At 38.0% G+C, this 72,089-nt stretch overlaps 2 protein-coding genes across 2 annotated transcripts; both read right to left on the reverse strand.

The window, feature by feature from the left end:
• Positions 1-32,420: 32,420 nt before the first annotated feature.
• On the reverse strand, positions 32,421-35,923 carry LOC115769039. Its single transcript, XM_030713745.1, has 3 exons — positions 35,883-35,923; positions 32,867-33,005; positions 32,421-32,812 (listed from the first exon to the last, which is right to left on the reverse strand). The coding sequence occupies exons 1-3, from the start codon at positions 35,921-35,923 to the stop codon at positions 32,513-32,515; spliced, it is 480 nt and encodes a 159-aa protein (XP_030569605.1). The 3' UTR covers positions 32,421-32,512.
• A 271-nt stretch (positions 35,924-36,194) lies between these two features.
• On the reverse strand, positions 36,195-36,888 carry LOC115769040 (the record flags this gene model as incomplete). The annotated part of the gene is made up of 2 exons (XM_030713746.1): positions 36,195-36,695; positions 36,750-36,888. Coding segments are annotated over 2 exons (439 nt in total), but the record flags the coding sequence as incomplete, so codon positions are not given.
• Between the last annotated feature and the right edge of the window lie 35,201 nt (positions 36,889-72,089).

Genomic DNA, 72,089 nt, shown 5'->3' on the forward strand with positions numbered 1-72,089 from the left:
TGTTTTTTCATACAAAAACTTAATTTTCGACCGATCGTTCCTATGGCAGCTATATGATATAGTGGTCCGATCCAGCTGGTTTTCACATATGTGCTGCGTGCGACAAAAAGACGGACTTCTGCAAAATTTCATTAAGATAGCTTTAAGACTGAGAGACTAGTTCGCATAGAAACAGACAGACGGACAGACGGACATGGCTCTAGCGAATCGGCTGTTGATGCTGATCAAGAATATATATACTTTATGGGATCGGTGATGTCTCCTTCTATGCGTGTATGATAAACAAAATGTTTTTTCATACACAAACTGAATTTTCGACCGATCGTTCCTATGGCATCTATATGATATAGTGGTCTGATCTTAATAGGATTTTGCATATATATGAGGACCTTAGTAAAACTAATAATGAAAATGATGCTGATCAAGAATATATATACTTTATGTGGTCGGAGATGTCATTTCACGACTAAATTATAATACCCTCTGCAATAGTATAATAATTGCCGAGTTTGGTCAAAGTATTTTGTTAAACAAAATGTATTTTCATACAAAAACTTAATTTTCGACCGATCGTTCCTATGGCAGCTATATGATATAGTGGTCCGATCTTAATAGGATTTTGCATATATATGAGGAGTGAAGTAAAACTAATAAATGCCGAGTTTGGTCAAGATATCTTGAAAATCAAAATGTTTTTTCAAATACAAACTTAATTTTCAACCGATATCTTGATAAACAAAATGTTTTTTCATACAAAAACTTAATTTTCGACCGATCGTTCCTATGGCAGCTATATGATATAGTGGTCCGATCGAGCTGGTTTTCACATATGTGCTGCGTGCAACAGAAAGACGGACTTCTGCAAAATTTCATTAAGATAGCTTTAAAACTGAGAGATTAGTATAATTATTGCCGAGTTTGGTCAAGATATCTTGATAAACAAAATTTTTTTTCATACAAAAACTTAATATTCGACCGATCGTTCCTATGCCAGCTATATGATATAGTGGTCCGATCCAGCTGGTTTTCACATATGTGCTGCGTGCGACAAAAAGACGGACTTCTGCAAAATTTCATTAAGATAGCTTTAAAACTGAGAGACTAGTTCGCATAGAAACAGACAGACGGATAGACGGACATGGCTCTACCGACTCAGCTGTTGATGCTGATCAAGAATATATATACTTTATGGGGTCGGTGATGTCTCCTTCTATGCGTTACACATATCACGACAAAATTAAATTACCCTCTGCAAGGGTATAATAATTGCCGAGTATGGTCAAGATATTTTGTTAAACAAAATGTTTTTTCATACAAAAACTTAATTTTCGACCGATCGTTCGTATGGCAGCTATATGATATAGTGGTCCGATCTTAATAGGTTTTTGCATATATATGAGGAGCTAAGTAAAACTAATAATTGGCTTGTTTGGTCAAGATATCTTTATAAACAAAATGTATTTTCATACAAAAACTTAATTTTCGACCGATCGTTCCTATGGCAGCTACATGATATAGTGGCCCGATCTAGCTGGTTTTCACATATGAGCTGCGAGCAACAGAAAAAGGGACCTCTGCAAGGGTATAATTATTGCCGAGTTTGGTCAAGATATCTTGATAAACAAAATGTTTTTTCATACAAAACCTAATTTGCGACCGATAGTTCCTATGGCAGCTATATGATATATTGGTCCGATCTTAATAGGATTTTGCATATATATGAGGAGTTAAGTATAACTAATAATTGCCGAGTTTGATAAACAATATGTTTTTTTCATACAAAAACTTAATTTTCGACCGATCGTTCCTATGGCAGCTATATGATATAGTGGTCCGATCCAGCTGTTTTTCACATATGAGCTGCGTGCAACAGAAAAAGGGACTTCTGCAAAATTTCAGTAAGATAGCTTTAAAACTGAGAGACTAGTTCGCATAGAAACAGACAGACGGACAGACGGTCAGACGGACTGACGGACAGACGGACATGACTATATCGACTCGGCTGTTGATGGTGATCAAGAATATATATACTTTATGGGGTCGGAGATGTCATTTCACGACAAAATTATAATACCCTCTGCAATAGTATAATAATTGCCGAGTTTGGTCAAAGTATTTTGTTAAACAAAATGTATTTTCATACAAAAACTTAATTTTCGACCGATCGTTCGTATGGCAGCTATATGATATAGTGGTCCGATCTTAATAGGATTTTGCATATATATGAGGAGTAAAGTAAAACTAATAATTAGCGAGTTTGGTCAAGATATCTTGGTAAACAATATGTTTTTTCATACAAAAACTTAATTTTCGACCGATCGTTCCTATGGCAGCTATATGATATAGTGGTCCGATCCAGCTGGTTTTCACATATGTGCTGCGTGCGACAAAAAGACGGACTTCTGCAAAATTTCATTAAGATAGCTTTAAAACTGAGAGACTAGTTCGCATAGAAACAGACAGACGGACAGACGGACATGGCTCTAGCGAATCGGCTGTTGATGCTGATCAAGAATATATATACTTTATGGGATCGGTGATGTCTCCTTCTATGCGTTACACATATCACGACAAAATTAAATTACCCTCTGCAAGGGTATAATAATTGCCGAGTTTGGTCAAGATATTTTGTTAAACAAAATGTTTTTTCATACAAAAACTTAATTTTCGATTGATCGTTCCTATGGCAGCTATTTGATATAGTGGTCCGATCTTAATAGGATTTTGCTAAGTAAAACTAATAATTGGAGAGTTTGGTCAAGATATCTTGAAAAACAAAATGAAAAGATCCAAAACATTGTAACCGATATGAAATCCGCCAAAGTAACCGAATATGACGAGTATGTCATTGAACTAGATCGGCTCAATCGCAAATACACAACAAATTCTTGTGGGTTGTGCCTAAGCAGCTACGGTATCAGATCCTTTATGAATGTCATGATAAATCAGGTCATATGAGCGTTGAGAAAACAATGAGCCGTATTACAAATTTATTTTGGTTTCCACGCATGCAAAGGCTATATAAAGTCCTGTGTGGACTGCGAATTTTTTAAGCAACGAGGTGGTCGCAAGGAGGGACAATATCATTATGACGAAATCAAGCCAATACCATTTTCAACGGTTCATATCGACCACCTGGGACCATTTCCAAAGAGTTCGAAACGCAACGAGCACATACTTGTTTGTGTCGATGCATTTACCAAATTTACGATTATGCGCGCCGTTAAAAGCACAGCAATCAAGCACGTCATCGATATCCTCAAAGAAGTAACCAGCTATCTTGGGATGCCACAAAGAATTGTCTCCGATCGAAAAACAGCTTTCACCTCAAAAGATTTTGGAAAGTTCTGTACAGACAATAATATTAAACACGTTTTAATGCTGTTCGAACACCCAGAGCCAGCGGACAAACGGACATGATGCTTAAGTGTGGTCTTTTGGGTATTTGTATATTTATGATTATTATTACTTAGTATCACAATGTAGGTATTTGCTGTTATACCCTTTGATTTGTATTACTGGCAGGGTAGGTATACTAAACTTTAAGATTTTTCAAACTTACTATTGATTTCAATAAAAGTGGTAAGGATTTTTGTCCATTCCATGGGAATCTATTTGCTGAATAATTTTATTCACTATTTTAATTTTTCCCTTCCTATTTGTATACCCTGAACCCATTAAAAACGGCTATAAAGGGTATAATGTATTTGAGCAAATGCATGTAACAGGCAGAAGGAAGCATCTCCGACCTCATAAAGTATATATATTCTTGATCAGCATCAATAGCCGTGTCGATCTAGCCATGTCCGTCTGTCTGTCCGTCCGTCCGTATGTATGAACGCAAGGATCTCAGAACCTATCAGAGCTAGAGACTTGCAATTTAATATATGTAGATGCTCCTAGTTCCCGCGCAGATCGAGTTTGTTTCCGATAATCGATAGCTTGCTCCGTTTCGAAGCAATCGATAAAAATCAATATCGATATCCTGTTTTTCGAGCATTTTTGGTACATAATAAGAGCTAGAGCAACCAAACTTAACATATAGCTTCTAAAATAGAATATATATATGCATTTGATGTTGAAAGAAGAGGGTTCAGGGTATACCCTGGTCCCGACTAGAACCTCTTAATTGTTTTATTTTGGTTGGCTGGTATTCGGGGTATTTCCTAGTGGGAGGTTCCTCTTACTTGTTTTCGTTTAGTTGGTAATATTAATACCCTTGCAGAGGGTATTATAATTTTGTCGTCAAATGTGTAATGTCTGTCCGTCTGACCGTCTGTCCGTCTGACCGTCTGTCCGTCTGACCGTCTGTCCGTCTGTCTGTTTCTATGCGAACTAGTCTCTCAGTTTTAAAGCCATCTTAATGAAATTTTGCAGAAGTCCCTTTTTCTGTTGCACGCAGCTCATATGTGAAAAACAGCTGGATCGGACCACTATATCATATAGCTGCCATAGGAACGATCGGTCGAAAATTAAGTTTTTGTAAGAGAAAAGATTTTGTTTATCAAGATATCTTGACCAAACTCAGCATTTATTAGTTTTACTTTACTCCTCATATATATGCAAAATCCTATTGAAATCGGACCACTATATCATATAGCTGCCATAGGAACGATCGGTCGAAAATTAAGTTTTTGTATGAAAATACATTTTGTTTAAGAAGATATCTTGACCAAACTCGGCAATTATTAGTTTTACTAAGCTCCTCATATATATGCGACATCCTATTAAGATCGGACCACTATATCATATAGCTGCCATAAGAACGATCGGTCGAAAATTAAGTTGTTGTGCGAAAAACATTTTGTTTTTTAAGAATTCTTGACCAAACTCGGCATTAATTAGTTTTACTATACTCCTCATATATAGGTAAAATCCTATTAAGATCGGACCACTAAATCATTTAGCTGCCATAGGAACGATCTGTCGAAAATTAAGTTGTGGTATGGAAAATTTTTTTGTTTTTCGCGATATATTGACCAAACTCGGCATTTATTAGTTTTACTATGCTCCTTATATATATACAAAATCGTACCCACATCGGACCACTAAATCATATATCTGCCATAAGAGCGATCGGTCGAAAATCAGATTTTTGATTAAAAACCTTTTTGGTTATCAAGATACCTTGACCAAACTCTGCATTTACTATTTTCCCGGTACTTTTTAGATGGGGCAAAGCACTATGAGCATTATGAAAAGGTTGAGTTTGCAAGGGTATTAGATCTTCGGCGTGCCGAATAAAGCCCTTCTTTCTCGTTTTAATTTTTTTTTTTATTTAATAATACTCAATTATTGCTGTGGCTGTTGAGTAGAGGCGGTGTCATGTGTTGTGACTGTCGCGAGTTCTAGCCCTGTCGAGGAAACTATATTTTTTCAATTTGGCTGCTGTGGCTGTTGAGTAGAGACGGCGGCAAGTAGTGCGGTTAGTTTCAAGCTGCCAAGGAAACATTTTCTTTTTATTTAGCTTTATTACTTCAATCGAGCGCGCTGCGCAAAGTGGATTTGGTGTTGGAATAAGAGGGTCCAGCGTATTTCTTAGTCGGGAACTCCGGACCAGAACTTTCTTTTCATACAAAAGTTATTGTTAAAATTATTATGATTGTTGTTTTCGAGCATTATTTTGCTCTTATATGCCAACTCTAACCTATAACTTGATTCCTGCGTAAACATCTATATTATATAGAAGCTTAATGTGCTCATTTACACTATTAAATGCCTTGTTAAAATTAGGTTTCCTACTAAAAATTAATTCAAAGGGACAGTAGTCATGCGTTGTGGATGGTGATGTATTAAAACAATATACAAAGTATTGTAACCAAACATCCCAATCAGTTTTATCAACTGATATATTAGAACGAATGAATTATTTCAATGTTCTATGTCTTCATCCCAAGGTTCTTAAAATCTTCAAGAACTGAATTTTTATACTCTGTACCCATGCCCGTAATAAACGTTTTCTTTGGACCGTAAAAAAATAAAATCTTCGAATATAGGTTAAGCTACGAGTTTTGCATTTTTATTTGGAAAAGGAATGGCAACAAGATAGTTTGTTGTACCATATCAGCGTAACTGCATTCATTGCCTTGCTCTGATTTTCGTAGTGGACCGATCGTGTCTACTATTAATCAATTAAAAGCATTGATTGGGTTTACCTAAATTTTTAAATGAGTTTTTGTGTGTTGTCACTTTTGATTTTTGACAAAAATATTGTGTTTAGACCTTGGCCAAGGTTTTTGTAATGCATGACCTCCTTGTATTGGATCATTATGAAATGTAGACAAAATAGCTTCTTTTTATACCCTGAACCCATTGAAAATTGTCGCTTTCATTCGTAAATTGTTTGGTTTTACCTGATTGGTATACATTTGCCATTTTAGCTTTACTAGGTTCGATGTTTCACCGACAATTTCCTCCTGCAATATATTAATAATATCTACGATCTTAGTCTCATTTTGAACTTTGACTTTATTACTTCAATTGCAATGCTTGCATAGGGTCCGTTTGTCAGGTTGACCAATTTGATTGCTGTAATAAATCTTTGAAACTGCTTGCTTTCTGGAACTGCTTGTGAAATTTCTCTTAATTCCCCTTGGGCAGCTGATTCGTCAGTCATTTTAAAACATTTTTGTTCTGTTACACTGGAATTTAAATCGGACTCTGAATCTTGATCTGAAAATTCAACTGTTAGGACAGCTGCTAGATCGTTAACATCTTTTCCCTCTATATCAGTATCTGAATTGTTTCCCGATTCAATCTCTTCGCGCTCTGTCTTCTGGTCTGTCGATTCATGTTTTCACCTGTTTTGAATGTAAAGGGGCTGCTTAGAATTGTTGGGATTTCTATATCTAAGCTATATTACTCTGTTATTGATATCAAGTTTGATCGAAGCCTTATAAATACTTTTTATACCTCTGACCAGTTTAACTTTTCCTTATTGTCATGTATTAGTATACGTGCATGACTGTTTTGCGCTAACGACCTTTAAGATTTGTCAAACTTGCTTTTGACTTCAATAAAAGTGTAAGGATTTTTGTCCACCTATTTGCTGAATAATGTTATTTACTATTTTATTTTTTCCCTTCCAATTCGTATACCCTGATCCCATTAAAACGGCTAAAAAGGGTATATTGTATATGTGCATAATGCAAGTGTATGTAACAGGCAGAAGGAAGCACGACGATTTCTAAGAAATCCGCGAACAGTAAGTGGTCCCTTGTCTTTCTTGACTTTCTCAGAGGGAACCCGGCTCTGTCGAGTGCCATGCGGAGTTGTTCAATGGCTGAAATTGCTTGTTGCTTCGTGTATGCCCCTGATATAACATCATCGTCATACTTATAATTTTCAATTATATAATCTTAAACGACACCACCTGACATTTCGTTTTGTGCACTTTATATACATATAAGCGATCTCCGTCGCTTTGCCTACTTTTTCGGTCGCTTAAAGTCTTTACTCATTCGCGCGGTACTTATGTAAAAGCTATTGCCGTTGCTTCGTTACAAAGCTTGACACTTGCGTTCGCTAAAGTTATTACAGCTACTGTTCTTTGAACGGTTTGCATGTACTAGCGATCACCGTTGGTAGTTATTCAGCTAGTTTCGCACACGCTTTCTATCAGCGCTTCTAATGGCAACTGAAAATAATACCTCCAGTGCAGTGCCCTCTGCAAACAGGGCGACTTTTCTGAAGCGCAAAGCCATTTTCATTTAAGACAGTTTGCTAACACTTCGAAATGCTCTAACTAATTCGCTACTAAGTGCAATTGATTCGTGCGGTCTTAGTGTTAGGCTGAAGCAAATCGAACGGCCTCAGACCTCATTTACTTACTCACACTAGCCTCGAAAAACTAGACTTTGATGAAATCGGTAACCAATTGGGTGAGGACTTCGACAAGTTAGCAGTTTCTATGGAAATTTCGGTTCGGAGTGAAATTGCGAAACGTGTCTCAATATTGCCCTGCTGAGCATTTCGCAACCAGTCTGTGCTGCCCTCGCAGACAGTTAGAGCTAAGGCACCGCCGACACTACCCTCAATAAAGTTGCCTACGTTCAGTGGTGGTTACACAGAATGGGCCCTGTCGAGGAAACTATATTTTTTCAATTTGGCTGCTGTGGCTGTTGAGTAGAGACGGCGGCAAGTAGTGCGGTTAGTTTCAAGCTGCCAAGGAAACATTTTCTTTTTATTTAGCTTTATTACTTCAATTTGGATTTGGTGTTGGAATAAGAGGGTCCAGCGTATTTCTTAGTCGGGAACTCCGGACCAGAACTTTCTTTTCATACAAAAGTTATTGTTAAAATTATTATGATTGTTGTTTTCGAGCATTATTTTGCTCTTATATGCCAACTCTAACCTATAACTTGATTCCTGCGTAAACATCTATATTATATAGAAGCTTAATGTGCTCATTTACACTATTAAATGCCTTGTTAAAATTAGGTTTCCTACTAAAAATTAATTCAAAGGGACAGTAGTCATGCGTTGTGGATGGTGATGTATTAAAACAATATACAAAGTATTGTAACCAAACATCCCAATCAGTTTTATCAACTGATATATTAGAACCAATGAATTATTTCAATGTTCTATGTCTTCATCCCAAGGTTCTTAAAATCTTCAAGAACTGAATTTTTATACTCTGTACCCATGCCCGTAATAAACGTTTTCTTTGGACCGTAAAAAAATAAAATCTTCGAATATAGGTTAAGCTACGAGTTTTGCATTTTTATTTGGAAAAGGAATGGCAACAAGATAGTTTGTTGTACCATATCAGCGTAACTGCATTCATTGCCTTGCTCTGATTTTCGTAGTGGACCGATCGTGTCTACTATTAATCAATTAAAAGCATTGATTGGGTTTACCTAAATTTTTAAATGAGTTTTTGTGTGTTGTCACTTTTGATTTTTGACAAAAATATTGTGTTTAGACCTTGGCCAAGGTTTTTGTAATGCATGACCTCCTTGTATTGGATCATTATGAAATGTAGACAAAATAGCTTCTTTTTATACCCTGAACCCATTGAAAATTGTCGCTTTCATTCGTAAATTGTTTGGCTGTTTTACCTGATTGGTATACATTTGCCATTTTAGCTTTACTAGGTTCGATGTTTCACCGACAATTTCCTCCTGCAATATATTAATAATATCTACGATCTTAGTCTCATTTTGAACTTTGACTTTATTACTTCAATTGCAATGCTTGCATAGGGTCCGTTTGTCAGGTTGACCAATTTGATTGCTGTAATAAATCTTTGAAACTGCTTGCTTTCTGGAACTGCTTGTGAAATTTCTCTTAATTCCCCTTGGGCAGCTGATTCGTCAGTCATTTTAAAACATTTTTGTTCTGTTACACTGGAATTTAAATCGGACTCTGAATCTTGATCTGAAAATTCAACTGTTAGGACAGCTGCTAGATCGTTAACATCTTTTCCCTCTATATCAGTATCTGAATTGTTTCCCGATTCAATCTCTTCGCGCTCTGTCTTCTGGTCTGTCGATTCATGTTTTCACCTGTTTTGAATGTAAAGGGGCTGCTTAGAATTGTTGGGATTTCTATATCTAAGCTATATTACTCTGTTATTGATATCAAGTTTGATCGAAGCCTTATAAATACTTTTTATACCTCTGACCAGTTTAACTTTTCCTTATTGTCATGTATTAGTATACGTGCATGACTGTTTTGCGCTAACGACCTTTAAGATTTGTCAAACTTGCTTTTGACTTCAATAAAAGTGTAAGGATTTTTGTCCACCTATTTGCTGAATAATGTTATTTACTATTTTATTTTTTCCCTTCCAATTCGTATACCCTGATCCCATTAAAACGGCTAAAAAGGGTATATTGTATATGTGCATAATGCAAGTGTATGTAACAGGCAGAATGAAGCACGACGATTTCTAAGAAATCCGCGAACAGTAAGTGGTCCCTTGTCTTTCTTGACTTTCTCAGAGGGAACCCGGCTCTGTCGAGTGCCATGCGGAGTTGTTCAATGGCTGAAATTGCTTGTTGCTTCGTGTATGCCCCTGCTATAACATCATCGTCATACTTATAATTTTCAATTATATAATCTTAAACGACACCACCTGACATTTCGTTTTGTGCACTTTATATACATATAAGCGATCTCCGTCGCTTTGCCTACTTTTTCGGTCGCTTAAAGTCTTTACTCATTCGCGCGGTACTTATGTAAAAGCTATTGCCGTTGCTTCGTTACAAAGCTTGACACTTGCGTTCGCTAAAGTTATTACAGCTACTGTTCTTTGAACGGTTTGCATGTACTAGCGATCACCGTTGGTAGTTATTCAGCTAGTTTCGCACACGCTTTCTATCAGCGCTTCTAATGGCAACTGAAAATAATACCTCCAGTGCAGTGCCCTCTGCAAACAGGGCGACTTTTCTGAAGCGCAAAGCCATTTCCATTTAAGACAGTTTGCTAACACTTCGAAATGCTCTAACTAATTCGCTACTAAGTGCAATTGATTCGTGCGGTCTTAGTGTTAGGCTGAAGCAAATCGAACGGCCTCAGACCTCATTTACTTACTCACACTAGCCTCGAAAAACTAGACTTTGATGAAATCGGTAACCAATTGGGTGAGGACTTCGACAAGTTAGCAGTTTCTATGGAAATTTCGGTTCGGAGTGAAATTGCGAAACGTGTCTCAATATTGCCCTGCTGAGCATTTCGCAACCAGTCTGTGCTGCCCTCGCAGACAGTTAGAGCTAAGGCACCGCCGACACTACCCTCAATAAAGTTGCCTACGTTCAGTGGTGGTTACACAGAATGGGCCGACTTTTTTTCAATATTCACAACCGCCAAAGAAAATCATTTTGATTTAGCAGATATCTAAATGCTGCATCATCTTCGATCGTGCCTGAAGGATTCAGCGCTTATGCTACTCGATCATTGGAAATAACCAACGATAATTATGCCATAGCACTTAATTTATTGGAGAAAAGCCTAAATAATAGACGGTTGGTCTTTCAGGCCCATATACTTGAGATATTGTGGCTCAAAAGGGGGCAGATCGATCGGCCGTGTCGCTAAGACCAATTCGACCAATTCAACGCACATATTCGCGCATTAAAGAGCATGGGCAACTCCAATAAGATCGCTGGATGCATCATTGTGCAGATTATTTTACAAAAGCTGGATCCAACATCACAAGCCAAGTGGGAAGAAAGGCTATAGGATTCGTCTTTCGTCAACTTAAAACCATCTTGGGAGCAATGGCTACGTTTCTGGAGCAGAGATGCCGAACAATGGAAACAGTAAATTTTGCTATGGCAAAATATGCCCCCAGCCATCAGGGGGTAAAAATTCGGCCAAATTAGACTAACCACGACGCCTCTGTCTGCGTCTATTTCAGAAGTGATGTTGTCGTGTTGGCTACGGCGATGATCTTTGTTAAAAATCGCTCCGGCACTTTGATACCTTGTCGTGCCCTTTTGGATTCCGGTTCTCAGCTTCGCCTTATAACGTCGCGCCTTGCTCAACAGCTTCAGCTAATAAAGCACAAGTCCTCAGCCATTGTCTCTGGTCTAGGAGGTTCTCGTTTTAAAACAGAAGGAAATACGGTCACTATCACAATACAGTCTCAAGTCTCTGAATACTCCACATGCCTCACAGCTCTGGTAGCGCCTAACATAACTGATAGTCAACCGAGTTTTACTATCAACACGACGAATTGGAACATTCCCGATAACATGAAACTTGCAGATCTGTCTTTCTTTAAACCTCAAAGCGTGGACTTGCTGCTTGAAGCTAGCCTGTTTTACGACCTTCTCAGCGTCGGCCAGATAGGGCTTCTCCCAGGACTACCGTGTCTTCAAAAAACACGGCTTGGCTGGGTAGTTTCTGGAGGCGGACCGCGCTTGAGTGGTTCTACGTTAATGGTAAAGCACACTGCGGGCAAACTCCATTCAAGTTCTGAAGAACGTGCTGATGAATTGCTGCGCAGATTTTGGGAGATAGAATCCTGCTTGGAAATAACACCTATCACTTCAAAGGAAGAAAATATTTGTGAATAACATTTCGGAAAGACTCATGTCAGATTACCTAGTGGCCAATATTCAGTTCGTTTATCCTTCAAGCGAAGCTTGGAATGTCTGGGGACGTCATACCACCAAGCCTTTCGTCGATTCCTGACCCTGGAACGGAAACTACAAAATCGTCCAGATCTGAAGATTCAATATTCAAACTTTCTAAAGGAATACTTGGATCTTGGTCATGTGTCGACTGTTGTCACTTTGTCACTACTTTCTTTCTCATCACTGTGTCTTTAAAGAAGACAGTTCAACGACAAAGTTGCGAGTCGTTTTCGACGGCTCAGCAGCTCATTAGGTTATTCATTAAATGAACTACATGCACCATCAGCTTGGCATGATCTTTGCAGTTTTCAGAAGGCACAGCTTCTTAAATTTCCTTGAAAAACATCAGCCAGATGTCAGCTGTTGTGTTCCAAATCGCATGTATCTCCTCTGAAAACAATCACAATTCCAAAGCTAGAGCTCTGTGACGCCGTCTTATTATACCCTGAATCCATTAAAAATGGGTATAAGGGTATATTGTATTTGTGCAAAATCCAAATGTATGTATCAGGCAGAAGGCATCTCCGACCCCATAAAGTATATATATTCTTGATAAGCATCAATAGCCGAGTCGATCTAGCCATGTCCGTCTGTCTGTCCGTCCGTATGTATGAGCCAAAGGATCTCAGAACCTATAAGAGCTAGAGACTGAAATTTTAGATGTAGATGCTCCTAGTTCCCGCGCAGATCGAGTTTGTTTCCGATAATCGATAACTTACTCCGTTTCCAAGCAATCGATAAAAATCTATATCGACATCCTGTTTTTTTTAGCAAATTGGGTAAATAATAAGTGCTAGAGCCACCAAACATGATATGTTGCTTCTAGAATATTATAGATATTTCAAGTATCTTTCATTTCATACCTATCGCCTCCGCTACCACCGCAGAGCTATAAATCAAGTTAATAACCCAACTTTTATTGCCAACCAATTTAAACCACAATTTAAATGCAACTGATTTTTTCAGAATACACAAATATTCTATGATACAATAAGATATACTGTAGAAAATTTCATAAAGATCGGTTAAGAAAAACCAAAGTTATATGCAACTGCGCAATTGAATGGGGCAGCAGCTTTAAGAATTTCTGTATACATGTACACACACACATTCATGCGCGTCTGCTTCGCATTCTGATAGCATGGTAATTGCATCTTTATTTTGTAATGTTATTTTAGTTCCTTTTTTATCATAAGTACTTAATTGTTGGTGTGGCTGCTGAGTAGAGGTATAGCAAGTGGTGCGGTCTGTCGCGAGTTAGAGCCCTACCGGGGATAGTATTATTATTTTTTTTTTGCTGGCATGGCTGTTGAGTAGAGTCGACAGTAAGTAATGCGGTCAGTTGCAAATTCGAGCCCTGCCAAGGGAACTTTTTTTTATTAATTTATTTGGTGTTGGAATAAAAGGGTTCAGGGTATCCCCTAGTCGGGAGCTCCCGACTAGAACCTCTTACTTGTTATCTAATCTCATGCGTGAGATATCAAAAATGAATCTCTTCCTTTCTCGACGAACATCAGCCAGTTGTCAGTTGTTATGTTCCAAATCGCGTGTAGCTCCTCTGAAAACAATCACAGTTCCAAAGCTAGAGCTCTGTGGCGCCGTCTTATTATCTTATCTCATGCGTGAGATATCTAAAATGAATCTGTTCGATGGAAAATTCTACTGTTGGTCGGATTCTTCTGTATGCCTATCCTGGATAAGGAACGAGCCCTGCAAGCTCAATGTGTTTATGGCTAATCGCGTCAGCAGTTCAAGAGCTAACTAATGGCATGGAATGGCGCTACATGCCTACTTTACTCAACCCGGCAGAGAGGATCTACGCCTAGTGAATTAGATCAATCGTCACTGTTGTCCTCGGCCCAGAATTTCTAGTTAAAAACAAATTGGACTGGTCTGCTTCTTGCTTGTGAGAAAAGACAGAGCTCGAACTCAGAGAAAAGGTCCTTATTACGTCATCTCCCTTCGTTGATATTACTGCCACTTGTAAATACGACAACTCATTTAATAGAATGCAGCGTATATTCGGATATATTAATAAATTCATACACAGAAGCAGGGCAACCTGGACTTACAGTGTGTGATATACAACATGGGAGCCAACTCCAACTAGGACTCGTCCAGAGAGCACACCTGTGGGAAGAATTCATATCATTGCAATCGAGAAGAGTGGTTTAACCGTCCAGCTGTACTGCATCACTTAACCCTTTTTTGGATGATTTCGGCATTCTTAGAGTCCTTGGGCGCTTCGCTGCATTTCAATGCTCGCCTTCCAATAATTCTCCCGTGTCACCATCCCATCACACGGTTTCACAATCGGGACTTACACGCTGGTCCACGAGCACTTCTTATGAAGTTGCAGTATTGGCCGATGGGTGGAAGGAAGACCGTATCCAAGGTGGTTGGAAAATGCATGAGATGCTTTCGTGCCAAGCCTCGATTAGTAGAGCATATAACGGCTGATAATACTCGCTCTGCAAAGCAATTGCCTAAATTTCGCTCTTATGATTATGATAATGATCGTTTTATTGCCCTTGATTTACTTATGCGAAGGCCTCGATGCTGCGTATCGAGTTAGTTAAGTTCGTTCGCTTCATGCATTTGGTACACATCGGCCACTTGCATTACTTAAAATTAAACCTAATAATTGTCGCTTCGTTAAAATTGGCACGTACCAATTCGGGTTCGCTTGTCTATATAACACTATTGTTCTTAAATAATGGAGTTTTGGCAGGGTTTTTGATAAACTTTGGGGGATCGAACATGATGGTGGATTCCCTGCCAAATGTGGTAGGACGTAGGCTGGGCTGCAACAGCTTGATTTAATCCCGATAAGTGGAAGAGTGGCTCGGAAATAAATGTTGCCTCTGATCCCGAGTCGATCAGTGCACGAGCTGTATAATTTACACCCAAATTACGAAAATATACAACAGCCGTGCTTAGGAGAACACCGTGAGTGTTAATTGCAACATAATTGTGAACATTCGTTTGTTGCGATGGAGAGGACTGTATGGATTGATTGCAGGGAGCTGTTGCTTGTGGCATGGAGACTACCGCAGGGGCCAATAGAGGAGTGTCACTATGGAGCAAGAGTGTATTGTGACGACCCTTGCACGTAAAACAATTGTGAGCACATGTTCAATCTCTTAACTGATGACCCCTAGGCACACAGTTCAAACATAGTTTTTGCTGTTTAATGTAAGTTGCCCGATCGCTGACGGGCATTTGGAGAAATCGTGGGCACAGACGGACAGGGTTATTCTCCCTGGAGTACAATTTGCAGGCTTGCGGCTTGTTAGCGACCTTATTCTCAAATGAGTAAATCCTTTTAGTGGTAGGACGTTCTGTGCGAACAATTCTGGAGTGCGCTGGAGTATTTGCGCTTGGCTTAAGCTCTTCTATCGCTTCTAGAGTGCGATAGCGTTCTAAGAGAAATGCTTTCATTTCAAGGCAAAATGAGATGTCGTTCTTTCTCGAGATGGACTGTTCCCATAAGGAGAGTGTTAATTTGGGTAATTTAGATGTTATGTTCATAGGAACACGAGGATACGGTCCCAGTTTTTTTAAAAGAACCTTGACCTGGCTGTTGACTAACAATTTTCGGTTCTCAAAACGCTCAGTCAGATTGGCCGAGGCTGATCGAAAGCCATCGTTAGTCAAAGGTTACTTCGATACAATCGCCTGAGTCTCACCGCTGGTTTTCGCATTGAGATGGAACAATTTCTAGATCTCTGATAATAGTTTATCCTCCTAAATAATCCTAGAGGATTATTTATGTAAAAAGCGGTAACGAAGTCTCGGAATGTGGGCCAACGTATGTCATCTCCGCTGAAGATTTCTGTGTCGCAAGGAGGTAAGCGACACCCGGTGGAATCATATGTCGGAATGGCCGACTGAGCGGATGGTCTATTTGGGCGTTAGTAGTGTCGATTTGCTCGCTAAGTTTAGCGGCGCATCTCTCATATACTGAGTTAGTCGTATTTGGACTGCATGACTGAAATGGTGTCCATTGAACCGGCTTCCTAAATTACTGTTGAGCCGACCTCGTACTCTTTTTCAACCTTGTCCCACAAGGCTCGCACTTGGATCCGACGGACCTGGCACATATAGAGAGACGGTTCAGAGCCTCCAGGAGTATTTATTTTTACCTCAAACTGACATAGCCTATCAGTGACAGCAATAAACTAGATTAAGGCCGCGTCTGTTATATATTGGTGCCGTTTTGGTGTTGGCTCGCGTGTTAATCGGACTAGTTCTTGTGCTAATGGTTGCCTTAGTGCGTCCGACTGCAGTAGTCAGGGATACTTCGCTTTTAGCTTTGGACGGCGGGCGATTGATTTGTATCAGTTGACTTAGCCTCGAACTAAGAGGTGCCTTTACAATTCCATTTGGCGTGGACGCGGATGATTCGCTTTTAGTCCGGGACGATTTTTCTCTTTTACATGAAAAAAGCTCTGGAGGTGCTTGCGGACGCAGCTGCTAGTTGATGCTTTGCTTCTTCCCCTTTGCCAGTTGGCATAATAGGCGGAAGCGATCGGGTAGAAAAGCAAAGGTGCTCGCTCCTAGTAGTAGAGGTTGCGATGCTTGAAACAAAGAAAGACTGGAATGCCGTTACAAGGAAGTAATCGGCCTTATAATTTGATTGCAATTTAATAGAATTAAAATAATTGTACTTCAAATCATAATTTATTTGATTTGATAAATTTAATTAATAATTTATTTGGTTTGATAAATTTAAATTATAATTATTTATAAAACTATTTCCTGTGTATGAAAGAATTTTGATGTTATTTTCGATAATTTTATTGTTATATTGCTAATTCTTTGAATGCGGTAACGGATAGTTTATTTTTACGATTGGGGGTACTCATAAAATACCACCTATCGTGGTTGAGTACACGCCGCTGGCAAATGGGGAACTTTGACGTTAATGTGTAGTGTTTTTGTAGAAATACATCGGACTATTCTTATGTGTTAAGTACTCCCCCCTCAAACTTTTGACCGTCCTCAGATATTTTATAGCTGTTAATGCCCTTCTGTACTTCCTTCGATGCTTGCCTTGCAATTTGCCAACGACACTTATGATGATGCCTACTGCGGCCGTCAATTCGTCCTCGAAACTTTGGATGACGCGCAGATTGTGGTTATTCATCCTCTGCAGTTGGGGCATGCTTAGCACTGGATCGTGGCTGATGATGCTGAGTAGAGGCGACCCTGCCACGCCTGGCGATCTGGTTAACACCTCACGCTGGCTTACATATTTTGTCCCGTTGATTGTGGCCGAAGAGAGGAAGGTGACGAGGTGTGTCCCGTTTGTAGTAATCTCTGGACCATCGTCTGTGCTGGCCTTGGCAGCACTCTCGTTGATAATTTACTTGTGTGATGGGCTTTAGGTGGCTTGGCTGCGTGTGGCAAAGGGCTGTGCTGCCGGCGTGCAGTGCTCGTACGCAGGTGTCTTGTGCTGCCAATTTACAGACGGCGGCGTAGGTCGTCGTTACGCATGCATTGACCGCTAGAATGTTCGCATTCGGCTATGGGAATTTTGACAGGGTGTTCATTTATAACTGATTTTAAATCATCGAGTCAAATATTGTGGGATTTAGTATACCCACTTTGGCTAGTGTAATTGTGAGTATCAAGTTCGATACTTGATTTATTAGTATTCTATTTCTTTCTAATAGTGTTTCATATAAATGCGGTGTGTCAACCAATTCATTTCTTATAGATTTAATTATTTTGATCATCGTGCCTGTGTTTGTGTATCAATGACTACCTGCTATTGTTCGCGTCAATTGAATTTGACTCAGACCACCTTACTTTTAATATCTATACTATCCACGTCTAGCAGTTTTCGCATGTGCGACTGAGGGAATAATTTGGTTAATTTTACTATATCATCTGCTATGCAAGCGAGATCTGTTAAATTGCTTGAGTGCTTCAAAATCTCGTTGCTCCCATACCAGTATTACTCCTAACACTAGTAGGATTGCAAGTCCAATCCTGTAAAAGTACAAGAAGCAAAGAATGGAATTGTTATGCGCTTAAACTCGTAACATTCTAATGTGATTTTTACTTGAGGGCAACAATCATTTGAGGTTGTCCTTATGGACCACACGTTCCCAGATCTGCTTGAGTTGTTTCTTTTGTGCAAAGCTGTGTTAACTTATTTCCTAATCTTCTGTTATTTTTTACGAAAACTTTTTCGCCTACCTCAAATAGCCTGTTTTGTCTATTCGGTTGGATCTTTCAATGCTATCGTGCTGCAATTTTATTAGTTAGTTATTAGTAATGGCCTGCCTAAGTTCATTAGATGCTGCGTGTATAATGGGTGTTTGGTCTGTGACCGAATGTATGGATCGGTTGAACGCGATTGTTGCCCTTAGTATCAATTCGACTTCGTCAGACATTTTTTTAGGCTAAAGGCTCTCGCTATGTGCTGTGAAAACTTTCGACTTGGCCATTTGAGCAACTGTGTAGTGATGGCGCCTTCACAATGTCGACGTCGTACCCGTTTTTTAACAGCGCCCTGATAGTTTCTGAATTAAAAGAAGATTCGTTATCGCAATAAATTGTCTTGGTCTGTGGAAATAAATTCAACAGCTGGATGATGGGCGGTTTTACATCCATTATTGGGCGAGTTGCCAGTAGTTGTACCACGACGAATTTCGAGAATTTGTCAATGCAAGTAAGAAATATTTTTTTGTCAGTTGAAAAGATATCAATGTGGAGTATTTCTTCAGCTGGTATGATGGAATTGGTGTCTCACCAAGTATTTGTTTTTTGGGATGCCTAGTGTACTTTGCAGTAGTGCATATTTTGCAATTTGTTACTACTTCGTTGACCAACTTTGTCATTTGTGGAAAATAATGATCGCGAAGGATTTGTTGAGTATTTTCCTGGGCGGCTCTGTGCATGCGGCTCTGTTCGGTGGTGAAACTATATGGGGTCGGTGGTCGACCACTATTTTTTTGAAGTGCCAGAATTTGGTTGTCGGAAAATTTAGCAACAAATCATGTGTAAACTGGCTAGTGCTGATGAGTGGCCTATTTGTTTTGAATAGGGTGTTTTTGTCTGTGAAGTTTAAAAGGTGGCGATTTTTTGGCTTAAGAGTATGATAGCTCGTTTCAATGGGAATTTCGCTTCTCCGAGAACAGTTTGATTTTTGCATCAGTTTAAAGGCTTTTCAGTCGTTTTGATCGTGTAGGTCAATGACATTTCGCTGTGAATCGTTGCAGCGTCTGACTGTATATCGTTTTGTAAGGCGTTTACATTTTGACGAGACAGGGCATCCGCCCAGACAATAGCTAACAACTGTCGCTCATTCGTGGCGTAGTGTGTCTCGCTTTGCTTTAGCGTGCGTTAAATCATGGAAAGTGGTCTGCCCCCTTGGGATAGGACTGCACCGATGCCATCCATTGAGGCGTCAGTAGTTAGGTCAAAGGGCTGCTTGAAGTCTGGGTAAATAAGTATGACATCTTCTGATGCCAGGATATACCTCAGTCTTTCGAAAGCATTACGTTGAGTGTCGTCAAAATCAATGTGACCTTATTGGACATATGCTTGCTCAGCGTGCCATTTTCTCCTTTGAGAATATTGGTTAGAGGCCTTATTCAGTCGCTGCCGCCTTGGTCCTGTTACCCTATCTGACGTTTTTGGACTTTTTTGGGCGTATTCTCCACTAGTTTGTGGCTTGGGAAAATTGATGGCTTGCCTACATTTACAAGATAAATCAACTTCCATTGGCTCTGGGGCTTGCCCTTGGTTTTCTTTTTTGATAGTCGCTTTCCTCTGGCTGCCGGTCTGTTTCCCTGTCGCGCTCTGCTTTAATATTTTTAATTGCTTCTAATCGCACTACTAGTTTACAACTAAATTTTGATGCTGCAGCGACAAGACCGCTTAAGTATGAAACACAAATGTAAATATTTTTTTGTGGTTTTGTTTTTTTAAGAATGGCTTGATATATTCACAGTACACTTTTGCTGTATTCAGCAGTTTGATTTAAATTCAGGTTTCAATGATTTGAAAAAAATTTGGGGGGACATAAGTTTTTAAACATTTCTAAGGGTGTAGATTATCGTTGGTTGGGCACCAGTTATTTGATTTCTCAATTGTAGATATTGATGTTGTATATTCGGATCCTCGTCATAGGTGATGAGATTGGTAAGGTTATATTCCTTGTAGATTATGTTCGGAAAGCAACTAGCTTTCCAAATCACTGGCCTTGTGGCTCAGCAATGAAATAATTAGTATAACGGATTGATGACGGCAAGTAGCAGTATATTTATAGAAGCTGTTCTTAAAAAGTTGGAAACAAAACTAAACTAGAATAGGAACATTGAATTGGATCTGAACCCAAAGGCTAGGCGCATAAGTCTCAGCTACTATATCCGGCAAGCCGAATCAGCATACGCCAACACTGTCGCTTGCGACATAGGCAACTGTCAAGTTACCGCTGCTGGCCGGGCAGAATGTCGGAATGTTAGCAAAGTGCACTGCTGTAGCATATTTATATATATAACAATCCGCTTAGAATTACATAAACATTCCAGCGCACAAGCAATACGATCCATCGCTTATACATAAGCCGATCGTGGCGCATGGGAATGCTGAGCATGCACTTTGCAGCTCAAGCAGTGAAACCATACACAACATATGCATGCCTTCTGCATACATATGTATTTACCAACATACTTATACATACATATAAACATTGCATGTTTCCGGCTAGTTGAACCCAACATGAACATATAATAACAACTCTCAATAAAGTAACAGAACGGAGCAGACGCTCCAATCTCAAACGGACTGTGTTCGAACTTATTATTTCAAAGTTATTACATGGCAATCCTGCCAGGAGTTATTACATGGCGACCGTGACAGTGGTTTGCAGCTTGTGTTAAAAAAAAAAATGTAATGAGTAAAAATTAAAATGTTAAAATTGTTGTGCGAAAAATAAAAAAAAAATTAATTAAAATAAATTAATAATAGTGCATAATGAGAGTGCGTCAAAAACAAAGATTGATTAATAATATGAACAAAAATTGCAATAAACATTAAGCAACATGTCTTATAAGTCGAAAGTGACAAGCAACAGAATCTTAATCAACGACAACAACCGAGAAAACAATTTCAAATTTAACAACAACAGAATCAACTTAACAGATAACACGAACGAGAAAACCAAAGACAGCCTGTGCGATGACCAGCACCGGCACCGCCTGAGCCCATAGGCCCCGGACAGCAGCAGATACCGAGAGGTAAATGAGCAACGATGGACTGGAAGAGGCTGCTCCCGTTGAGCAAAGGGATGCGTCAGCCTGCAAATGGCCTTAGAGGTGTACCCCAACGATGGACGGAGAGTGAAACTCTTGCAGCAACGGCGACTGTTCAAGGAAATGATTCAGTTAGCCAAAGATGAATCAGACCGACAACGCTACACAGAGCGTCTTCAACACTTAGATAAGCAGCTTCGCGTTGGTGCGAAACAATGCAAACGGGCTGCATAATTGCGAATGCCCCTGCTTGCTTAACTTTAAGTTCCAATTTTAAGCCTATGTGGGAAACCAATGCTTGAAAAAAATACTAAACACTGATAGGCTTTAAACTAACAAATAAGGTTGGAGAATATTTTTTTAAAAAAGAAAACTGAAATGTGAGCCAACCCAACATTCTACAAAAACTAATATTTTCATGTCTCTATATACTCAGCTGCAATTTGTGAAAAAATAAAATAAAAAAAAAAATAAAATATCTTTTCATAAAAATTATCAACTAAAATTTTATTATACCCTGAACCCATTAAAAATGGGTATAAGGGTATTGTTCACACAAGAAGTGTATCCGACAGTCGCCATCCAACCGCCATGTAACTCCGGAACCAGTACATGGAACATGTACTGAAATTTCACCACACTTATACTAATACACTTGTAGGTACTCTTGTAATGTACTCTGAAAAAATAGAATAGATGAAAATAACCTTCAAGCGAACAAAACGTGTTTTTCTTTCAAACCTGAGTTAAATTTGTGCAGAGCAGAAACGCTCCCCAACGACAATTCATTTTGTAAAAGTTCACCTGGAAGCCCTGCGGACGCCCTACTACAACATTTGGTCCTTCGAGCCGGATACTTCTACAACATTTGGTCCTGCGAGCCGGATACTTCTACAACATTTGGTATATCCAGTTCGCCCCAGCAAGCATTGGTGGATCTGCAAGAAAAGGTTCCAGGAACAGCTATAAATTCAAACAAGATAAGTAGCAGTGCACCTACCTCAACTTGTCCATTGCCAAATTTCCGGCAACTCCAGTTAATTAATTCTTTTGTGTGTCTGAACATATTTTTTCGCTTCACATTGTCCGTGGTTAAAGCGAGGGGCAATTGTATTTAAAAAATTCAACAAAAAAAAACCCGCAGATAAAATATTGTTCGTGGCCATTAAGGCGTCTAAAAAGTGATAAATATTGAAAGAAATAAAACAGAAAGTGACTCCGATAAGGTCGCCATATTGGTGTCTGTACATATATATATACATATATGTACAAGTGCATACCCAAAAATTTAATCGATCGCCATATTGATGTACGCAAGTACATCCAGACATATCTGCACACATAGGCTTTCGCTCCGTTGAACAACAAGTGTATGCGCTTCTCCATTCCAACCTTCACCAAAGAATCACACACTAAATACATATATAAAAACACACAATTCTAATTGGTATTTAATTAACTAAAACCACACTGTGCAAATTCACCTGCATGTATACACACACACACATCCTATTATATGTGTATCGTTTGTTATTTTTCCTCCACAGCAGCTTCAATATTAATTTATATATTTATTTTTACCAATTAATTGGCAAGTGTAAAACGTAAACAAACAACAGGGTTGTAAAATGACAAGATCGGTTTTCGATAAACTGATTCTGTGAAACTTTTATATTTTGTATGTTTCCACCTTGCCATTGAGCTGCGTTTACTTAATAAAATACAAACATATACATTACTTTTTCTTATTCTTATAAAAAATTTATAAAACATAATTATAAGTTAAGACGTTTCCAAGTTGCGTATTAAATCGAATATCCGTGCGATTTTTTATTAAAATAACAATTTATATAAATAATTCTATGACAAAAAACCTTTTCATTGAGCTGCGTTTAGAATAAACGTGCTTCTTCTTGAGCTCAACCATCAATAAGCAATAAGCGATAAGCATCATTTTTTTGCGCGATCCGTTTCCCCTACACGGCCGCTTTGTCAAAAGAGAATAAATCCTTTTCTCTGGTGTTTCAATAAAGAAATAATTAGATTTTTTCTCAATTAAAGGAAACTAAATAAGAATCAATTTGGTAAATTATTAGTAAAATAATTAATTTAACAAAATTTTCCGATTTCGTTGGACTCAATAGTGCACACCATTTCGGTCATTCCATTTTATTCCGATATCTAGATTCCATCGTTCCTGTGCCATTTCTTATTCCGTTTTCTCTCTGCTGATTCAAATTATTTGTATTTGATCACATTTCACCTAGTTAGTACAATTTTTGGCTCTGTGAAGAGCCTAGTATGCCAATCGGTGGTGATCAAAACAGCCAAAAACGACTCACAGCACCGTCCGTCAAGGAGTCAAAGCGACCTTTAACCTCACCTAGAGCAGTTTTCGGGAAACTCAAGGTCGAGAGTACCAGCACAACCGTCCGCAAGACTGTGAGTCCGATTCCAACAAGAGATATTACCCCAAAAATTACCCGTTCGACTACACAAAAAATGCAGAAGTCAAGCGAAATGGCACTGAACGACTTCGTTTCTATAACTGACCGACTAGGCCAGTTTGAAGTGAAGATCAATGACGCAGCGGACAGTGACGTGTCACTGTTCACTCTCCAAGTCCGACGAGATCAGATTAAGACTTTATGGGAAAAGGTAGAACGCGAGTACGAGTTATGTTCCAAAGCTCTCAACCAAGGCGCTTGCAGCAGCAGTGACCTGGTGGCTATGCAAGCTAAATATGATTACTCGTACTCCGTTTACGAGCGATGTGCGGCTCAACTAAGCGAAAAAATAGAAAGAGCCACGGCGTTAAATAGACAAGCTGACCAACCCCCCTCCAACTTCTCCATGTCCAGGGGTTGCAGTCTCCCGCCATGCGACACTGAAGTTTTCAGTGGGGATTACCTACGCTGGCCTACTTTCCGAGACTTGTTTACAGCTGTTTATATTAACAATCCAAGATTGACGCCGGTGGAAAAATTGTTCCATCTTAATTCCAAAACCAGCGGCGAAGCTAGAGCAATTGTCTCCAAGTCCCCGCTCACGAATGACGGCTTTCAGTCAGCGTGGGCGAGCCTGACGGAGAGATTTGAGAATAAGCGACTATTAGTCAATAGTCAATTGAAAATTCTTTTCAATCTCCCCTCAGCAACACAAGAGTCTGGAGCCGCCCTTAAAGAGCTTCAGGGCACAATCCAGGGATGTTTAACGGCTCTTGACTTGTCCAGGGTGAGCACCGAAAATTGGGATTGTCTGCTAATTTTCTTGTGCTCCTCTAAATTGCCTAAGCTCACGCTGTCGTTATGGGAACAATCGCTCCACGATAAGGCAGCGATCCCTCAATGGTCCGAGATGAATTTATTTCTGATCGACCGATATCGCACCTTGGAGGCGATAGAGGATGTACGACCTACCGCACATACGCCACTCCAGTCCAAACCCACAAGAAAAGAGTCCAACCACCTGAGAACCTTCGAAGCAACAGTGACTGCAAAGCCACAGCACTGCAAATTGTGTCAGAAGGAAAACCATCCCGTGCGTCTATGCCCGCGTTTTCTACAAATGTCCGTACCCGAGAGAGTTTCCGTCATTAAGCAACAAAAGCTGTGCTTAAACTGCTTCGCCAGACAGCACCAGTTGAAAGACTGCACCAGCGCACATAGTTGTTTCACGTGCAAGGGACGTCACAACACGCTACTCCACCGTGACAGACCCCAGGTGCCCTCAGCTTCCACAACACCAATAGTTTTGAACCCTCCTTCACCAATACAGTCCACTTCTACTTCAACCCAAGCTACCGGTCAAAACTATTTTTCCGCAAACTCACATGGTGTTCTCCTCGGCACGGCTGTCATCCAAGTGTGTCATTTGGGCACAAAGTATACAGCCCGGGCATTAATCGACTCTGGGTCTGAAGCGACCTTTATTTCAGAGCGATTGTTCAAAAGGGTTAAACTTCCTTATCAACCCGTCGACGCACAGGTCTCCGGTTTGAATCAAGCCATTTCGGCTCAACCTCAAAAACTTTGCCATTTTAATATTGGCTCTCCTATAAAGCCCAGGGTTCATATTGAAACCTCGGCTTATGTTCTTCCAAAGCTGGCAGGCAATTTGCCCTCCTACACCATCCCCCAAACTGCTTTGGAAGAACTTCCAAAATTACACTTGGCCGATCCCTCTTTCTATAGGAGCTCACAGATAGACGTGCTTCTCGGCGCCGATATCCTCCCATCCATATTGTTAGGTGGCTCCTATCCCAACATATGTGGCACTCTCCTTGGTCAAGAAACGATTTTCGGCTGGATCCTTACAGGCCCCGTTTCTAAGACCAGTGCCAAATTTGTCGCATCCTTTTCGACTCAAGTCTCGCTGAATCCAAATGCGAGCTTGGATAAACTGCTCACAAAATTTTGGGAGGTGGAGGATATTCCAGTTAAGCTGGAAAAGGAATCCGACCTTTTTTGTGAGCGCAATTTTCAAAAAAACACTAAAAGGGATAAAAACGGCAGATACTTGGTCACACTGCCATTCAAGAATTCCGATCACATCCAGTTAGGCCATTCAAGGTCCATCGCACTAGCTCAATTTCTACGAAATGAGAATCGTCTGGCAAAAAATGCCCCCCTTAAGGAGCAGTACGATGCGGTGATCCAGGAATATCTGGACTTAGGTCACATGCGACAAGTCCCTCCAAGCAATGGTTCAGATAACTTTTATCTACCACACCATGCTGTTCACAAGCCTGACAGCACCACGACCAAGCTCCGCGTAGTATTTAACGCCTCCCACCCGTCATCGAATGGTAAAAGTCTGAACGATGTGCTACATGCAGGGCCCGTTCTGCAATCCGACTTAACCATTCAAATTCTAAGATGGCGCTTCTTCCGATATGTGTTCAATGCCGATATCACAAAAATGTATCGGCAAATACTTGTGCATCCCAACCACACGCCCTATCAGAGAATTCTGTTCCGAACAAAGGACAACGAGCTTCGTGACTTCGAACTCAGCACAGTCACGTTTGGAGTTAACTGTGCCCCCTTTTTGGCAATCCGGGTACTACATCAGCTATCTGATGACGTTCGTTCGCTCTATCCCTTAGCAAGTCATATTATCGCAAACAATATGTATGTCGACGATGTCCTAGCGGGAGCCCATTCCAAATCAACAGCAGATCAAGCAATTGCAGAACTCCGCAAGGCCCTTGAATCTGCCGGGTTCCCCTTGCGAAAATGGACATCCAATGAAAAGGACTTGCTAAGAGCGATTCCCAAGGACCACTTGCTTCACGCCGACTTTTTAGAGATCGAGGAAGCCTGTTCGGCAAAGACTCTCGGGATCAGATGGAAAGCTGACACCGATAAGTTCTTTTTCGCTCCATCCGAGCTAACAGCCAAACAGTCCGTCTCCAAACGTGAAGTCCTTTCACAGATTGCCAAACTGTTCGACCCAGCAGGTTGGCTGGGTCCAGTCATTATCCAGGCAAAAATATTCATGCAGGAGATCTGGCTCCAAGAACTGGGCTGGGACGATCCGCTACCTGAGAGTCTTCTCATTAAGTGGAATTTATTTCTGCAAGAGTTTCCGGGCCTCAGTGCGATTCGCATCCCTAGATGGGTCGAATTCCGCCCACAGGGGACTATCCAATACCATGGGTTTTGTGACGCTTCGCAGCGTGCATATGGGGCCGCCATTTACGTGCGCACTGAGATACAAGATCGCATCTCAGTACATCTCCTAACAGCGAAAACGAGGGTCGCTCCGGTCAAGACGATATCCTTGCCACGACTAGAGCTGTGCGGAGCAGCACTTCTGTCCGAGTTATCCGCTGCACTCAGTCCCCAGCTACCTTCCGCTGGCGGCGACTGGTTCTATTGGACAGATTCCACAATTGTGCTAGCTTGGCTTCATAAGCCACCATGCGCCTGGACTACCTTTGTAGCAAACAGAGTCGCAAAAATTACTCAGGCCACCGACTCCAATAAATGGTCCCATGTACGATCCGAGTACAATCCAGCGGACCTAGCGAGCAGAGGTGCCCCACCACAAGCGTTAGTCAACAATGAGCTGTGGTGGCACGGGCCAGAATGGTTACGCCTACCTCAGAACCAATGGCCCATTCCTTCAGATCCCCTCCCAGATACGACAATAGAGCAACGTACGATTAAGGTAAACCTCGTAAACACGGCTCCCTCATTTTCTTTCCTCGAGCGCTTCTCCAAGTTCGATCGAGCCCTGCGAGTGTTAGCCTACATCTATCGCTTCTTCAAGCGTTGCAAACGATTGTCGCTCCCGTCAACTATTGAAATTGACAGCAACGAGATTTCTTATGCACAAGAAAAACTCATTCTCCTGACCCAGAGACAAGCATACTCGTCAGAGTACACTTGCTTGAGCACGAAAAAACAGCTCACTTCCAGCAAAATCCTTAATTTGAACCCCTTTTTAGATGGTAAGGGAATTATTCGAGCATGTGGTCGTGTAAGAGCGGCCGAAGCACTCGGCTACGATGAGCGGCATCCAATCATACTGCCATACACATGTGCATATTCGCGTCTCTTGACCGCTTTCACCCATCTTATATCCTTGCATGGAGGCAACCAGCTCATGATGCGTTTAATACGATCACAGTACTGGATTCCAAAGCTGAAGGTGTTGGTCAAATCCACAATTCATTCCTGCAAAATCTGCGTCATCCGAAAAAAGAAATTGCAAACGCAGCTCATGGGCGACTTGCCTGTGGAGAGAGTCACATTCTCTCGACCGTTCACTCACACAGGAGTCGATTTTGCAGGCCCCTTCGATGTAAAAAATTACACAGGTCGAGCCTGTCTTATTACGAAAGGCTACGTGTGCGTCTTTGTGTGCTTCAGCACCAAAGCCATCCACCTAGAAGCTACATCTGACCTGACCACAGAAAAATTCCTAGCGGCATTTGCGAGATTTGTGGCACGACGAGGGTGCCCAAGTCAAATGCATTCCGACAACGGCAAAACCTTCGTCGGAGCGGCCAAAGTCCTCTCGCGCGATTTTGTAGAAGCGCTTAAGACTCAACTCCAGGCCACTTACAGTCTCCAGAAACTGTCCTGGCACTTCAACCCTCCTAGTGCACCGCATATGGGTGGCCTGTGGGAGGCAGGTGTAAAGAGTTTCAAAAATCTATTTTATAAATCTACATCGACCTCCAAATACACCTTCGAAGAGCTTTCCACGCTCCTATCCAAAGTTGAAGCATGCCTGAATTCAAGACCGATATCTCCAATGTCGGAAGATCCTACTGATCTCCTAGCTCTGACTCCCGGTCATTTTCTAGTCGGGGGTCCTCTACTTTCCGCCACAGAGCCAGAGATCAAGGAAAACGCCGCGTCCATCATCAACCGCTGGCAGCGCTTGAAGGCTTTGCAACAACAGTTCTGTCTCCGTTGGAAACATGAGTATCTTTTAGAGTTACACAAAAGAAACAAATGGCAAACTCCAACGCGAGACTTACAACGGGACGATCTAGTCATTATTAAAGAAGATAATCTTCCAGTTAATGACTGGCGTCTAGGTCGAATCCAAACGACCTATCCTGGCGACGACCAAAGAGTCCGAGTGGTCGACGTCTTAACAGCCCGAGGTGTCTCCAAGAGACCTATCTCTAAGCTGATCCTGCTCCCGATAGAATCTAGTCTCCATTTTCCATCCAGTAAAATTTCCAGTAAAGACTAGAATCCTAGATCCATAGGTCTGCGGACCATCCGTATAAAGCCGCATCAGTAATGTCTACTATGTTTTTTTTTCACATTCTTCACGTAACAGCACGATGTCTCCACGCCAACAACAAGGCCGATCCAAGAGCCGACCGGCAACGGAATCGTTCCGATGCCGAGTATGCCGAGGAGTCCACGCGCTGCGCAAGTGCCAGCGGTTCATGCGGCTGTCTCCAGAGAAGAGACTCCGAGCAGTTCTAGTTAATAAATACTGCCCAAACTGCCTGGCTCACCAACATTCCGGGGAGTCATGTCGCCGCAAGGACAAGTGCCGCAAGTGCCAGGGCGACCATCACACCTTGCTTCATTTGCAAGAAGCGCGTCGCATGCCATCTCCAGAGCGATCCCAGACAAGGCGCAGCACCAAGGCCCAAGCGCGACGCTCCGCGCCGCCTTCATCCGCTGGTTCCATCTCCTTATCATCATTAATGGAACACAAAAGGACAACCGTGCTCCCGAGAGCACTCATCCGACTCGGAAACGGCAAGGCGACCCGCGACACTCGGGCACTTTTAGACCCGTGCTGTCCGGTAAGTCTTATCGACGCATCCTTGGCAAAGGCCTCCGGGCTATCCGTCACCCGCGTCGGTAAAGACAACGCTTGCTCGGCTTCAATAAGCTCTAGGACCTCTAGCTTCCAGCGAGAGGTCATCCTGCAAGTGATGCCAAATCTCCGGTATCAAACTCCAACGAAGCCCGTCAGCGAGGAACTGAACGAGCCCTTCACCAACATTCGATTGGCAGACGATCGCTGGTTCCAGCCGGAAATCTCCAATCTGGTTTTGGGCTCGGATATATATCCGGATTTAATTCTCCAAGGCGTCCTGCCGAGTCTTGGCGGCGCACCACTGGCCCAAAACACGGTCTTTGGGTGGATATTGTCCGGCTCCTGTGCTCAATAGTAGGAACAGAGCCACGTCCCTCTCCCTTTTTCTTTTGCAATACTGCAAGGCGGGCGGCATGTTCACACAAGAAGTGTATCCGACAGTCGCCATCCAACCGCCATGTAACTCCGGAACCAGTACATGGAACATGTACTGAAATTTCACCACACTTATACTAATACACTTGTAGGTACTCTTGTAATGTACTCTGAAAAAATAGAATAGATGAAAATAACCTTCAAGCGAACAAAACGTGTTTTTCTTTCAAACCTAAGTAAATTTGTGCAGAGCAGAAACGCTCCCCCAACGACAATTCATTTTATAAAAGTTCACCTGGAAGCCCTGCGGACGCCCTACTACAACATAGATGTATGAAAAAACATTTTGTTTTTCAACATATCTTGACCAAACTTGGCATTTATTAGTTTTACTATGCTCCTCATATATATGCAAAATCCTATTAAGATCGTACCACTATATCATATAGCTGCAATGGGAACGATCGGTCGAAAATTAAGTTATTGTATCAAAAAACGTTTTGTTTTTCAAGATATCTTGACCAAACTCGGCATTTATTAGTTTTACTTTAGTCCTCATATATAGGCAGAATATATTAAGATCGGACCACTATATCATTTAGCTGCCATAGGAACGATCGCTCGAAAACTAAGTTTTTGTATGAAAAAACATTTTGTTTTTCAACATATCTTGACCAAACTGGGCATTTATTAGTTTTACTATGCTCCTCATATATATGCAAAAACCTATTCAGATCGGACCACTATATCATATAGCTGCAATGGGAACGATCGGTCGAAAATTAAGTTATTGTATCAAAAAACGTTTTGTTTTTCAAGATATCTTGACCAAACTCGGCATTTATTAGTTTTACTTTAGTCCTCATATATAGGCAGAATATATTAAGATCGGACCACTATATCATTTAGCTGCCATAGGAACGATCGGTCGAAAATTAAGTTTTTGTATGAAAAAACATTTTGTTTTTCAACATATCTTGACCAAACTGGGCATTTATTAGTTTTACTATGCTCCTCATATATATGCAAAAACCTATTCAGATCGGACCACTATATCATATAGCTGCAATGGGAACGATCGGTCGAAAATTAAGTTTTTGTATGAAAAAACATTTTGTTTTTCAACATATCTTGACCAAACTGGGCATTTATTAGTTTTACTATGCTCCTCATATATATGCAAAAACCTATTCAGATCGGACCCCTATATCATATAGCTGCAATAGGAACGATCGGTCGAAAATTAAGTTATTGTATCAAAAAACGTTTTGTTTTTCAAGATATCTTGACCAAACTCGGCATTTATTAGTTTTACTTTATTCCTCATATATAGGCAGAATATATTAAGATCGGACCACTATATCATTTAGCTGCCATAGGAACGATCGGTCGAAAATTAAGTTTTTGTATGAAAAAACATTTTGTTTTTCAACATATCTTGACCAAACTGGGCATTTATTAGTTTTACTATGCTCCTCATATATATGCAAAAACCTATTCAGATCGGACCACTATATCATATAGCTGCAATGGGAACGATCGGTCGAAAATTAAGTTATTGTATCAAAAAACGTTTTGTTTTTCAAGATATCTTGACCAAACTCGGCATTTATTAGTTTTACTTTAGTCCTCATATATAGGCAGAATATATTAAGATCGGACCACTATATCATTTAGCTGCCATAGGAACGATCGGTCGAAAATTAAGTTTTTGTATGAAAAAACAGTTTATTTTTAAGATATCTTGACCAAACTCTACATTCATTAGTTTTACTATGCTGTTCATATAAATGCAAAATCCTATTAAGATCGGTACACTATATCATATAGCTTCCACAGGAACAATCGGTCTTAAACTAGGTTTTTGATTAGAAACCTTTTTTGTTTTCTTACCTTGAGGAACACCAGTAGTAACGTGAATGTGTTTTGAAGTAGTCAGCCTCAGCATTACTCTTCGGGTCGTACCTTATAAATAAGAGGAAAGTGTGATATAAATATCACGGCATGGGAAAGTCACCTTAAGAGCGTTAGTAGGCGTCTTAAAGCAGAAAACGTTTGACTGGAGTGTGGATTTAACGACAATTAATACCCCATAATTTCTTATAATATATAATAATAATTAATAAATATCAACGTACTAATTAATGATACACATTTGCTTAAAAAGGTTTTAATTTTATTGAATGAATATTAATGGATCAAAACCAAGAAAATTAAAATAAAAAGTAAATTCTTTTTCGCATTTTGACTTTATTTAATATCCTTGTTTGACATTTTATTACAATTTCGATTGGTCTATGATTACTACCTCTGAGATAACTATGGTGTTCTTATTCTTATTTATATTTTAATTACTTCCATATAATAATATCTTTACTTCCTTCTGTAATAATATGTTATCTAAAACCTACGTTTATTAAAATAATAATAACAATTTGTATCAATGTTATCCCTTATAAATAGTTTATAGTCCTTCTTTTAAGTTCTTTCACATAGTAACGAAGTGTTAGTATCAGCTTCAGAGTATGGAGCACATTCTATGAACTTCTGTTTCTCGATGGTCAAATTCTTAATTTCTTCATCATTTTCCATTAACATATTATTTCCAATTTCAACACCATCTGTGTTTGTGGCATATGTGAGAGCCAATTCCCTCATCCCATTAAGTTGTTCTGCATATTTTTTAATAGTACATTGCCGAACATTTAGTTCGACCTCATCAAGGGATCTTTCCGCCGCCAGAGTTTTTAGCTTTTTGGCCATTTGACGATTAATACGCTAATGGATTAAGAACATATATAAGTACGATATTATCATAAAATTCGGCCATACCTGTTGCACAACAAGTTTATGTTTTACTTCCACTGTCGGCATGTGCGATAACATTCGTTTAAGTGCTTCATTGGCTTTTTGAGTTTCAGCTAATCGGTTTTTAATATTGGAATTCTCGATGGACTGCTTTAAGGTGCGCCTGTTGAAAAAAATATTTTACTCAATATAAAAGAAAACGACTAAGGAAATTAACACATTTTTTATACAGGTAAGAGAACTTATATTATTTTAACATAGAAAGCGTCACAGACGACTTAAATTTATTTAGATTAAAATTAAATTCCACAGGATGCTACACACGGCGTAAAACCAGTATGTGGAACCACTTAATAATAACGAGAAAAAGGCTATCTTCGGCACGCCGAAGATCTAATACCCTCTCAGACCCAACCTTTTCATAATGCTTATAGTGCTTTGCCCGTATCTAAGAAGCACGGGGAATAGTTAAGGCCGAGCTTGGTCAAGATATCTTGATAACCAAAAAAGGTTTTTAATCAAGAACCTAGATTTCGACCGATCGTTCCTATGGCAGATACATGATATAGTAGCACGATGTAAATAAGATTTTGCAAAAATGAAGGAAGCATAGTGAAATTTTTAAATACCGTATTTAATCAAAATATCTTGAATGACAAAAAAGTTTTCCATACAAAAACCTAATTTTCGACCAATCGTTCCTATGACAGCTATATTATATAGTGGTACGACCTTAATATGATTTTGCCTATATATGAAGAGTATAGTAAAACTAATAAATGCCGAGTTTGGTCAAGATGACTTAAAAACAACATTTTTTCAAAACACTTAATTTTTGACCGATCGTTCCTATGTCAGCTTTATGATATAATATTAATATTAATATTATTTTGCCTGTATATGAGGAGTATAGTAAAACTAAAAAATGCCGAGTTTGTTCAAGATATCTTCATATATATATATCCTCATATATTTGCAAAATCCTATTAAGATCGGACCACTATATCAAATAGCTGCCGATCGGTCGAAAATTGAGTTGTTTGAAAAACATTTTGTTTTTCAAGATCTCTTGGCCAAACTCGACGATTATAAATTTTACAATGCTCTTCATATAAATGCAAAATCCCATTCAGATAGCTGTTACAGGAACGATCGGTCTAAAACTAGGATTTTGATTAAAAACTTTTTTATACCCTTGCAGAGGGTATTGTAATTACGATCGGTCGAAAATTTACTTTTTGTATGAAAAAACATTTTGTTTATAAGATATCTCGACCCAACTCGGCATTTATTAGTTTTACTTTACTCCTCATATATAGGCAAAATCATGTAAAGTTCGGACTACTATATCACATAGCTGCCATAGAAACGATCGGTCGAAAATTAAGTTGTATGAAAAAACATTTTAATTTTTCAAGATATCTTGACCAAACTCAGCATTTTATAATTTAACTATACTCCTCATATGCATGAAAAATCCTATTGAGATCGGACCACTTTATTATATAGCTGCCATAACTTTTTGTATGAAAAACATTTTGTTTATCAAGATATCTTGACCAAACTCGGCATTTATTAGGTTCACTTTACTCCTCAAATATATGCAAAATCCTACTAATATAGAACCACTACATTATATAGCTGCCATAGGAACGATGTGTCAAAAATAAAGTTGTTGTATGAGAAAACATTTTGTTTTTCAAGATATCCTGACCAAACTTGTCATTTATTAGTTATAGCATGCTCCTCATATATATGCAAAATACTGTTAAGATCGTAACACTATATTATATAGCTGCCATAGGAACGATCGGTCGAAAATTAAGTTATTGTATAAAAAAACATTTTGTTTATCAAGATATCTTCCCCAAACTCGGCATTAACTATTTTCCCTGTGCTTCTTAGATACGGACAAAGCACTATAAGCATTATGAAAAGGTTGGGTTTGCAAGGGTATTAGATCTTCGGGGTGCCGAAGATAGCCTTTCTTTCTCGTTTATAACTTTACTTAAGAACACTTTTTTCTTACTTACATTCTTCTGCTAAGATGTAGGCTCTAATAGCGACACTGGCAAAATTTGCTGTGAATAGAGGCACAGCTGGCCGGACTGGCTAATAAAACACCCCCATCGGTCGGTGATGCTATTTAGAAAATTGTGTTCTTTATTGTATGTATAATCTATTGAATAATAAGAAGACACTCGTTTGTCGACCATAATAAATAAATATTCTTGATCAGCATCAATAGCCGAGTCGATCTAGCCATGTCTGTCTGTCTGTCCGTCCGTCCGTCCGTCCGAATGTATGAATAGGAGCTAGCTTCACCAAATTCGATATAGATATAGATTCTTAAATAGAATATATATATGAATTTATTGTTGAAAGAAGAGGGTTCAGGGTATCCCCTAGTCGGGAGCTTCCGACTAGAACCTCTTACTTGTTTTTTTTGTTTTCAAACAATTTTTTTTTATTTGCCAAATATTTCTTAATGTATTATTTTTTTACCCTTGCAGAGGGTATTATAATTTTGTCGTGAAATGTGTAACGCATAGAAGGAGACATCTCCAACCCCATGAAGTATATATATTTTCTTGATCAGCATCAACAGCCGACTCGATATAGCCATGTCCGTCTGTCCGTCTGACCGCCTGTCCGTCTGCCTGTTTCTAGTCCCTAAGTTTTAAAGCTGAAACTTTGCAGAACTCCCTCTTTCTGTTGCACGCAGCACGTATGTCGAAACCAGCTGGATCGGACTACCATATAATCTAGCTGCCATAGGAACGATCGGTCGAAAATTAAGTTTTTGTATGAAAAAACATTTTGTTTATCAAGATATCTTGCCAAACTCGGCATTTATTAGTTTTACTACGCTCCTCATATATATGCAAAATCCTATTAAGATCGGTACACTATATCATATAGCTTCCACAGGAACAATCGGTCTTAAACTAGGTTTTTGATTAAAAACCTTTTTTGTTTTTTTACCTTGAGGAACACCAGTAGTAACGTGAATGTGTTTTGAGGTAGTCAGCCAGCGTACCTTATAAATAAGAGGAAAGTGTGATATAAAAATAACGGCATCGGAAAGTCACCTTAAGAGCGTCAGTAGGCGTCTTAAAGCAGAAAACGTTTGACTGGAGTGTGGCTTTAACGACAATTAATACCCCATAATTTCTTATAATATATAATAATAATTAATAAATATCAACGTACTAATTAATGATACACATTTGCTTAAAAAGGTTTTAATTTTATTGAATGAATATTAATGGATCAAAACCAAGAAAATTAAAATAAAAAGTAAATTTTTCTTCGCATTTTGACCTTAGTTAATATCCTTGTTTGACATTTTATTACAATTTCGATTGGTCTATGATTACTACCTCTGAGATAACTATGGTGATCTTATTCTTATTTATATTTTAATTTCTTCCATATAATAATATCTTTACTTCCTTCTGTAATAATATGTTATCTAAAACCTACGTTTATTAAAATAATAATAACAATTTGTATCAATGTTATCCCTTATAAATAGTTTATAGTCCTTCTTTTAAGTTCTTTCACATAGTAACGAAGTGTTAGTATCAGCTTCAGAGTATGGAGCACATTCTATGAACTTCTGTTTCTCGATGGTCAAATTCTTAATTTCTTCATCATTTTCCATTAACATATTATTTCCAATTTCAACACCATCTGTGTTTGTGGCATATGTGAGAGCCAATTCCCTCATCCCATTAAGTTGTTCTGCATATTTTTTAATAGTACATTGCCGAACATTTAGTTCGACCTCATCAAGGGATCTTTCCGCCGCCAGAGTTTTTAGCTTTTTGGCCATTTGACGATTAATACGCTAATGGATTAAGAACATATATAAGTACTATATTATCATAAAATTCGGCCATACCTGTTGCACAACAAGTTTATGTTTTACTTCCACTGTCGGCATGTGCGATAACATTCGTTTAAGTGCTTCATTGGCTTTTTGAGTTTCAGCTAATCGGTTTTTAATATTGGAATTCTCGATGGACTGCTTTAAGGTGCGCCTGTTGAAAAAAATATTTTACTCAATATAAAAGAAAACGACTAAGGAAATTAACACATTTTATATACAGGTAAGAGAACATATATTATTTTAATATAGAAAGCGTCACAGACGATTTAAATTTATTTAGATTAAAATTAAATTCCACAGAATGCTACAGTAAGACCAGTGTGTGAAACCACATAATAATCTCGAATGTAATAATTATAGTAATAGTAGTAGAGAGAAAGGCTATCTTCGGCACGCCGAAGATCTAATACCCTCTCAGACCCAACCTTTTCATAATGCTTATAGTGCTTTGCCCGTATCTAAGAAGCACAGGAAATAGTTAAGGCATTGAAAATCAAAATGTTTTTTCATACAGCAACTTAATTTACGACCGATCGTTCCTATGGCAGCTATATGATATAGTGGTCCGATCTTAAAATGATTTTGCCTATGTATGATGAGTATAGTAAAACTAGTTTGGTCAAGATATCTTAATAAAAAATGTTTTTTTATACAACTTAATTTTCGACCCATCATTCCTATGACATCTTTATGATATAGTGGTCCGATCTTAATTTGATTTTTCCTATATATGAGGAGTATAGTAAAACTAATAAATGCCGAGTTTGGTAAAGATATTTTAAAAACAAAATGTTTTTTCATACAACTGAATTTTTGACCGATCGTTCTTATGGCAGCTATATGATATAGTGGTCCGATCTTTATAGTATTTTGCATATATATGAGGAGTATAGCAAAACTTAGAAATCCCGAAGTTGGTCTAGATATCTTGAAAAAGAAAATGTTTTTTCATACAAAAACTTAATTTTCGACCGATCGTTTCTATGGCAGCTATATGATATAGTGGTCCGATCCAGCTGGTTTTGACATATGTTCTGCGTGCGACAGAAAGAGGGAGTTCTGCAAAGTTTCATTAAGATAGCTTTAAAACTGAGGGACTAGTTCGCATAGAAACAGACAGACGGACAGACGGTCAGACAAACAGACGGACATCGCTATATCGTCTCGGCTGTTGATGCTAATCAAGAAAATATATACTTTATGGGGTCGGAGATGCCTCCTTCTATGCGTTACACATTTCAAGACAAAATTATAATACCCTCTGCAAGAATATAAAAATTACTATTACTATTAATTTCAATATTTTTATACAGACTAACACCCTCTAAGTGACTACATATATTATGTTATTTCGTTAAAAAGGGAGGTGTAGTATACCTACTATAACAGTAAATACATACATTGTGACACTCAGTCATGATAAAATATACAAATACCCAGCGCATATGTCATACGATCCACCACTTATATACATGCCGATCGTAGCGCGTGGGAATGCTGAGCATGCACTTTGCAGCTCAAGTGGTCAAGATATACCTTCTGCATACATATGTATTTACCAAATTACTTACACATAAATATAAGACATAGATATAATCATTGCATGTTTCGGGTTAGCTGAACCCAGCAGGAATATATAAGATTTATTCTAAATAAAGCAAAACAACGGAGCAGACGCTTCTAACCAAAACGTTCTCGTCTTTTACTATCGAACCTATTACAAAGGTAGTCGTTATCGAATACAAGGTCAAGTGTTCTATTCAAATGATAAGAAACTGAATTGATTTGAAACAACGAAAGATCAAGCATGCAGTTTATAAATTCATGCTGTGCTGAGGGCACCAGATAATTTTCGGTAGTGAATAATGACCAAGAGATGTTCGGAAAATTAAAATCACCCAACATAAATAGAAACTTCCTTAATACAAGTAATATGTTTCATATTTATTTATTTATTTATTTATTTATTAATGGTCGACAAAACGAGTGTCTTCCTCATTATTTAATAGATTATACAATAGAATTTTATGCTAAAAGCCTAGTTAAAGGATACAATTTTCTAAATAGCATCACCGACCGATGGAGGTGTTTTATTTGCCAGTCCGGCCAGCTGTGCCCCTTTTCACAGCTAATTTTGTCAGTGACGCTATTAAGCGGAAGGTTGTAAGTTGGAAAAAAGTGTTCTCAAGTAACATTAAAATAATCTTAATTTGCTATATTAATAAAGAAAATACAATAAATAGGAAAAATGAAAGTAAGAAGATTGTTAATGAAGTAAAGCAATGTAAGTTAGATAAAGAGTGTTAAGTAGATAGGACAGAGAGAAAAGTAATGGGAAATCACCGACCGGTGGGGGAAAATTTTTCAGCCTGTCCGGCAAGCTATGCCCTTGCTCATAGCTGAGAATGGTCAGCGACTTCCCGAAGGTATCCTGAAAGCAACGATTTTATTAGGGGTAGAGACATTTCGGTAGAGAAAACGTGATGCAAACTATTATAATTTTTACATAGCACGCGAAAAGGATTGTGCATAGCGTAGTCTGTTGTGCACGTAGATAGTAAAAAGGGGCGATAATTTCTGGTTGGATTAACCGGAACAGAGAATTGAAGACGCCCTAGCAGAAAAGGAGAATATATGTCGCCAATAATCAACTTATGTAGAAGGACAACACCGAGAATTGTCCTACGGTTGGTTAACGACGGAAGGTTGATAAGAAGCAGTCTGCTGGAGTAGGACGGCAACCGAAGATTAGGGTCCCAATTTAAACCTCGTAAGGCAAAAAGCAGAAATTGCTTCTGAACAGATTCGATACGATCCTGGCTGTTGTTATACTGTGGAGACCACCTGCAAGAGCAGTATTCAAGGATAGGGCGAACAAGAGAGATGTACAGAAGTTTTGTTATAAAAGGATCGTTAAACTCTTTAGACCATCGTTTAATGAATCCAAGTACACCTTTTGCCTCATTAACGATGGTATCTATGTGAAGATTGAAACAGAGTTTAGAATCAAAAATTACGCCTAGATGCTTAACTGTTAGTATACGTTGCAAAGGGATATTGTCGATTGTATAACTGACAAGATAAGGTGTAGTACGATTAAAAGCCATAAACATGCACTTTGAACAATTTAGATGCAATTGATTGGCCGAACGCCATAGTTGCATAGCGTTCAAATCGTCTTGTAGACGAGAATGATGTAGGGGATTAGTGTATGATAGAAAAAGTTTGACATCGTCCGCATACATGAGTACACGGGCATGTGATATAACAGAGGGGAGATCATTTATAAAAAGAGTAAAGAGTAAAGGTCCAAGATGACTACCTTGAGGAACACCAGCCTCAGCATTACTCTTTGGGTCCTACCTTTTAAATAAGAATTAATCCAAAGCAGAAGAGACAGGGGGAAACCTATTCGGTCAAGTTTAAAAGTAAAATGTCATGGTGCACAGAGTCAAACGCCTTACTGAAGTCAGTGTAAATGACATCAGTTTTCATTTTCGAAAGGAAAGCATCGTTTACCAAGGAAGTAAACTCAAGCAGATTGGTCGTAGTTTACCGATTCTTTACGAATCCATGTTGAACAGGGGAAACAACTGATTTGCAGAAATGCTGAAAATTCGAAGTGATTATTTTTTTCAAATAATTTAGGAATAGCGGACAGTTTTGCAATGCCCCTGTAATTTCGTATATCAGACTTCCCACCTTTCTTGTGAAGAGGAATGATATAAGATTCTTTCCAAAGAGATGGAAAGACAGAAGTTTCAAGGGATAGATTAAAAAGCTTTAGCAATGGATAAAGAAGGGAAGAACTACACTCCTTGAGAAGACAACTAGGAATATTGTCCGGCCCAGGAGAGTAAGAAGACTTTAAAGAGTTTATAGCTAATAGGAGAGAGGAGTGTGAAATAATTAGAGGAGGTATATAACTTGCGGAAGAAATAGTATAAGGGTAAGCATTAGTATTAGGACAGACTGAAGAGTAAGTTGATTGGAAAAAATTAGCAAAGAGGGTAGCAGAATCAGTGTCATTGCTAGCTTTATCCAAGCCAAGAAAAAAGAAGATGGCAAACTTGAAGATTTACGTTTCAAGTTTACAAAATTATAAAACTGTCTCGGATTTCGGGAAAATTGCCTTTTACAACGTGCTAGATAATTCTCAAAGCATTGAGAATTAAGAAGAAAGAAGTTCGACTTGGCTATGGAATATTTAGCCAACTCTGTACACGTACCAGACTTTTTAAACTTTTTAAAATATTTAGATTTTACATTTTTTAGATGTGATAATCTGGTAGTAAACCAGGGTGGTTTGGAAAAAGTAGTCGAAGGAATTGACTTAGGAATACACACATCTAAGAGGGAGATTAGGGTGATGTAAAAAAAATTAATGGCTGTATTCATATCAACTGAGTCATATAAGAAAGACCAATCGGTTGAATAAATAAGCTGATTCAGCAAAGAATAATTTCCTTTGCGAAAGCAATAGCGGTGCTTATTGGCTGATGAGCACGAAATGAAAGGATTACAATTTAGCATTGCAATCTCTAAAGTTGGATGATAGACATCCTCAGGAAGAGATAAAGGAGGGGATCTAGACACATTAGAAATAAGGTAGTCGTTAACAAATACAAGGTCAAGTGTTCTAATCAAATGATTAGAAATTGAATTGATTTGAAACAACGAAAGCTTGACGGGAATTAACTCCCCACCACTTCAAGTCGGCCGATAATTTCTATGCTAAATAAAATTATTCGAAAAAACCTCCAAATCAGATATGGTTGAATTTAACCACGTTTCTGAAAATGCTATTTTATTCGAGTCGAAGGAAGTGCTGGCCATGTAAAGATTTTTAAGTTTTGAAATGAGACCTCTAACATTCTGATAATGAATAAAGATTTGGTCAGAAGATGAAGCTAGTTTTTTGGGGCAGAACTGGTACCCTGTATTGAAGGGACTGGAAGGGTGACAGGCTGGTTACGCTTTTTAGGCTTGAACTGGTGAACAATCATGTGTGGAGGCCAAAATTTGGGATCACAAATGATTTCGAACATATCATGTGAAATATTTATTTTGAATGATGATATTTCACGAGCGGTGGAGAAATTAAATTGACACGCTATCAGAAGATTTGCTAGCAATATAGGCTGCCAATGTCTTAGAAGTGGTGTCCGACTAAAGTCGAGACACAAAAACTTGACTACGAGGAGTAACAACCGTTAAAGTAGGCGCTGATGGGGCTGCAGGTAATACAGGAGTTGGAAGAGCTTAAGAGGCAGCATGATTGGCTACCTTTGCGGCTAGAACCGACGGGGCTGAGGTATTTTGGATAACTAGGACATGTTCAGGTACGGGCCCTACTGGGACTACTTCAGGGGTTGAAACAGGGGTAATTGGGCAGTCGGTCGGAGAAGGCGATAAAGACAACATTGGAGATAAATCCAAGTTGCCATTATTCAATTTTAAGAGTGAGACCTGCACATTTAGCATGCATCATATTCTCAAACAGCCAGCAATTAACAAATTGCGGTAGTGCAGAATCATCAGCCTGCTTGAACGTGCAAGGTTTCTTACAGCACAATATAATTATTATAATGCTAGTTGTAAGAGCGCAGATCAAAACGAAAAAACAAAAATAGAGCAAGTAAACACTCAAAAAATAATTATTCGTACACAAACAATACCAATAGCGAGAGCTCGATGCACAAGAAATATGGGGAGCACCAAAGCAATAGAATCAAAACAGGCAATAACAGCAACACGGAACTCACGCCGCGTTTTATAAATGCAATAATTAACAGACAACAATTTGCACTTTTTAAATAAAGCACCAAAAATGAAAAATTTAGAAATAACAAGTAAGAGGTTCTAGTCGGGACCTTCCGACTAGGGAATACCCTGAAACCTCTTCTTCCAACATCATATGCATATATATATATTATATTTTAGATGCTAAATGTCAAGTTTGGTGGCTCGAGCTCTTTTTTTTTTTACCAATATTGCCCAAAAAACAGGGGGATATCGATTTTTATCGATTGCTTGGGAACGGAGTAAGTTATCGATTATCGGAAACAAATCTTGGAGCACAAGTAAAACACGTCAAACACTCTCAACTGAGAACTCTCTCTGAAGATGTTTTCTTCTGTCATTTGCTGATAATGATAGTTCTACAACGGAAATTTTAGGTACGATCGTAAAAGTTTAGCTACGCAACCTTCCATACACTCCACTTATGAGTCATTTTCACATTTCGTACTTCATCATTTGTAATGACCTCATGTACGTTGGGCTTGAATACATTTTTATGAAGTTCATAATTTTCTACAGTACAGTTTTTATTTTGTCTACTTTGTCGCCTGGTAGTGAATTTTAGGACTTTATGTTGTTTAAGTTCCCTTTATAGTTATACGTGAAACTGCATCTGCTACAAAATTATCTTTCCCCTTTAGGTATTCTACTGTGAAGTCGTATTCTTCAAGCTCTAGCCGCATGCGAGTTAATTTAGAACTGGGATTAGTCATAGAAAAAAGATATGTCAATGGTCTGTGATCCGGTTTAATAGTAAAATGTTTGCCATAAATATATGGTCTAAAATGGGTAATTGCCCAATGAATTGCCGCTAACTCTTTTTCTGTTGTGCTCTTATTGCTTTCCCCTTTTGTAAATGAACGACATGCATAAGCTATTGGGAGCTGAATTCCGTCACGGTTCTGAGTTAGAACTGCTCCGCAAGCTTGCTTACTGGCATCTGTTATAATGCAAAATTCTTTGCAGAATGCTACAAATCGTCTCGCGCTGTCCGCATCATGAGGGACAGGATTATTTTTGATTAATTTTATATTTAAGTTTATTTAAGTTTATAATCGTGTTTTTCGGAACATCCTATTATCATTAAATCATCCATATAAGAAACGCCTAAGAGGGTTCTAAGCCCGAGAATGCTATTGTCATCATTCTCTGAAATGAATTTGGTGTTATTTTAAGACCAAATGGTAATCGCGTGAAGCGATATGAGCCATTGCTCGTTGAAAAAGATGTTATATTTCTTGAATTTTCATCAAGTTCAATTTGATGAAAACCTGACATTAACTCAAGGCATGAAAAGTATTAAGCTCTGGTCATCAATCATCTGGGGAGTGGGAATTAGTCAGAAAGTAATTTTTTGTTGATTTGGCGATAGTCAATTACTAATCGCCATTTCTTTTCTTCAGAATTTGGTAATGATTTTTTCGGAACTAGCAAGAGTGGGCTGTTATACTCGGATACAGACGGATCTACGATTTTGTCGTTTATTAATTTTCGTACTTGTTTTTGGATTACCTCAACTTGGCTATGCGGGCTTCTGTAGTTTTTGTTATAAATGGGTTCATCATCTTTAAGTCTTAATGTTAGTTTATAAAAATTATTTGTCGCTATTGGTTCGATTTCGTAGCGCGTGGGAATGCTGAGCATGCACTTTGCAGCTCAAGTGGTCAAGATATACCTTCTGCATACATATGTATTTACCAAATTACTTACACATAAATATAAGACATAGATATAATCATTGCATGTTTCGGGTTAGCTGAACCCAGCAGGAATATATAAGATTTATTCTAAATAAAGCAAAACAACGGAGCAGACGCTTCTAACCAAAACGTTCTCGTCTTTTACTATCGAACCTATTACAAAGGTAGTCGTTATCGAATACAAGGTCAAGTGTTCTATTCAAATGATAAGAAACTGAATTGATTTGAAACAACGAAAGATCAAGCATGCAGTTTATAAATTCATGCTGTGCTGAGGGCACCAGATAATTTTCGGTAGTGAATAATGACCAAGAGATGTTCGGAAAATTAAAATCACCCAACATAAATAGAAACTTCCTTAATACAAGTAATATGTTTCATATTTATTTATTTATTTATTTATTTATTAATGGTCGACAAAACGAGTGTCTTCCTCATTATTTAATAGATTATACAATAGAATTTTATGCTAAAAGCCTAGTTAAAGGATACAATTTTCTAAATAGCATCACCGACCGATGGAGGTGTTTTATTTGCCAGTCCGGCCAGCTGTGCCCCTTTTCACAGCTAATTTTGTCAGTGACGCTATTAAGCGGAAGGTTGTAAGTTGGAAAAAAGTGTTCTCAAGTAACATTAAAATAATCTTAATTTGCTATATTAATAAAGAAAATACAATAAATAGGAAAAATGAAAGTAAGAAGATTGTTAATGAAGTAAAGCAATGTAAGTTAGATAAAGAGTGTTAAGTAGATAGGACAGAGAGAAAAGTAATGGGAAATCACCGACCGGTGGGGGAAAATTTTTCAGCCTGTCCGGCAAGCTATGCCCTTGCTCATAGCTGAGAATGGTCAGCGACTTCCCGAAGGTATCCTGAAAGCAACGATTTTATTAGGGGTAGAGACATTTCGGTAGAGAAAACGTGATGCAAACTATTATAATTTTTACATAGCACGCGAAAAGGATTGTGCATAGCGTAGTCTGTTGTGCACGTAGATAGTAAAAAGGGGCGATAATTTCTGGTTGGATTAACCGGAACAGAGAATTGAAGACGCCCTAGCAGAAAAGGAGAATATATGTCGCCAATAATCAACTTATGTAGAAGGACAACACCGAGAATTGTCCTACGGTTGGTTAACGACGGAAGGTTGATAAGAAGCAGTCTGCTGGAGTAGGACGGCAACCGAAGATTAGGGTCCCAATTTAAACCTCGTAAGGCAAAAAGCAGAAATTGCTTCTGAACAGATTCGATACGATCCTGGCTGTTGTTATACTGTGGAGACCACCTGCAAGAGCAGTATTCAAGGATAGGGCGAACAAGAGAGATGTACAGAAGTTTTGTTATAAAAGGATCGTTAAACTCTTTAGACCATCGTTTAATGAATCCAAGTACACCTTTTGCCTCATTAACGATGGTATCTATGTGAAGATTGAAACAGAGTTTAGAATCAAAAATTACGCCTAGATGCTTAACTGTTAGTATACGTTGCAAAGGGATATTGTCGATTGTATAACTGACAAGATAAGGTGTAGTACGATTAAAAGCCATAAACATGCACTTTGAACAATTTAGATGCAATTGATTGGCCGAACGCCATAGTTGCATAGCGTTCAAATCGTCTTGTAGACGAGAATGATGTAGGGGATTAGTGTATGATAGAAAAAGTTTGACATCGTCCGCATACATGAGTACACGGGCATGTGATATAACAGAGGGGAGATCATTTATAAAAAGAGTAAAGAGTAAAGGTCCAAGATGACTACCTTGAGGAACACCAGCCTCAGCATTACTCTTTGGGTCCTACCTTTTAAATAAGAATTAATCCAAAGCAGAAGAGACAGGGGGAAACCTATTCGGTCAAGTTTAAAAGTAAAATGTCATGGTGCACAGAGTCAAACGCCTTACTGAAGTCAGTGTAAATGACATCAGTTTTCATTTTCGAAAGGAAAGCATCGTTTACCAAGGAAGTAAACTCAAGCAGATTGGTCGTAGTTTACCGATTCTTTACGAATCCATGTTGAACAGGGGAAACAACTGATTTGCAGAAATGCTGAAAATTCGAAGTGATTATTTTTTTCAAATAATTTAGGAATAGCGGACAGTTTTGCAATGCCCCTGTAATTTCGTATATCAGACTTCCCACCTTTCTTGTGAAGAGGAATGATATAAGATTCTTTCCAAAGAGATGGAAAGACAGAAGTTTCAAGGGATAGATTAAAAAGCTTTAGCAATGGATAAAGAAGGGAAGAACTACACTCCTTGAGAAGACAACTAGGAATATTGTCCGGCCCAGGAGAGTAAGAAGACTTTAAAGAGTTTATAGCTAATAGGAGAGAGGAGTGTGAAATAATTAGAGGAGGTATATAACTTGCGGAAGAAATAGTATAAGGGTAAGCATTAGTATTAGGACAGACTGAAGAGTAAGTTGATTGGAAAAAATTAGCAAAGAGGGTAGCAGAATCAGTGTCATTGCTAGCTTTATCCAAGCCAAGAAAAAAGAAGATGGCAAACTTGAAGATTTACGTTTCAAGTTTACAAAATTATAAAACTGTCTCGGATTTCGGGAAAATTGCCTTTTACAACGTGCTAGATAATTCTCAAAGCATTGAGAATTAAGAAGAAAGAAGTTCGACTTGGCTATGGAATATTTAGCCAACTCTGTACACGTACCAGACTTTTTAAACTTTTTAAAATATTTAGATTTTACATTTTTTAGATGTGATAATCTGGTAGTAAACCAGGGTGGTTTGGAAAAAGTAGTCGAAGGAATTGACTTAGGAATACACACATCTAAGAGGGAGATTAGGGTGATGTAAAAAAAATTAATGGCTGTATTCATATCAACTGAGTCATATAAGAAAGACCAATCGGTTGAATAAATAAGCTGATTCAGCAAAGAATAATTTCCTTTGCGAAAGCAATAGCGGGGCTTATTGGCTGATGAGCACGAAATGAAAGGATTACAATTTAGCATTGCAATCTCTAAAGTTGGATGATAGACATCCTCAGGAAGAGATAAAGGAGGGGATCTAGACACATTAGAAATAAGGTAGTCGTTAACAAATACAAGGTCAAGTGTTCTAATCAAATGATTAGAAATTGAATTGATTTGAAACAACGAAAGCTTGACGGGAATTAACTCCCCACCACTTCAAGTCGGCCGATAATTTCTATGCTAAATAAAATTATTCGAAAAAACCTCCAAATCAGATATGGTTGAATTTAACCACGTTTCTGAAAATGCTATTTTATTCGAGTCGAAGGAAGTGCTGGCCATGTAAAGATTTTTAAGTTTTGAAATGAGACCTCTAACATTCTGATAATGAATAAAGATTTGGTCAGAAGATGAAGCTAGTTTTTTGGGGCAGAACTGGTACCCTGTATTGAAGGGACTGGAAGGGTGACAGGCTGGTTACGCTTTTTAGGCTTGAACTGGTGAACAATCATGTGTGGAGGCCAAAATTTGGGATCACAAATGATTTCGAACATATCATGTGAAATATTTATTTTGAATGATGATATTTCACGAGCGGTGGAGAAATTAAATTGACACGCTATCAGAAGATTTGCTAGCAATATAGGCTGCCAATGTCTTAGAAGTGGTGTCCGACTAAAGTCGAGACACAAAAACTTGACTACGAGGAGTAACAGCCGTTAAAGTAGGCGCTGATGGGGCTGCAGGTAATACAGGAGTTGGAAGAGCTTAAGAGGCAGCATGATTGGCTACCTTTGCGGCTAGAACCGACGGGGCTGAGGTATTTTGGATAACTAGGACATGTTCAGGTACGGGCCCTACTGGGACTACTTCAGGGGTTGAAACAGGGGTAATTGGGCAGTCGGTCGGAGAAGGCGATAAAGACAACATTGGAGATAAATCCAAGTTGCCATTATTCAATTTTAAGAGTGAGACCTGCACATTTAGCATGCATCATATTCTCAAACAGCCAGCAATTAACAAATTGCGGTAGTGCAGAATCATCAGCCTGCTTGAACGTGCAAGGTTTCTTACAGCACAATATAATTATTATAATGCTAGTTGTAAGAGCGCAGATCAAAACGAAAAAACAAAAATAGAGCAAGTAAACACTCAAAAAATAATTATTCGTACACAAACAATACCAATAGCGAGAGCTCGATGCACAAGAAATATGGGGAGCACCAAAGCAATAGAATCAAAACAGGCAATAACAGCAACACGGAACTCACGCCGCGTTTTATAAATGCAATAATTAACAGACAACAATTTGCACTTTTTAAATAAAGCACCAAAATGAAAAATTTAGAAATAACAAGTAAGAGGTTCTAGTCGGGACCTTCCGACTAGGGAATACCCTGAAACCTCTTCTTCCAACATCATATGCATATATATATATTATATTTTAGATGCTAAATGTCAAGTTTGGTGGCTCGAGCTCTTTTTTTTTTTACCAATATTGCCCAAAAAACAGGGGGATATCGATTTTTATCGATTGCTTGGGAACGGAGTAAGTTATCGATTATCGGAAACAAATCTTGGAGCACAAGTAAAACACGTCAAACACTCTCAACTGAGAACTCTCTCTGAAGATGTTTTCTTCTGTCATTTGCTGATAATGATAGTTCTACAACGGAAATTTTAGGTACGATCGTAAAAGTTTAGCTACGCAACCTTCCATACACTCCACTTATGAGTCATTTTCACATTTCGTACTTCATCATTTGTAATGACCTCATGTACGTTGGGCTTGAATACATTTTTATGAAGTTCATAATTTTCTACAGTACAGTTTTTATTTTGTCTACTTTGTCGCCTGGTAGTGAATTTTAGGACTTTATGTTGTTTAAGTTCCCTTTATAGTTATACGTGAAACTGCATCTGCTACAAAATTATCTTTCCCCTTTAGGTATTCTACTGTGAAGTCGTATTCTTCAAGCTCTAGCCGCATGCGAGTTAATTTAGAACTGGGATTAGTCATAGAAAAAAGATATGTCAATGGTCTGTGATCCGGTTTAATAGTAAAATGTTTGCCATAAATATATGGTCTAAAATGGGTAATTGCCCAATGAATTGCCGCTAACTCTTTTTCTGTTGTGCTCTTATTGCTTTCCCCTTTTGTAAATGAACGACATGCATAAGCTATTGGGAGCTGAATTCCGTCACGGTTCTGAGTTAGAACTGCTCCGCAAGCTTGCTTACTGGCATCTGTTATAATGCAAAATTCTTTGCAGAATGCTACAAATCGTCTCGCGCTGTCCGCATCATGAGGGACAGGATTATTTTTGATTAATTTTATATTTAAGTTTATTTAAGTTTATAATCGTGTTTTTCGGAACATCCTATTATCATTAAATCATCCATATAAGAAACGCCTAAGAGGGTTCTAAGCCCGAGAATGCTATTGTCATCATTCTCTGAAATGAATTTGGTGTTATTTTAAGACCAAATGGTAATCGCGTGAAGCGATATGAGCCATTGCTCGTTGAAAAAGATGTTATATTTCTTGAATTTTCATCAAGTTCAATTTGATGAAAACCTGACATTAACTCAAGGCATGAAAAGTATTAAGCTCTGGTCATCAATCATCTGGGGAGTGGGAATTAGTCAGAAAGTAATTTTTTGTTGATTTGGCGATAGTCAATTACTAATCGCCATTTCTTTTCTTCAGAATTTGGTAATGATTTTTTCGGAACTAGCAAGAGTGGGCTGTTATACTCGGATACAGACGGATCTACGATTTTGTCGTTTATTAATTTTCGTACTTGTTTTTGGATTACCTCAACTTGGCTATGCGGGCTTCTGTAGTTTTTGTTATAAATGGGTTCATCATCTTTAAGTCTTAATGTTAGTTTATAAAAATTATTTGTCGCTATTGGTTCGATTTCCAGTCCGAACACATCACTATACTTGGTGCATAATTCTGTTAATTGATTTCTGAATTGTTCTGGAAAATTTTGCTTTAACTTTGAAAGTACTTTTTCGCTTCCATTTTCTGGATTAGTGTTATGAATGTCGTAATCTGTTAAATTTTCTTATTCGATTTTGTTTACTTTGGACGAAATTAGTTGTATTTAGAAGGCGAATGTATAAGCTAACAACAAAAAATTCATACAGTCCCAATAAGAAGCATTGGAACACCTCATAAGAAGTGCAGCAAAATGCTGATTTAGTGTCTGTGCCATTTCCTCCACGCGCCGACTGGCAACCGCCGAAAATTCCAAGATGAATTGCCCAACGGGCCAACAACATCAGCAGCGACGCCGCTGCCAACGCCGCTGCCGCTAAGCCACAGGTTACTAGGGCTAGAATTGATTTAAGTTTATTCAGTTGCAAATTAACATCAAATAAAGGAAGTCTTGCTTCCCTAAAAACTATATTTTTTTCATTGTTGAATAAACTTTGAAATAAACTGGCGCCCAAGCAGGGACCGGCTCGCGTTACAACAGAACAAAACGCTTCTACGTGCGCGTTAGTCGGTTATAAGCGAAAATAAAACCAGTGCGACTTTTGTCGATTAAATTCAACGATTGGTGAAATTCGCGAAAGGCAATTAGAACTTAATTGTTCAATTTTGCCCATCGGTGGACAACGCATCTTGTAAGGCCCGCCCGCAGGATACTCTCAACGAAGACTGGTCGCAGGATCCCCAGTAGATACCCAAAGGCTTCAAAAAGATGAAATCCGGACCGGCAGGGGAGGTTGCCACATCAGGAATAGTACTGTAAGTAAAAAATGAAGTGAAACACAAAAAAAAAAAGAAACAAACGAACAACTAACACAAAAAAGTGAAATAGAATTGTAAGAATAATAAATACTAAATATTGTAGAACAATAAGCAAGATAAAGAAGTGTAAAACGATAAACAAATATAAAGACTACAAAAGTAGTATAAATTATTTCCAACTGTGCGACTCCCAAAGGACCCTCCAAAGTAGAAGGAAGAAACCAGCCACTGGTTTTTAAAAAAGAAAAAAAAAAAACAAAGAACGATCAAAAATTCAATTAAAACATAGAGTAAAAAATTAACACTAGATTTAAATATAATTCAAAAATATCTCAAAAAATATACATTATAAGTAATATATCTCGTTTATGGCTAATGGAAGCAATTTAGTTAGGCCCCCAATAGTATCAGATCAACCACAGGTAGGCGGGCATAACTTGAACAGACAGCAACAACGACATATCGACAGACAAAACGAACATTTACAAAATAGAGTCATGGCGAATAACGCAGAGCAGATGATAGCAGCCGCGGTTAGCCAGATTTTGGCACAACAACTGCCGACATTAGTAAAGCCGTTAGTCAACCCCTCTAGGGAGTTTAGTGACGTAGACGACCAAACAATAACTGCCAACCATAATTTGTATGACTTAGACAGAGTTCCGGACATAGTTAAAAGCCTCAGAGAGTTCTCCGGTAATCCAGCGGAGTATAGCTCATGGAAGAAGAGTGTAGATCGTATACTCTCTGCCTTTGCAGCTGAGGCAGGTTCGCCAAAATACTTTGGCATATTGCATACAGTGAGAAACAAAATCACTGGCAATGCCGACACGGCCCTCGAGTCGTATAATGTTCTCCTGAATTGAAGCGCTATCTCCAAATGTCTTACGCTGCACTATTCAGACAAAAGAAATCTGGGAACATTAGAATATCAGATGACAATGTTAGTGCAAGGTAACAACCAAACAGTAGAAGAATTCTACCAGGTCGTTTACAACCACTTGTCGCTGATATTAAATAAAGTAGGTTGCATTTAATTAAATATGGAATCCGAAACCCTTCTGACATAAATATACCAAGATAAAGCATTAGATACCTTCATTAGAGGTTTGCAGGGAGATTTACGACGGATTTTGGAATAAAGGAGCCAGCAGATCTACCTTCAGCTTTGATTTTTGTTTAAAACTAGAAAATCAAAGCTATCGCACTAACATGGCTTTGAATAGAAATCAACAGACACATGCCAGAAACCCAAATAGAAATATACCACCACCTACACTGCCACCCCGAACAGCTCAGCCTTCTTTCGTTCAACGTTTAGGCCACCACCCATTAGCTTCAGGCCCCAACTCCCGATCCATACACCTTGGTCAACCAATACACACCATGGACCACCGACTTACAACAATAATGGACCGATTCCACAATACCCCAACCAACGAACCTGCCAGACACAACCACAACAGGTATACGTACCCAATAGACCTTCTCACCAAACCCACAACCACGTCCTGAGCCAATGGACGTGGACCAAAGCATTCGCACGAGGATGATAAATTACATGAATAGACCCAATTTTCAAGTAGGGAAAAGACCTCCACCACCAACAAACGCCACGGACAAAAAACAATGAAATTTTAACATACAAACAGGAGAAGAACAGACCGAGACAGAAAACACTGACAACTATGTGACCATGGAGGAATACGTACAATCAATGTTAAATTACGAACAGCAGACTGAATACGAGCAGCCATTAAACGAATACGCCCAACAAATAGAAGAAATAGATGACGGACAAAATACCCAATACGAACACTCAGACATTAATTTTTTAGGATAAAGAGCTCCTCTCTTCCTTACAAATAATGTAAGATGGGGAGCGGAAAATTACTCAAAATACTAATAGATACAGGACCAAACCGAAATTACGTCCAACCGAAATTCGTGTCTGAACCTATTCCAAACGAAAAACCCTTCGAAGCCGTCACAGTCGGCGGAAGCATTAAAATCACACACCACAAGTTCTCTAATCTTTTCAATAGAAACGATATAAAAATAAAATTCTTTCTCTTACTCACCCTAAAATCATTCGACGCCATATTAGGTAACGATAAGATAAAGGAACTAGATGCTGTGATACAAAGCAGCAAGAATCTACTAATAATCAAGAACAATATTTACATACCCATTAAGCAGAAAAAAATAGAGGCGGTCAACATGGCAATTCCACGGACAGAACATATGACAAACGAACAAAAAAATAGATTTAATCAACTAGTTAAAATGCACCCACACCTATTCGCCAATCCGGACGAAAAACTGACATACACAACCAACGTCAGAGCAGAGATTCGAACAAAAACCGACTCCCCCTTATATTCCAAATTTTACCAATTTCCAATGTCTTTAAAAGACGAAGTACACAACCAAATCAAAGAACTTTTAGAGGACGGAATCATCCGACCCTCCCGATCCCCATACAATTCACCTGTGTAGATTGTTCCGAAAAAATTAGATGCCTCCGGGCAAAAGAAATATCGCATGGTTATAGACTACAGGAAACTAAATAAAGAAACTACCGCAGACAAATACCCTATTCCCGAAATCAACGAGGTATTAGCACAGCTAAGCAATAACAAAGTTTTCTCTGTCTTAAATTTGAAAAGTGGCTTTCATCAAATACCCCTTAAGGAATCAGACATAGAAAAAACTGCCTTCTCCGTTAACAACGGAAAATACGAGTTTACACGAATCCCATTCGGTCTCAAGAATGCGCCCTCAATTTTCCAGAGAGCTCTTGACGACATCCTTCCTGAGCATATTGGAAAAATATGCTTCATTTATATTGACGATATCATTATCTTTATCAAAGATGATGAATCGCATGCGCAGCACCTTGCCGCCATATTCAGAACTCTACAAGAAGCCAACATGAATTGTCAGTTGGACAAATGCGAGTTCCTTAAAAGCAGAGTAGAATTCCTGGGGTTTGTCATCTCAGACAAGGGGATAGAAACTAATCCAAACAAAATTGAGACAATAAGGAAGTACCCATTTCCAAAAACACTCAAAGATTTAAGATCGTTTATTAGCCTCGCCAGCTTTATAGGAGTTTTATAAAAGACTTCGCTAAGCTGGCAAAGCCCCTTACCTCTCTTTTAAGAGGGGCAGATGGACGCGTGTCCAAAACCCAAAAGATAAAAAGCTCATTAATCTCAACGAAGAAGCGATCGAAGCATTCAATAAAATAAAAAATTCCCTAGTTTCGAATGAGGTAATACTCCATTACCCGGACTTCAGCAAAGAATTTCATCTGACAACAGATGCATCCAACTTTGCTGTTGGGGCTGTCCAATCCCAGAACAAGCGACCCATTTGTTTCCTCTCTAGAACTCTCTCTAAATCAGAGGAAAACTACGCCACTAATAAAAGGGAAATGTTGGAAAGAAATTGGGCCTAAAAAGCCCTCAAGAATTACCTCTACGGTAAAGCGAGTGTAAAAATATACACCGACCAACAACCCTTAACCCAGGTGGAAAGCTTACCTAGAAGAGTTCGATTATGAACTCCTCTATAAGCCAGGTAGGGATAACATTGTAGCCGATGAGCTATCACGTATCCCAGTGCTCAATAATATTGGATCGGTAGACTCCACCCAGCACAGTGCAGACAGTTTAAGCCACAAGCCAACAACATACCTTTCTTCTGATGATCGCTTGCTTAAATCAAAGGGGGAAGAGTTAACAACAAATAAATTCATACAGTCCTAATATGAAGCATTGGAACACCTCATAAGAAGTGCACCAAAATGCTGATTTAGTGTCTGTGCCATTTTCTCCACGCGCCGACTGGCAACCGCCGAAAATTCCAAGAAGAATTGCCCAACGGGCTAACAACATCAGCAGCGACGTCGCTGCCAACGCCGCTGCCGCTAAGCCACAGGTTATTAGGGCTAGAATTGATTTAAGTTTAGTCGGTTGCAAATTAACATCAAATAAAGGAAGTCTTGCTTCCCTAAAAATTATGTTTTTTTCATTGTTGAATAAACTTTAGAATTAACTTATACATGTTTGGATGCTGCTATTGTATTTGCAACATAAATTCCATTATGTATTCTTGGTTTGGAACAAATATATAATCGTTTACTGAATTAATGTCTATTTTTCGAATTACTTGGGATCTGGCTGGCAGAAGAACTCTATTGTTGCCAGCCCTATATGTTATTGGAACATAAATAGAATGATGTAAGTTTTAGGGTCTAATTATTAACCAGTTTTCACTTGGTTTAAAGGCTAATTGGCAATTACATTTTAAGCAAGTAAGAGGTTCTAGTCGGGAGTTCCCGACTAGGGGATACCCTGAACCCTCTTCCAACATCAAATGCATATATATATTCTATTTTAGAAGCTATATGTCAAGTTTGGCGACTCTAGCTCTTATTATTTACCAAAATTGCCCAAAAAACAGGATATCGATATCGATTTTTATCGATTATCGGAAACAAACTCGATCTGCGCGGGAGCTAGGAGCACCTACATCTAATTTCAAGTCTCTAGCTCTTATAGGTTCTGAGATCCTTCCGTTCATACATACGGACGGACGGACACGGCTAGATCGACTCGGCTGTTTATGCTGATCAAGAATATATATACTTTATGGGGTCAGACATGCTTCCTTCTGCCTGTTACATACATTTGGCTTTCGCACAAATACAATATACCCTTATACCCATTTTTAATGGGTTCAGGGTATAAAAAGCAGGATCAAAGTGCAAAAATATAAAAAAATCTTGGAGCACAAGTAAAACACGTCAATCACTCTCAGCTGAGAACTCTCTCTGGAGATAATTTATTCTGTCATTTGCTGATAATGATAATTCTGCAACGGAAATTTTAGATAAGCTATACTCGGTGTACGATCGTAAAAGTTTAGCAACGCAACCTTCCATACGGAGGAAGTTATTAACATTAAAATTACATGGCGCCACTCCACTTACGAGTCATTTTAATAGATTTTACGAATTGATGAATAAGTTAATAGTATCAAAAGCTAAAATTGAGAAGGGCAAAAAAATGTTACACTTACTTTCAACTTTACCTTCTACTTTGATGGAGTCGTAACTGCCATTGAAACTTTGTCAATTGATCCCAGCATTTATCAAAAATCGCTTACTTGGTTACGAGATCAAACTTCAGAATGCTAGTGAAGATACGAGCAGTACAATATTGTTTTTTTATTTTAAATCAAAATTTAAGCCCAGGCACATATTAGAAACATCGAAATAAACAAGCCCAAGCAGCAAGTGCACAACCCATCGGAGGTTTTGCATTTATGTTGAGACAGCAGGGTATGAATTATAAAGATAAAAGTAATGTCTCATTCATATTGGATTCTGGAACGTCAAACCGTATGATAAATAGTGTAAATCTGTTTGTGGAATATATATCCTGGAAACACCAATTGAGATTGCTTTTGTAAAATTTGGAGAGTTCATTTATGCTACTGCTAATGGTACAGTAAAACTAAAAAGTAATCTTAGTGAAAATATTACTCTGAATAATGTGCTTTTTTGCAAAGCCATCCCACACAAGTTGCTGTCGGTGCCTAAGATGCAGGATGCTGGTATGACAGTAAATATATACATTGTGACCCTCAGTCATGATAATCATAAATATACAAATACCCAAAAGATCACACTTAAACATATAAGCACACCAGCGCATATGTCATACGATCCACCACTTATATACATGCCGATCGTAGCGCGTGGGAATGCTGAGCATGCATATAAGACATATATATAAGCATTGCATGGTTCGGGTTAGCTGAACCTAGCAGAAATATATATGATTTATTCTAAATAAAGCAAGAGCCAGAGACTTATAAAGATGTAGATGCTTCTAGTACCCGCGCAGATCGAGTTTGTTTCCGACAATCGATAACTTACTTCGTTTCCAAGCAATCGATACAATTCGATATCGCTATCCTGTTTTTTTGGCAATTTTGGTAAATAATAAGAGCAATCGATACAATTCGATATCGCTATCCTGTTTTTTTTTGGCAATTTTGGTAAATAATAAGAGCTAGATTCACCACATACTTGTCATATAGCTTCGAAAATAGAATATATATATGCATTTAATGATGGAAGAAGAGGGTTCATGGTATCCCCTAGTCGGGAGCTTCCGACTAGAACCTCTTAAATTTTTCTTCTAAATTAGCAATGTTATGAGAATTATCTAACTCGTTGTAAAAGGCAATTTGCCTTTTCTCGCGTTTTCTCTACCTAACATTCTATACCCCTAATTAAATCGATGCTTTTAGGATACCTTCGGGAACCATTCCTGGTCAGCAGGGGAATAGCTTGCCGGACAGGCTGTACATTTTCCCCCACCTGGTCGGTGATTTCCCATTACTTTTCTTTTTGTTCTATCTACTTAACACTCTTTATATCTAGCTTTCATTTCTGTTTCATCCTGTTTATTGAGCAAATTGGGTAAATAATAAGAGCTGGAGTCACCAAACATGATATGCTGCTTCTAGAATATTATATATATGTCAAGTATATTTCATTTTATGCATATCGCAACCTCCCCGCTGCCACCGCAGAGCTATAAATCAAGTTAATAACCCAACTTGTATTGTCAACCAATTTAAGCCACAATTTAAATGCAATTAACTTTTTCAAAATATACAAATATTCTATGGTACAATAAGATATACTGTAGAAAATGTCATAAACATCTTTTAAGAAAAAACTAAAGTTATACGCAACTGCGCAATTGGATGGGGCAGCAGATTTAAGAATTTCTGTAAACATGTACACACACATTCATGCGCGTCTGCTTCGCATTCTAACAGCATGGCAACAGCGACTTTTTTCTGTAATGCTATTGTAGTTCCTTTTTATACCCTGAACCCATTAAAAATGGGTATAAGGGTATATTATACTTGTGCAAAATCCAAATGTATGTAACAGGCAGAGGAATCATCTCCGACCCATAGAGTATGTATATTCTTGATCAGCATCAATACCCGGGTCGATCTAGCCATGTCCGTCTGTCTGTCTCTCTGTCCATCCGTCCGTCTGTCTGTATGAATGAACGCATGGACATCAGAACCTATACGAGCTAGAGACTTGAAATTTAGTTCTTCCTAGTGCCTGTTTATTCTTCGATCTTCAGTAAAGCTTAATGTATACAATGGGTTTCTTAAAAGCTAGCAACATATCTGACAAATTGCCATGGCAGCAGTTTAAGTGTCTTGCACGAGAACTTTCGCAACCAATATCCTGTTAAAGCGCTGGATCAGCATTGCAACATAGTGTCAAAATGCTGTGCCACCGCCGCCGTTTCTCGGCGGCTTGGCGGGTGGGACCGAATCATATATACCCTGTATGGTATATTCGGTAACTCCTCTCCCCCTGGAATGGAGTGTCGGCCACATCGATGGATTGGCCGGAACGCACATCGCTGGAGGTTCCGCCGGAGTGAAGATGATGTTTCTTCTTTTGAGTGTCCAGAAGCATACTGTAGATATTGTCAGATAAAGGTGGTTTGCTGTCGTCTTCATGACAATTAGGTCGTTTTGGCTTGATAATGTCTGTAGATGGAGTTTTTGCAGATTTAAATCTTCGAATGTGTTGTTTATGTTCATTTGCTTTAACGATTCTATGGACAGCTCTGTCCTTTGTTCAAACTATATTACAGTATTATCGTATGGTAAGCCGTTTATTGTGACCGTACAATTGTCAAATGTTACAATAGCTGACCCGTTGATTATGAAGGGTCTGTGACATGAAGACGTGACATTGGTGTTTATAGTGTTAAAGACGAAGATATATCGTCGCGTCACTTCTCTGATGACCTCTTGACGGCCGACATCCTTGACATCCTTGTTGCCGTTTGGTCAAAGAGAATGCCCTTAGGGCAGTGGATATTGACTAAGTTCGCTTGAGTAGATGCGTTTTCGCAAAAAAATGTCTGATGGACTTTTTTTTGTTTTCAAGGTACAAGATTTGACCGTTTTGATCGTACAAGATGTAATTTGGTAATATCAGGAATTTTGTGTAGGGGTAAAATGTGTGATTATTTATAAATTTGTTGTTACATATCGGAATTTTTACATGGAATGTTATATTAAAGTTATTTATGTAAGTTTCTAATGTTATTGATCTATATGTGTTCATCGGATTCTACTAAGACATTTTGGCTTGAAATTAATTCGTTTATAAATCTAATTTCAATTTCGGATAGTATGAACTTGGGTATTATATTCAATTTGGTTAGCAGGATGCTTTCTGCTATATTAAAATTTATTCTTGTTATATACTGAAGTAGAATTTCATTATGTTCTACGTTTAATGTTTTGTAAATGTTATTTTTATAATTTTTAATGAAATTATTCATTATACCTTGTTCTTGGTTAATATGTTCGGTAATGTTTTTAAATCTTAAAATAGTTTATTTTTAATATTATTTGTTTGTTGACTTTTCAGTAATTTTGTTTTCGTTTTTTTTAATAACATTGAATTTATCGGCAATAGATTGGGCGTCTTTTGCGTCCTTATTTCCTGTTACTACTTTTATTACACTACCAAGACCATTTATGAAACCTCTCTTTTCCTTTTTTTTGGGTAGTAATGCGTTTATTTTGATTCTTAGCTATTTAGTCTATTTTAGTCTTAGTCTAGTCTATTTTAGTCTATTTTTGTTTTAGACTGTCTATAATTTCTCCTGAAAACTTTACTTGTCTTAGGTCATTTAATGCTGTTTCCAACTTTTCTGTGTTTTCTAACAAGCTATGTGTGTTTATTTTGTGTAAAAGATGTTTATATGATGTTATAGCTCTTGGGTTCCCCAGGTTTATTTTTGCGACTCCTTCGTGCTCCTCAAGCTGTTGTACTTTAATAATCTGTGCTTTCGCACAGCAGAATCTGTAAAATATGACTGTAATTACTATTTTGTCCTTTTATATTTTTTGTATCTTTTGATTTTTGCGTGATATAAAGGTTGAACCTTTGTCCTGCTTGACTTTATGTTTAGGCGTTATTTTATTTCTCCTATTTTCTTTCCTAAAAACTGTGTCGCTTTCATTGAGGGTTTCTGGGAGGTCTCTGTTTTCGTTCAGTTGTGTTTTAATTTATTTTCCATTTTGTTTTCTATGCTCTCCTTTATCTCGGGGTAGATATATTGGAATTTGTTAAGTTTTAGGATATAATCGTGTTCGTTACTTGGGGAAGCGTTCGTATATTCGGTCTTCCGTGGAAGATCTCGTAGGGTGTATATTTTGTTGTTGAATGGATAGAATTATTGTATGTTGTCAGTGTCTCAAAGAAAATGTCTTCATGGTAGCAGTTTAGTTTTTCTGTTTTTCTTTTGCTTAAAATTCTTCTGTATATCTCTGTTAGAGACGAATGGAGTCTTTCCACTAGTAAACTACTCGAGGATTGTTGAAATGAAGTAAAGTGCACTAATATGTTATATGGTGCGCAAAAATCTTTAAAAAGTTTGCTTGTAAATTCGGAACCTTGATCGTAAATAAGATTTTTCGGGGTTCCGAATGTAGATAGGTCGTGTCTCTTAGTAGTGTGACACGTCTGATTCTTTTAAGGTTTCCTCAATAGTTTTAAAAATTTCGTCATGTGCCAAAATAGCGCATGTTTTGTTAGGCTTAAGGATTTTTTACAAAATATTAGTCGTATTGTATTTATCGTACCTTTTTTCTGATATCGTTCTTGTGATTTTGTTTTTGAAAGGTACGGAAGTCAAGATTTCAGCTTGTGTTCCAACTTTGAATACAAACTGTAGATTGAATTCGTTTAAAGGGTTGTTTGTTTATGGGGAGAACAACGTCGTTAATATCCACGTCGCCATTGACGCGGATAAGGGCGTCGGCTACTAAGTTTTGGGGTCCTTTATTGTATATTATCTCGTAGTCGTACTCGAGTAGCTGTAGTTTCCATCGAACCAATTTTGAATTTGGTTCCTTGAAGTTCATAAGCCAAGTCAATGGCCTATGATCCGTAACCATTTTGAATTTCTGTCCGTATAAGTAGGGGCGAAATGGTTTTGTAGCCCAGATTATAGCTAACATTACTTTTTCTACAGTTAAATAATTTACCTCTGTGTCTGATAAGGTTCTGCTAGCGAAAGACCTCGGTTTGCCGTGGTTGATGTTGCCTTGGGACAATACTCCCACAATAGCGAAATTACTAGCGTCCGTAAAAGGTTTTTGAAAATCGGGGTATTGAAGGATCGGGTCGTTACACAGTTTTGCAAGCTACAAATGTTTTAGTATATTCCTCACTTATTTTTATTGTGGCTTTGAATTTAAGTTGTTGTGTCAAGGGTTTAGTGATTGCTGCAAAATCTTTTATGAACTTTCTATAGTAACCGAGCAGTCCTTGGAAGGATTTGATTTGTCGACTGGTTTTTGGCATAGGGAATGCTTTAAAGGCCATTAACTTGTTGGGGTTAGGTTTTATACCAGAATCGGTTACTACGTGTCCTAGGTATTCGATTTCTTTTCTGAAAAATTCTGATTTTTTTGGTTGAAACTTTAAATTTGCTGTATTTAACCTGCCGAATGCTAACTTTAGGTCATTGACGTGTTCTGCTTAGATGTTGTCTATCACCCTTTGGAAGGTGGGAGGCGCGATGGAAAGCCAGAATACATTCGTAGAAATTCAAAATGTCCTCCTATTGCCGAAAAGGCTGTTTTGCTAATATCCCGTGGATCCATCTCAACTTGGTGGTATCCACTAGCTAGATCTACAACCGTAAAGTATTTGGCTGTACCTATCCTGTCAAGAGCATGTGCTACTTACTTTTCACGGGTTATTTCTTAAGTTTTCTGTAGTCGATCACTAGTCTCCATTTCATATTATTTGAAGCGTCGGGTTTCTTTGAAACCAGGACTGGTGCGTTTCATGGGGAATGACTGTGTCTGATTATGTCTTGTTCTAAAAGTTTTGTGATTTGTTTCTGAATTTCTTGTCTTTCTATAAGGCTGTATCGGAATGGTTTTGTATGCAATGGAATTTCGTCTGTAGTCTGTATTCTATGTTTGACCAAGTTCGTGAAGGTGAGGTTGTCTCCCTCTCGATGAAAAAGTTTAGGGAATTTTTTGCAAGGTCTTTAGCGCTGTTAACTCTTCAGCGTTTGGATGGTCTGCCCGCAGTTGGGTAACTATGATGATACCGTCCTTTGGTTTATTATTATTAATTTCGGATATGTCACTTATCTCAGTGTAATCGTTATTGATGTATTTATTGACTTGTAATTCTGAGTCGAGGCATAGTTTCTGTTTGTCTTGTGAGTAATTATTTACATAAGACTGAAATTATTTTTGGCTTGGTACAGTCCTCTAAATATGAGGACATCTTCGGAAATCTTTGTGGTTTCGCACCAAAATGCGCTGTTAGCGATGCTGACGGGTAGTTTTACTATGTTCTTGGATGATTCGTCCAAAATGTGAAGCTCTGAAGTCGTATTGTTTTCTATGTGCATCTTAATGTTGAAAAGTTGAGTGTTAATTTTGAGATAATGACTACTGCATTTAACTGTTGTAAAATATCCATTCCAATTCATCCGTCGAAGTATGGGTGGAATTGAAATAGGATTAGCTGATAATGTGTATTATCTAAAATTCCTTAAACAGGGGTGGCATTGTTTTTTGATGAAGGGTATGTACGTTGAGTACTGTTTTGATTGAAATTGGGTTTGTTAGGGTGATTTGGTCTGAATCAGTAACATTGGTGACGTTTGGTTCTGTTCGAGTTAGCGTTTTCATGTTTTCTCTCTTCGTTCTGGTGGCGGCATTATTACCGGTACGTTATTTTTATATCCTGAACCCATTAAAAATGGGTATAAGGGTATATTGTATTTGTGCAAAATCCAAATGTATGTAACAGGCAGGAGGAAGCATATCCAACCCCATAAAGTATAAATATTCTTGATCAGCATCAATAGCCGAGTCGATCTAGCCATGTCCGTCTGTCTGTCCGTCCGTCCGTATGTATGAGCCAAAGGATCTCAGAACCTACAAGAGCTAGAGACTTGAAATTTTAGATGTAGATGCTCCTAGTTCCCGCGTAGATCGAGTTTGTTTCCGATAATCGATAACTTACTTCGTTTCCAACCAATCGATTAAAATCGATATCGACATCCTGTTTTTTTGGCAATTTTGGTAAATATAAAGAGCTAGAGTCACCAAACTTGACATATAGCTTCTAAAATAGAATATATATATATATATATGCATTTGATGTTGGAAGAGGGTTCAGGGTATCCCCTAGTCGGGAGGTCGCGACTAGAACCTCTTACTTATTTAAAATGTAATTGCCAATTAGCCTTTAAACTAAGTGAAAACTGGTTAATAATTAGACCCTAAAACTTACATCATTCTATTTATGTTCCAATAACATATAGGGCTGGCAACAATAGAGTTCTTCTGCCAGCCAGATCCCAAGTAATTCGAAAAATAGACATTAATTCAGTAAACGATTATATATTTGTTCCAAACCAAGAATACATAATGGAATTTATGTTGCAAATACAATAGCAGCACCCAAACATGTATAAGTTAATTCTAAAGTTTATTCAACAATGAAAAAAACATAATTTTTAGGGAAGCAAGACTTCCTTTATTTCTAGCTCTTATAGGTTCTGAGATCCTTTGATTCATACATAGAGCATAAATGTAGATGCTCCTAGTTCCCGCGCAGATCGAGTTTGTTTCCGATAATCGATAACTTACTCTGTTTCCAAGCAATCGATAAAAATCGATATCGAAATCCTGTTTCTTTTTAGCAAATTGGGTAAATAATAAGAGCTAGAGCCACCAAACATGATATGCTACTTCTAAAATATTATAGATATTTCAAGTATCTTTCACTGATACCTATCGCCACATCCCCCTACCACCGCAGAGCTATAAATCAAGCTAATAACCCAACTTTTATTGCCAACAAATTTAAACCACAATTTAAATGCAATTGATTTTTTCAGAGTACACAAATATTCTATGGTACAATAAGATATACTGTAGAAAATTTCATAAAGATCGGTTAAGAGAAACCAAAGTTATATGCAGCTGCGCAATTGAATGGGGCAGCAGCTTTAAGAATTTTTGTATACATGTACACACACGAACATTCGTGCGCGTCTGCTTCGCATTCTAATAGCATGGTAATTGCATCTTTTTTTTGTAATGTTATTTTAGTTCCTTTTTTTATCATAAGTACTTAATTATTGGTGTGGTTGCTGAGTAGGGGCATAGCAAGTGGTGCGGTCTGTCGCAAGTTCGAGCCCTACCGGGGAAAGTATTATTTTTTTTTTTTTGCTGGTGTGACTGTTGAGTAGAGTCGAATGTAAGTAATGCGGTCAGTTGCAAATTCGAGCCCTGCCAAGGGAACTTTTTTTTATTAATTTATTTGGTGTTGGAATAAGAGGGTTCAGGGTATCCCCTAGTCGGGAGCTCCCGACTAGAACCTCTTGCTTGTTTAGGATTACCGTCATAAGGAGGTAGAAAGCGGATCACGTCCGCGATTCAAGGGACGAAACTAAGTCCATATGGTTTGCTGTTATAGAAGCTTGGTTGGGTGGAGGGGAGTATTCTTGTTACAGTTTGAAGTTGCTTGTCGGGATCTTCTTTAATGTCCGATAAACAAGTGTAATGTGTTTGGGATAAGTTTCTTAACTTTCCCAATAGTAGACTAACTTTGGTGGGTATGAATATTATATTCTGGGTTGGTTCTTGGTTTTAGCTGTCTGATGTTAATTAATTCGATTTTATTTGTTAAAAGAATTTATGTTATTTAACTTAATTTGACTTAACGATACTTATATATAGTTGGTGTGTAATGTGGTGTGTTTATGTTGTGAGGCTTACTTATATAAGTGTGTGTGTGTGGATTAATGTACCTGTAAGCGCTTCTTTTTCTTGGAGTCGTGTAATTGTGTATTAATATCTGTAATTACTTGTGACAGTATTAATTTTTTTATGTATTTTTTACAATATTTATAAGTTATGTTTCGGCTGTTGTACAATATTAAATAGCATCGTTTGTATATCAAAAATGGAAAAGCTGTATTTGCATTATGTACTTGCATTATTTGTTTGTTCGTTTTATTAATTTATTTCATTTGTTGTGGAAAATTTACTTTTTTTTTATTATCATTTTTTTTTATTTATTTATTATATTGGCAGTATTGATTGTGTGACGTGGCTATGAGCTTAACCGTACGCTTCAGTGACCTATTCGGAACAATTCACGTTGCGTCCAGCGTGTCGATGCAAATGATCGACATGCCTCAGTGACCTCTTCAAAGTGAACTGCTCCGCGTCCATCGTTTCGATGTAACTCGCACTTGTTCAATTATTATATATATATATATATATATTTTCCTTTCTTTTGTTTTGTTTTCTTTTTTTTTTTTTTTATTTTAAACTTTTATTTATTTGAAATTTACAAGATTTCCTTGCCTTTATTGGCTGTATTTTTGTGTGAATATAATTATTGGTCTTGTTGATTTTTTTTGTGACCTCTCTATTCTGTTGTATCACACGTCGTATGACGTGGCTGGGCCTCGTACATATTCGGAAGATTTACAGATACAGGCGTCGGACCGCCGCTTTGAGCATTACCGAACGCTTCAGTGACCTGTTCGGGCCAGTTCGTGTTGCGTCCAGCATGTCGATGAGTTCGTTCGAGCTGCTTCCGTGACCTCTTCAACACAGAACTGATCCGCGTTTCTGTTCGATGCAACTCGCGGTTGTAGGTTAGCCACGCGGCTGGCTATGCACCAACCATTTGTCACCATCGCTGTTTGAACGCAACGAACCGCACACGTTGCTGCGACCAAACGGCCGCATCGAATAAGTTGTTTGGCTTCATACGTATATAGCGATGTGGGGGCGGTTGGCCTGACGCTACATTAAGCAGAACGTTTTATTGTTTGTATATATTTTGCACATTCTTTTTTTCTTGCTTTGATTGTTGGTATTAATTTTTTGGTGTACAATTTGTTTGCTTTATATCAATTTATTTATTATTATATATTTCTTTGTTTTATATTTTTGTTTAAACATGGTATTAACTTGAATATTTTTAAATATTGCACAACAAATTTCGTGTTAAAGTGCTGGATCAGCATTGCAACATAGTGTCACAATGCTGTGCTGCCGCCGCCGTTTCTCGGCGGCTTGGCGGGTGGGACCGTATGGTATATTCGATAACTCCTGCGGTAACTCGTAAGTTTGTTTCCGATTATCGATAACTTACTCCGTTTCCAAGCAATCGATATGAAAATCCTGTTTTTTTTAGCAAATTGGGTAAATAATAAGAGCTAGAGCCAACAAACATGATATTTTGCTTCGAGAATATTATAGATATTTCAAGTATCTTTCATTTCATACCTATCGCCACCTCCCCGCTACCACCTCAGAGCTATAAATCAAGTTAACAGACCAACTAATATTGCACACCAATTTAAGGGACAATTTAAATGCAATTGACTTTTTGAGAATACACAAATGTTCTATAGTACAATAAGATTTCTGTGCTGCTATTTTAATCATTTTACTTAATTATTGTTGTGGCTGTTGAGTAGAGGCATAGCAAGTGTTGCGGTCAGTCGCGAGTTCGAACCCTGTCTAGGAAGGTTTTTTTTTGGCTGCTGTGGCTGTTGAGTAGAAACGGAGGCAAGTAGTGCGGTTAGTTGCAAGTTCGAACCTTGCCAAGGAAATTTTTTTTTTTAATTTATCTTTATTACTACAAACGAGCGCGTAGCTCGAGCTGCATTTGGTGTTTGAATAAGAGAATTCAGGGTGGGGAGCTCCAACCTAAAACCTCATACTTGCTTCTTTTTTTTTTTTTGTTTTCAAACAATTTTTTTTTTATTTGGCAAATATTTCTTACTGTATCGTTTTAAAAAATATAGTATAGGGGTATATTGTATTTGTGCAAAACCCAAATATATGTAACAGGCAGAAGGAAGCACATCCGACCCCATAAAGTATATATATTCTTGATCAATAGCCGAGTCGATCTAGCCATGTCCGTCCGTCCGTCCGTCCGTTGTCCGTCCGTCCGTATGTATGAACGCAAGGATCTCAGAACCTATAAGAGCTAGAGACTTGAAATTAGATGTAGATGCTCCTAGTTCCCGCGCAGATCGAGTTTGTTTCCGATAATCGATAACTTGCTCCGTTTCCAAGCAATCGATAAAAATCGATAGCGATATCCTGTTTTTTGGGCAATTTCGGTAGATAATAAGTCATTGACTTTTTCAGAAACATGGTTAATAATCACAATATCTGATTTTGAGGATTTTTAAACAATTTTAATTTGCAAAGAAATTATGGGGTATTATTTGTAGTGAAAGCCACACTCGAGGCAAGAGTTTTCTGGTTTAGTACGCCTACTAACGCTCTCGGTTAAGGTAAAATATAGATATTTCAAGTATCTTTCATTTCATAACTATCGCCACCTCCCCGCTACCACCACAGAGCTATAAATCAAGTTAATAACTCAACTTTTATTGCCAACCAATTTAAACCACAATTTAAATCCAATTGATTTTTTCAGAATACACAAATATTCTATGGTACAATAAGATATACTGTAGAAAATTTCGTAAAGATCGGTTAAGAAAAACCAAGGTTATATGCAACTGCGCAATTGAATGGGGCAGCAGCTTTAAGAATTTCTGTATACATGTACACACACACATTCATGCGCGTCTGCCTTGCATTCTAATAGCATGGTAATTGCATATTTTTTTTGTAGTGTTATTTTAGTTCCTTTTTTTATCATAAGTACTTAATTGTTGGTGTGGCTGCGGAGTAGAGGCATAACAAGTGGTGCGGTCTGTCGTGAGTTCGAGCCCTACCGGGGAAAGTATTATTATTTTTTTTTTTTTTTTTGCTGGTGTGCCTGTTGAGTACAGTCGACAGCAAGTAATGCGGTCAGTTGCGAGTTCGAGTCCTACAAGGGGAACTTTTTTTTATTAATTTATTTGGTGTTGGAATCAGAGGATTCAGGTTAAGGGTTCCCTAGTCGGGAGCTATCTGCTTAACACATTAGCCAAGTTCAATTATGCTAGCCCAACAAAGTCATGAGTAAAATGCCTTCTGCAGCCGATCTAAAATAATGCTGCTGTGCCTTTGCAAGAAGTCACGAACTTTAATTATTGTTTAGCTTTTACTTAAAGCCAATTTTTTTACCTCAGTCTTGATCCAGATATTGAACATAATAATCGGATTAAGATACACAGCTCGTGACATACATTTTTTTATTTCCAACTTAAACCTACGTTATTTTTGTGAAACGAAATAAATTAAAGTTCGTGACTTATACGATCAATAATCTTATCTATAAAACTGGTCTCTACTCTGATCAACAAGTGTAATTGTGCACAGTATTACAACTAAATCATACGTATTTAAATTTCAAAATTCGTACAGCAAACAAACTTGACGTGTCTGAACGATTCAAGCAAAGTATAAATCCAAATTGGTCATTGTAACACAAGTTGAGTTTCCATTTACCAGACACCAAAGTAACAGAAAAACTCCTGTGCAGAAGAATATCAAGTATATTTGCCAATGCAAACTCTTGACAACGCTTTTAAGCCCAACGTATATGAAGTCATTTGTAATGATGAACGACGAAAAATAGTGGCTTTGCTAATATTAAAAAATATATGTTTCTTTAAACATGGAAGAAATATTATAGCAAGAAAATATGTTAGCGATCTGTACACCAATGGAACACTTGACTTAGGTCAGTTTTTCCAAAGGTTTGAAAAATATATGGGATCAGCCAACTCAAACTGGCACCGAGCGAGAAGATATTTGAATTAACTTCAATGGAATCTTTGAAAAAATACAATAAAATATTTAAATCTCAAGCCGGTGAATATAAAAGAACATATCATGATTATCCCATACAAGGAGGTCATACTGGCATTTCGAAAACGCTATATAAAATAAAAAGAAAGAAGGCACGCCGAAGATGTAATACCCTTGCAGACCCAAATTTTTCATAATGCTCATAGTGCTTTGCCCGTATCTAAGAAGTACCGGGAAAATAGTAAATGCCGAGCTTAGTCAAGATGTCTTGATAACCAAAAAAAGATTTTAATCAAAAACCTAGTTTTCGAACGATCGTTTCTATGGCAGCTATATGATATAGTGGTCCGATTTTGATAGGATTTTGCATATATATAAGGAGCATAATAAAACTAATAAATGCAGAGTTTGATCAAGATATTGTGAAAAACAAAAAATTTGTCCATAGAACAACTTAGTTTTCGACCGGTCGTTCCTATGGCAGCTATATGATATAGCATATATTATATATACCAGGTAAAATATATATAATAGTAAAACTAATAAATACCCAGTTTTATAAAAGCTATCTTGGAAAACAAAATATATTTTCATACAACAACTTAATAGGATTTTGCATATATATGAGGAGTATATTAAACTAATAAATGCTGAGTTTGGTCAAATTATCTTGAAAAACAAAATGTTTTTTCTTACAACTTAATTTTCGATCGATCGATCCTATAGAAGTTATATAATATAGTTGTCCGATCTTATTAGGATTTAGCCTATATATGAGGAGTATAGTAAAACTAATTAATTCCGAGTTTGGTCAAGATATCATAAAAACAAAATATTGTCATACAAAAACTTAATTTTTGACTGATCGTTCCTATGACAGCTATATGATATAGTGGTCCGATCTTAATTGGCTTTCGCAGATATAGTAGGAGCATAGTTAAACTAATAAATGCCGAGCTTGGTCAAGATATCGTGACAAACAAAAAATTTGTGCATACAACAACTTAATTTTTGACCGGTCGTTATGGCAGCTATATGATATAGTATATATTATATATATCAGATAAAATATATATAATAGTAAAACTAATAAATGCGAAGTTTAATAAAAGATATCTTGAAAAACAAAATATATTTTCATACAACAACTTAATAGGCTTTTGCCTATATATGAGGAGTATATTAAACTAATAAATGCCGAATTTGGTACAGATAGCTGGATTGCACAAGGTGGTTTTGACATATGCGTGCTACAGAAAAGGGGAAAGCTTTATTGAGATAGCTTTAATACCGAGAGACTAGTTCGCATAGAAACAGACAGACGGACAGACGGTCGGACGGACATGGCTATATCGACTCGGCTGTTGATACTGATCAAGAATATATATACTTTATGGGGTCGGAGATGTCTCCTTCTAAGGGTTACACATTTCACGAGATAATTAAAAACTTAATTTTCAAACGGTCGTTCCTATTGCAGCTATATGATAGCTGGATAGATGGTTCGATGCTAATAGGCTTTCGCAGATATATGAGGAGCATTGTAAAACTAATAAATGCCGAGTTTGGACCAGAAATACAAAATGTTTTTTCATACAACAACTTAATTTGCTACCGATCGTTTCTATGGCAGCTTTATTATATAGTGGTCCGATCCTAAAAGGATTTTGCATATATATGAGGAGTAAAGTAAGACTATAATTGCCGAGTTTGGTCAAGATATCTTAAAAAACAACAAGTTTGTGCATACAACAACTTAATTTTCGACCAGTCGTTCCTATGGCATCTATATGATATAGTAATTATTATATATATCAGGAAAAAAATATATAATAGTAAAACTAATAAATGCCGAGTTTAATAAAAGATATCTTGAAAAACAAAATATATTTTCATACAACAACTTAATAGGAGTTTACCTATATATGAGGAGTATATTAAACTAATAAATGCCGAGTTTGGTCCAGATAGCTGGATTGGACCAGCTGGTTTTGACATATGCGTGCTACAGAAAAGGGGAAAGTCTTATTGAGATAGCTTTAATACCGAGAGACTAGTTCGTATAGAAACAGACATGCGGACAGACGGTCGGACGGACATGGCTACATCGACTCGGCTGTTGATACCGATCAAGAATATATATACTTTATGGGGTCGGAGATGTCTCCTTCTAAGCGTTACACATTTCATGATAAAATTAAAATACCCGATGTAAGGGTATAAAAAAGTTTTTAAACAAAAACCTGGTTTTCGACCGATAGTTCCAATGGCAGCTATGTGATTTACCGGTCCGATTCAGCTGGTTATTAAGATAGCTTTAAAAGTGAGTGCCTAGTTCGCATAGAAACAGACAGACCGACAGACGTTCGGACGGACATGGCTACATCGACTCGGCTGTTGATACCGAGCAAGAATATATATACTTTATGGGGTCGGAGATGTCTCCTTCTAAGCGTTACACATTTCACGATATAATTAAAATACCCTTTGTAAGGGTATAAAAAGGTTTTTAATCAAAAACCCGGTTTTCGACCGATTGTTCCTATGGCAGCTGTATTATATAGTGGTATAGTTAATAGGCTTTTGCCTATATATGAGGAGTATAGTAAAACTAATAAATTCCAATTTTGGTCAAGATATCTTGAAAAACAAAATGTTTTTTTATAGAACAACTTAATTTTTGACCGATCGTTCCTATGACAGCTATATGATATAGTGGCCCGATCTTAATAGGCTTTTGCCTATATATGAGGAGTATAGTAAAGCTAATAAATTCCAACTTTGGTCAAGATACCTTAAAAAACAAAATGTTTTTTATACACCAACTTAATTTTCGACCGATCGTCCCATGGCAGTTATATGATGTAGTTGTCCGATCTTAATAGGATTTTGCCTATAAATGAGCAGCATTGTTAAACTAATAAATGCTGAGTTTGGTCAAGATATCTTCAAAAACAAAATGTTTTTTTATACATCAACTTAATTTTCGACCGATCGTCCCATGGCAGTTATATGATGTAGTTGTCCGATCTTAATAGGATTTTGCCTATAAATGAGCAGCATTGGTAAACTAATAAATGCTGAGTTTGGTCAAGATATCTTGAAAAACAAAATGTTTTTATATATATCAACTTAATTTTCAACCGATCGTTACTATGGCAGCTATATGATATAGTAGTCCGATCTTAATAGGGTTTTGCATATATTTGAGGAGCATAGTAAAACTAATAAATGCCGAGCTTGGTCAATATATCTTGAAAAACAAAGAGTTTTTTCATACAACTTACTTTTC

This window comes from Drosophila novamexicana, unplaced genomic scaffold (genome assembly GCF_003285875.2).
Source record: "Drosophila novamexicana strain 15010-1031.04,08,12 unplaced genomic scaffold, DnovRS2.1 tig00002237-arrow-arrow-pilon, whole genome shotgun sequence".
NCBI classification, from domain to species: domain Eukaryota; kingdom Metazoa; phylum Arthropoda; class Insecta; order Diptera; family Drosophilidae; genus Drosophila; species Drosophila novamexicana.

Coding starts and splice junctions, on each gene's coding strand:
- LOC115769039 (XM_030713745.1), bottom strand. CDS start 35,923: ATGCCGTTATTTTTATATCACACTTTCCTCTTATTTATAAG. Junction 33,006..35,882: donor ACTTTCCTCTTATTTATAAG/GTACGCTGGCTG, acceptor TTTTTTCAACAG/GCGCACCTTAAAGCAGTCCA. Junction 32,813..32,866: donor ATAAACTTGTTGTGCAACAG/GTATGGCCGAAT, acceptor TTAATCCATTAG/CGTATTAATCGTCAAATGGC.